At 50.6% G+C, this 60481-nt stretch overlaps 4 protein-coding genes across 6 annotated transcripts in view; 3 read left to right on the top strand and 1 right to left on the bottom strand.

The window, feature by feature from the left end:
• Nucleotides 1-6463, bottom strand: part of MLF2 (myeloid leukemia factor 2) — a 6621-nt gene extending 158 nt beyond the window's left edge. Inside the window, exons 1-9 of one of the 3 annotated variants that reach the window (XR_009276016.1) lie at nt 6372-6461; nt 6140-6213; nt 4266-4392; nt 3768-3803; nt 2271-2324; nt 1757-1882; nt 1266-1425; nt 949-1188; nt 1-431 (exon numbers count right to left, since the gene is read on the bottom strand). The exon at nt 1-431 is cut by the window's left edge and continues 158 nt beyond it. Coding sequence is in view for 1 of the 3 variants with exons in the window: in XM_058825453.1 (XP_058681436.1) it covers nt 1010-1188; nt 1266-1425; nt 1757-1882; nt 2271-2324; nt 3768-3803; nt 4266-4392; nt 6140-6189 (732 nt within the window). In the remaining 2 variants the exon portion in view is untranslated. Of the gene's footprint in view, nt 432-944; nt 1189-1265; nt 1426-1756; nt 1883-2270; nt 2325-3767; nt 3804-4265; nt 4393-6139; nt 6250-6371 lie in introns of those variants that run through there. The other 2 variants (XR_009276017.1, XM_058825453.1) reach the window with 2 other exon arrangements.
• A 7634-nt stretch (nt 6464-14097) lies between these two features.
• Nucleotides 14098-17866, top strand: PTMS (parathymosin). Its single transcript, XM_058825372.1, has 5 exons — nt 14098-14415; nt 15202-15273; nt 15963-16044; nt 16194-16258; nt 16897-17866. Exons 1-5 carry the CDS (start codon nt 14368-14370, stop codon nt 16945-16947), a joined length of 318 nt encoding a protein of 105 aa, XP_058681355.1. The 5' UTR covers nt 14098-14367; the 3' UTR covers nt 16948-17866.
• Nucleotides 17867-33631: 15765 nt separating this feature from the next.
• Nucleotides 33632-39066, top strand: LAG3 (lymphocyte activating 3). Its single transcript, XM_058800441.1, has 8 exons — nt 33632-33695; nt 33926-34097; nt 34291-34517; nt 34784-35041; nt 35213-35506; nt 35820-36110; nt 36377-36492; nt 38932-39066. The coding sequence occupies exons 1-8, from the start codon at nt 33641-33643 to the stop codon at nt 39037-39039; spliced, it is 1521 nt and encodes a 506-aa protein (XP_058656424.1). The 5' UTR covers nt 33632-33640; the 3' UTR covers nt 39040-39066.
• Nucleotides 39067-55237: 16171 nt separating this feature from the next.
• Nucleotides 55238-60481, top strand: part of CD4 (CD4 molecule) — a 5656-nt gene continuing 412 nt past the window's right edge. Inside the window, exons 1-8 of the mRNA XM_058799948.1 lie at nt 55238-55298; nt 56811-56990; nt 57075-57218; nt 57441-57713; nt 58159-58521; nt 58648-58890; nt 58981-59099; nt 59339-59406. Coding sequence (XP_058655931.1) covers nt 55238-55298; nt 56811-56990; nt 57075-57218; nt 57441-57713; nt 58159-58521; nt 58648-58890; nt 58981-59099; nt 59339-59406 — 1451 coding nt within the window. The remainder of the gene's footprint in view (nt 55299-56810; nt 56991-57074; nt 57219-57440; nt 57714-58158; nt 58522-58647; nt 58891-58980; nt 59100-59338; nt 59407-60481) is intronic.

The raw sequence follows: 60481 nt of genomic DNA on the forward strand, positions 1-60481 counted from the left end.
TCCACAGATGCACCAAGGAGCAGCAGGGGAATGGAAGCCTCTGTCCCGGTGAGGGGACTGACAGGGGGTTCTAGCAGAATTCCCTCATATTCCTTTCACAGGGGACTAAACACAAACTTCAGAACCAGCCCAACCCAGCACAGAAAGAGTGGAAAGGATGGAAGAGGCAAGGTGGCAGCTCCTCATGCCCAGCACTACTGGCAAAAAGAACAGAGCCAAGGGACAGCAGAGAGGGAATGGGCAATTAATGTGTTCCTTGCACATCAGTGAGATTCCCCATGCCCCACTGCAGCACCCAAATGGGGTGAAATAGAGCAATGCAGAAGATTAGTTGCTTTGTTTCAATTTTTAAGTGGGAGGGAGGTTAATACTAAATTTGAGGAGGGTCCAAGTGGTGCTTTGAAGGGGCTTCAGAGTTTCACTGTCTGTACCTGGGAGGAAAGGAAACAGAAGACATAAACAGAATAAGTGGTGCCTAGAAGGCAGAAGACAGATAAAGACATGTTTAAACCTGATGTGTAGACATCAAAAAAGGGGAAAATGTCCCTTTTCAAGCACTAGATCACATCCTAGTGAGCCCTATTCAAAGCACAAGAGAGCAGACACCTGCACTTACTTATATTTCAAACTGGATGGACAGCAAATGATCTCTTAAGTTCTACACAATGACAATATGAACACTCCACAGATTGCAATCCTACATCACATCACACTATTCCAGCCATCAGTTAAGGCTGACACCACAGGTCTTTTGTTCATGACAAAGCTAACTTAAACAGCTTCCATCTTCTCCAAATTCACACCTTCCCCTGCTCTCTCAAAGCGGGAAAATCCCTTTGCAACTGAAACTTCAAAATAATGTAAGATTAGGGCAAAGAAAAAAAAATAACCCTATGGCTGTAAGAGGCAACCACACAGCAGAAGAAGAGGGAACTTGTTCAGACTTACAGGAGCGCGTAGGCAGGTTTGGGGGTGGCCACGCTGCACCCCCCACAAGGTCTGCTCCAGTTCACCAGTCGTACCGGCGGGACTGTCTGGAGGGAGAATCCTCGGGGCCCTGGATGGCCAGACGAGCCCCCTCGGCCCGCCGGCCGCCGCTGCCGTCGTGGCGCCGGTAATCCAGGCCCCTCTGCGGCCGGAACCGCGATGTCTCTCGTCGCCACTCGTCGTCGAACGCGGCCGCGTCACCTGCCAGGGACACACCCGGCTCAGGGGGGAGCAGCACCTGGCTGGGCCGGCAGGAGGAGGACACGGGCACTACTCACTTTCGTCCATGTTGATGTAGTCCTGCCTCTCCTCCTGGTCGCCCGTGCGGTGGTTCCGCGAGCGCTGCATGATGTGGGCCCTCTCCCTGATGTGGTGCCCGATGGACATCTGCTCCAAGCCACTGTCCGAGTCCCTTACGGTTCGTCTCGTTTCACGGATCTGGGGGCAGGTTCCCATGTAGAATCAGTATTTCCATCCTCCCAGCCCCCTAAGGCACCCTGATTCCTGCCTCCAGTGTTTCAAGCAATTTGCACGGCCACCCCTCCCAGGATGTCAGACACAACGTTACAAAGAGGGAAGAATAGATTCCCCACTGCCAGCTCTTCCCATTTCCTCCCAGGGGCCCTTGGCATGGTTCAGTGAGTCACAAGAGCGCAATGTGCTCCTCAAACTGCAACTGACTGAGAAGCCAAAGTGCTGTAGGTGGCCACCCACAAAGCCACCAAACCAAGCCTCTCTCTCACAGCAAGGCCAGCAGCCTCCTCCTTACCCCGCCAGGTGCTGAACGCATCTCTGAGGTCTCCTGATAGACCTTGGGCCCATCACCCAGGTTGGAATAGGAGATGACAGTTGAGGAGGTAAATGTCTGGCAGTTAGCACCATTTGTCATATGCTCCTGCAAGAAGGAATGAGGAATGGTGGAAAGAAGGGATAGGAGGGAAGAAGAGATGGCATTTAATTCCTTCTCTACAATGAAGTAAGAAGTTACAATAGGATGAACATAATCCCTATGGGTGTCTTTTTCTGGAGAATACACCTTCCTGTTAAATTAATACTTATTTCTTGCTAAACGTGTCCACCTACACACTTCCTTCCTCACCCCTCTCCTCTCCCTGCACCCGGGAACAAGCTCTGTCACTGACTCCCAGTGATGAAGCAAAGCTTACAGCCTTGGCAGGTGTGGCTCAGTCCATCCCAAGCAGCACAGTAAGATAAGAGATGGGATGGAAGAAGCATCCTCAGAACTCCCCTCGAATACAGAACGGGTCACGGAGGGTTCTTACCATGTTTCCAATCATGTCGTTCATCATCCCAAACATATCTATAAAGCCACCTGCCTGATAAAAAGGAAAAGAGAACACAAGAGTAGTCAGTCTGGGAAGAGACATGAGGAAAGAACAACAAACTGCCTGCAAAAGAACCTGCTGCCTAAGAAGAAGAAGAACCTTGATTTTTTTTTTTCATGTTCTTTCAGTAGCACAGAAAACAAAACCAAAACAGAATTTGGGGTTGCTGCTCTCTCCATTCTCTCAGGTTGCACTGCCCAATGTTCTGGCAAAAGCTGTTCTTTTACTTTGCATCCAACTGCCAATGCACTGGGGTTCATAAGCTTGGGGACTCAGCAAAGTTAGGAGAAGAAATCTCAGCATGTGCACTAACAGTGATCATAAGAAAATTTCCACTGATTGTTTTCTTTCTAGCATAACAACAAATTTGCTTACTTTCCCCTACAAACACCTGCCTTTTCCATCCTGTAAACCTGAATGCTGCAGTAACACCCTGGGCCAGCAGGTCTCACAGGTTAATTGTGCAATATGTAAACAAAATTACAATGTCAGCTCAAACTTGCTCATTTCTTTTTTTTTTTTTTTTGTTTCCTCGAGTAGCCTCTTGTTCTCGTTTCCAGCAGAGCAGTACTCACACACAATGTTATTATGCTTTGAAGTCTATGTGTTTGTAGTCTTATTAATCCTCCTCTGAGCTACAAAAATTCCGGGACGCTGGAGTCTCTTTCATTGAGGCAATTGTGCAGAGCAAGACAGCTGAAGCTGCTGGATCTGGAATAACCTATTTCCACTGCGTTATTTCGTTGGAGGATGGAGATCAGCACGCTCCCAGCGCGGTGCTCTCACGTACACACAGCATTCTCATTCCAGCCCTGTTCACCTGGAGAATTCTGCTGCCCTCTCCAGCCTCCACCACTGGCAAAGGAGGTGCAATAATCCCCTCTGCCTACTGATGGCCAAGTCCTTTCCTCACACCCTCACAGCTCCTCCATTACCTCCAGATCTGCAGCTTCTTTTCAGACATATGAGGTTATTAAGGGACTACCTGCTCTTCCCAGATATTAACTGTCCCAATTCCCATGAAATATTGTGCTATAACAGCTTTATGACTTTTCTCTGGTCAAGGTGCAAATACAACCTCCCCATACACACAGAGTTAGACTCTCTCTTCAAAAACAGCTCACAGGCAGGATTAAAACATTAGAGGGGAAACAAGGTAAAGGCCTGAAGTCATAAAACAACTCAATGAGAGATCCAGGAGAAACCAGATGCTTCCAGTTTCAGTTCAATACTTTCTTCCCTATTCCATTTACTATAAATCTAAAGCTCATCCTGGTCTCCTCAGACATTCCCATCCTCCCTACCTGCTTGGATAGCTGGTCATGCTCACAGATGGCTACCTTTTAGCACTGGTTGCACACAGTGCTGATGAATCTCAGTATGGAACCACTACTTGGAAAGCCTCTAATCTGACCCAGAAAAACAAAAACTTACCATGCCGAGCATCCCAAAGGGTGAAACAGCTCCTGCCTGCCAGGAGAACAGAAAAACACAACAGAGAATGACTTTGCGGCAGCCAAACACTAGATCCCCATCAGAACACAGTAATCCTTCTCAGAAACAGAACTGGGAACACTCAGGCTCTACAAACAGATCAAGAAAGCGTCCACGGATTCCTGGGGGTTCGAGCCATATCACCCCTACAAACCAGACATGAGGGGATGCTCCTACATTTCTCCCCATTGTATGAATTCACATCCTTGATAAACAACACGTATTTATTCCTTTCCTCCCATCCAACCTAGAACACAGCTGCATTCAACACCTCAATACAGGTGGAACAAAGAGCAGGACCAGATCACCACTGCCTAGGAGATTTAGGCAGTGATAAAACCACCTGTGTGGAGGAGAGGGTGTGCCCAGCCCAGGAAGGGTGGGAGACAGAAACAGAGACGAGTGTGAGGGATGCTGGCGGCACTCAGCCCGTGTTACCTGCATCCTGCGGCCAGCCTGGCGAGCGCCGGGGGTGCTGCCGTCGGTGATGCCCAGGAGCGGCCCGAAGCCGAAACTCCCGGACAGCATGCGGTTCATGTGCTGCCGGTGCATGGCAAAAGGATCCCTGTGGGAGAGGTGCACAGAACAAGGGTGAGGACAAAATCCCATCTAATCTGCTCCTCCCAGCTCTGTGGTGTTCTTACACAACCGTGTGTCCTGTCCCGAGCTGAAATTCACAATCCTGAGAGGTCTGTGTTGTCCATGGTGATTACTGGGACTGCAAGGGATCTTTGGATCCCACCCCATTTCTTGAGAGAAGGTTTCGTGGCACAGAAGCTCTCTCAGGTACTCATTTCTGTCTGCTCAGAAACAGGCTGGTGTCCTGCTTCAGTACTGCTCTGGAGCCGAGTGTGGCCAAGGCCGCTCCAGAACCTCACTGCTCTAACATCTTTTGTAGAGAAGTGCACAAAGACCTTCCTGGCTACACTTCATGGACCAGGGAGCAGGAGATCCCACATATCATCCTCTCAGCCCTCCATGTACACAGACACAAACAGTGAAATGCAAGACTCCAGAATGGACTGCATGGCCTCACACCCCTCTGCCCCTCCGGGGTTTGAGACCACATACAGCTTTTCCAGATTTGAGGGAGAAAGGGGACAATAACTGGGATCCCCAACTGGTTTTCCCTACTTTTGCAGCCTCCACTTTGAGGGCTGCACGCACTCACACGGGTTGGTGAAGCAAGAGGAGGAAAAGGAGGGTAAGGATAAAGCGTCACAGAATAGGGTGGCCACAATAAGAAACTTCTGGGAAATACCATAGCTTTTTCCTGCACATCCTGTAGCCTGCAATTATCCCTCTTCAGCATTAATAGCACAGGCTCTTCCTGAGATGACAGAAGGACCCACTACTTAAAACCAATACTTTTCTGTCTCTACTGGAAATGCTTCCCATAATAAAAGCTAGACTCATACCTGCCATGTAAATGAGAACACGCTGTCATTCAGTGACTAACTGGGACATCAAGGTCTCCTCTCCTGCTAATCTCCTCAAAGCTCATAAAATTCTGGCTTACTATTGATTTCATAAGCAAAAAATTGACTATTCTTCTGCATACATAAATTTCACCAAATTTCTAGTAGTGTCTTGTCTAACATAATCAAATTCTTCCTGTACTACAGTCGATTCCTTATCCACTTTGGCAAGGGCTGCCAACTTAGTGTCACTGCCAAAATTTATCAATAGCATCTAATTTCTGTACTGAGGATGGAAACAAAAACATTCAGTGAAAGGAATCCCAGGAAGAGTTCTTGGGACCTTTGTTAGATTTCAATACCCGTGTTTCAAAACTACTCGTTGTTTTCTCTCTACTTTGTTCCTCACAACTTGACAACTGTTTCAGCAGCCTTCTCCAGCTCCATTAACGACTTCCTGTGCAGAACAGCAACAAACACTGGACAGAGCAGCAGATTTTATCTATCTCAACTGCAACCCTACTTTGCATAATGAAAAAAAAAAATCCTTGCGCAAAGAAAAAGATTAGTTATTATTCCAGCCCTCTCTTCCTCTCAAGACAGCTGCGATGCCTTTTGGCCTACTTTATTACGCTTCCCTCCAAGACCACGCTCCAGTATCGCAGGAACGCGGCGGACGCGACCCCCGCTCCTCGCGGCGCTGTCCCTCTGGAGGATGTGCGTGTTTGTGCCCAGCCGGCCGCGCCGCCGCGCCGCTCCCCGGGCCCGCCCGGCCTCAGCCCGCCCGGCCTCAGCCCGCCCGGCGGGACGCGGGGGCAGCGCTCACCTCCCCGGGGCCTCTCCGTGCCGCAGCCCTCCCTCCGGCTCCCCCGCAGGATGCCCACCCCGACTCACATGGCAAACATGGGGTCCTCCGGCTCGCCATCCCTCATCAGCCGGAACATGCTTCCCTCGCTCGGGGGCGGCCTCTGCGGAGGGGACAGGGCGGTGAGCGCAGCCGGCCTGAGGGCGGGCAGGGGCGGAGCGCCGGAGCCGGCCCCCCCGCCCCGCCCCGCCGCCAGCTCGGGCAGGTGATGGCAGCGCTCCCCCCCGCACCCGCTCCCGGCCCGCCCGTGCCCCGCCGTGCCTGCCGGTGTCGGCGGTCCCGGTTCGGCGCAGCCCGAGCCCCCGGGCCGCTCACGCCTCCGCGCCCATCGCGCCCCGCACCGCGCTGCCCCCGCCCCGCCCGCACGCGCATGCGCGCCCGCCCCGGGGGAGGGCGCGGGCGAGGCGGGGCCGCCGGCACAGCGCCCCCTGGCGCCCCCCGCGGGCAGCGCCCCCGGGCCGCAGCTCCCGCCGGGCAGCCCGGGAATGGGAACGGGAACGGGAATGGGAACGGGAACGGGAACGGGAATGGCAATGGGAGGATGGTAACAGAGGCACCGGGCAGGCCCCATCGCTCCGCACAGCTTCCCCAGCAGGGGCAGCGCGGGGGTAGGCAATGATCCCTTCTCTCTGCGGACCAGTGATAGGACCCATGGGAATGGCCTGAAGCTGTGTAAGGGGAGGTCTAGGCTGGATATCAGGCAAAGGTTTTTCACCCAGGGGGTAGCTGGGCACTGGAACGGGCTGCCCAGGAAAGCAGCCACAGCACCAAGCCTGACAGAGTTCAAGATGTGTTTGGACAACACCCTCAGGCACCTGGTGTGACCCTTGGTAATGGTCCTGTGCAGGGCCAGGAGCTGGACTCCAGGATCCTGATGGGTCTCTTCCAACTCAGAATATTCTGTGATTCTGTAGTAACCCCTGTGGCTCGTGGCCAGCTGGTTCCCTGCCAGAGTCCACAGCGTTGCCTGGCTGCTGCAGAGGCAGCACTTATCATCCCAGGCTTCCTGCACGGCATGGGCATGTAGGAGGCACCCAGAGAGCCGCTGGGCCGCGCTGAGCACATGGACAGCGAGTGCACGCACTGCTCTGCTGGCGGAAGCAGGCAGGACACTTTGTGAGCCAGCTGTGGGTCTTCACTGATCCTGGACAGCCACTGGGAATCACAGGCAAAGAGTAGGTACTTGTGTGCACCCACAGCAGTGGTGGGGAATCTCCAGAAAGCAGGGGGATGACACCTGTGTCACCATCTCTGGGGAATGCTGGCTGCCTTCAGCCCCACTGGATTACAGGGAAGGGAGCAGTGACTCATCCCAGCTCCAGCCCAGGGCACGCTTCCTCAGTGCTGCCTCTCTTGACTCTTGCATCCGGCCCACCGCATGCAGGAGCCAGCATGGACCCGTGCCAGAGGACTGGAAATAGCAGGTTGCAAGATTTGGTTGAGAAATTGAGCTCCTGATTTGTGGCGGGAGCCGTGTCCTTGGATTTTGGAGTCTGACAGAGGAAAATGACCCAGTAGCATGGTTCATGTGTGGAATGCATAGAGGACCTGGCAACACTTCTTGCTCCAGCAGGTCTCAGAACTGCTTGGTATTGAGAAAGAAACCTCTCAGATGCCTGTGTGCATGCAGAAGGCTCTTCAGAAGTCCCTTCTGTGCACAGAAATTGCATTCTGCAGGGGCTGAAACCAAAACATCCACAATAGGGGAACTGCCAGCAGCACAATGGTGCAGGATCATGAGGTGGACACAAGTCCTGTGGGCAGGGCACGGGTTAAGCAAGGCCAAACCTCTAGGAGGGAGGCTGTTCACAAGTGAGCTGCTGAAACAGCTCCTGTCACCAGCTCAGAGCTCATCTGTGAGTGCTGGAGTTCACACAAAGCCCTTGTTGGCGCTGCCTCAGTCTCTCTGATGCTGCTTCTGCAAACCTGAATCATCCTTCGGAGACCTCCAGTCTGGAAAGCCTTTCCTGTCTGGTGTGTTTTCCTTTTGCTCTGAGGCATTCTTGGTGTTTGATTGGAGTGTGGAGCTGACCTCAAGTGTCAGGATGTAAAGGGAGGTAAAGATCTTCTAGGGCAGAAATGTAAACATCTCTTTGGGTTTCCTTCTTTTTTTTTCTTTCTTTCTTCTTTTCCCCAGATCTGGGATAAAATAAATTGCTGTCCCCTGGATACCAGTGATCCTCCCACTCCTGCAATGTCCCAGAGATGGTAGGGCTCTCTCAGTTTTTCCAAATTGTAAGTCAGGCATTGCTGCCTTCAAACACAGAGGGGAAAGGAACAGAAAAGACTCTGGAACAAGCACTGCTCTGCAGATCCCTTTTCTGTCCCTAATGCTGCTCCTCTGCAAGAGCAACCCCAGGGATAGGTTTGTGAGAGTGGGGGCTGAGGCTGTGCCTCTCCCTGGGTATTTCTGCAGCCTTACAGCACTCCTTACCCCTGATGGACACCTTACCAAAGGCTGCATTGCCGGGGCCATTGCCAGTTCAGCAAACCTCGAGGAAGCCTTGCTGCAGAGAGTCACGCCGGTGAAACCCTGGAAGGAGGAATTAGAACGGCAACCTTTCGGTGGAATGTGACAAGGTCTGAGGGATGCAGGATCTGCCGCTGCAGGAGAGGTTTCTGCCAGCACTCCCCGCGTTATACCCGATGTGCTCCAAGGGGATAGCCATTGGGATGTGAAAGAGAAGCAAGGCTCCCATCTTGCTCCCCTCGCACTCTCCATTCAGGCCGCTTCTCTTTTCGCCGTGAATCAAACCCATTATGTCTCTCCGTTTCCCTTCTCTCTCTTTTCTCCCTCGGAACTGCCCAGCTTGTGCTGGGGGCGGGGGAGGGCAGGGGGCGAGCGAAGGGCAGAGCGGGCAGCGATGAACGGCGGGCAGCGACGAACGCCGCCCCTGCCCCGGCCAGGCCCGGCCCGGCCCCGCCCGCGGCCTCCCCGGCCGCACGGCCGGCCCGCAAAGCGAACCGATCACCACGGGGGGAAGGCAATAAAGGCAGGGTGAGACACCAGCCTTGTACCTGCTGCCGGCACATTCGGGCCCGGGAGGCAGAAACAGCAGCGGGGCCCCGCGGCCGCCTGAAGACAAAGAAACCCTGGTTAGCAGGAGCCGGAGCTGCCCACAGCCATCTCCCCATTGGCTCCCCGCGCTGTGCCTCTTACGCAATCCTCACCCAACAACCAGCTCTGACCTCACTGAAGGGCACCCTCAGTGAAGGACAGCTCTGATTTGATCCTCAAACGCGAAAATTCGTGTTTGGGATGCTGCAGCCAGCTTGTGGTGGCTGCAGCTTGCGCTGTGTGGCAGCGATTACTTTCAGAATATTTTGCTCGTGTTAAGAGTGTGTCTGTCACACTGTTAGCGAGAACTGCGACCTCCATCTGTGCCGCGTTAGCAAAGAGAGGCTCACAAAAAATCACGATTGAAAACATCCCTCCTCTTTCCAGTCTTCTGACAGGCTGTGTCACCCCTCGTCATTCCCTTCTCCTCCTCTTGCTCCTTCTCCTTGTGCTACCTACCCTGCTTCCCAGCCCTCCTGCAGGGCTTATTTAAATATGCTGCCTCTCAGGAAGCCATTTCCCAATGCAAAGTTGGACGGTGCGTTGAATTCTTGGGTATTTCCTCTTAAATTCGGTATAGGGCATCGTGAAAGAAGAACAAAGCGGATTAATGGACACAGTACAGCAAGATGAACGGCGTGGGTTAAATACATAAATGCATTCAAACACATTCCCACTGCACACTGAGATTTTGCTACTTTTGTTGTGAGTGAAAGGACAGATATTTTGTATTTATGTAAATCTAAGAAAATTTAATGCAAATTCACATCCTCCTGCTCTTTTGTTATTCAGCAAACAGTTTGGAAGTGGTTTGGAACCACTTAGGAGTTACTCAGTAAATATAATTCTTAAAATACCCAGTTATTGTGTTTTGCTTTTGCTCAGAAAATGGCTTGCAGTTAGTTAGTTCAGCCTTCAAAACAAACACTAAAGTCCCCTGTGCCCCCCATCAGAACACAGTGACATGACTAGCAAGGTAATAGACCAAAATGCATAAATAATTGCTTCTAGGTGCATTCACCCTGCATTTGCTGGGAGCAGAAGAATAGATGCCACGCATGAAAGCCTAAACACATCTCAGCCACGTGCTCACGTATGATGGCACATGCCGGCGAGCTCAGCGCACGCCTCAGCAGAAAAGTACCATGCTTTCCACACTGACAGGAGTCAGAGAGTGTAACAGGGAAAATACCCCTCTGTACACAAACAGGTATGTACTGCACCTAAACACACGCACACACCCACATAAACACCAAGCACAAACAGGGTGCAGCACCAAAATTGGGACACTGGATGGAGAAAATGACATTCCCATTGTTGTCTGGGCTGCAGGCAGACACGGACAGTGTCTGTTCCACACAATGATCTGTCATGTAACTTCTGCACCTCCCTCATTTTGTCTGAGGATGCAAGTCCCCGAAAAGGATGGAATATATTCTGCTGAGCTGGCAAAGCAACTGCAGACAAAGCCCAGAGAACACACAGAGCGGGGATGGGCATCTGCAGAGCGCACAATGAGTGTACTTGCGTTTGCAACAAAGGGGAGAGCACAGATGGGAGAGAGGAGCAGAGGAAAGCTGCAGATCGATCTGGAAGGCGAAATGCAGAGTGGCACGGATCAGGTGGAGGAGCAGGAGTCACAGGGAAGAGCTAGGTGAGACAGTCAGTGGATACCCTCAGGGCTTGAGGGAAGCAGCTGCACACTAGAAGCTCAGGGAGTCTCACCACCGGGATCCAAAGGGCAGGAAGAGTCAGAATGCAGAGACAGGAAGGTCACAAGATATGAAGAAGAATTTCACGTTGGAATTTAGGGGAAAAGCATAGTAGATACAATCACGCAGGGCAAAATGGGACATGTGGAAAACAAAGGAGGGGATGTGAGATGAATTTTGTAAGATACAGGATGTCACAAAGAAGCCAGGGAGAGAGCCATGGGAAGAGTGCTCCAAGAACACAGGTAGGAGACAAATGCCAAGAAGCAGCAGATGAGGGGAAAATGGCAAAGGGGATGGGGTAAGGAGCATGGAAGGGACAATGTGAGGTTGCAGGCTGCAGGTGCTGGGGAGTAAAGGAGAGCTCGCTGCTGCCATGCCAGCTTGCAGGGCTGACCCCACAGCTCCATCCCACAGGCTGCTGGAAACAAGCTCCCCTTGCACAAACAGGTGTTTGTCTGTTTGCATCCGTGGGTGCGCAGTCTGTGTCAATGTGGCGCTTGGGGCACGGGAACGTCTCTGAACATAATCCTTTGCTTTCTCCCCTCTAGGATGTTGTGTCACGGCCTGTTTGCGCATTAATGTGAAGATGTCTTTGCCAAGGGATATGTGTCAATGTAATTTTGTGTTTTCAGTGGTTGAGTGTGTAAAGGAAAAGGATCCTGGAAAAAAAATCCTGGATTGGTGAGGAGAACAGCAGAGCAATGAGCCACGCACCTTGTGACAAACAGAAGCAGAGAGAAACAACATCTGGCCACTATATGGATTATTTTGGGTCCTATTTTTAGATGTATATCTAGAAATTAAGATTTTCTTCATGCAAAAGAGAAGGATAAAGAGGGGTACTTGAGCCAAACCAGGGCTGGAATGCTGAGAGCAGCTAGACCTGAGAAATTGGCCAGATGGGTTTTGTGAAACAGTAGGGGAAAGAAAAATTAGTGCATGCATTTTCATAATTTGGTTTATTTTGGTACTAGTCTGGATGTGTGCATGTCTAGAGTTACAGGACTGTTTTTGGGGCAGGCACTCCGCACTGTGTGTAGCTGGGAAGAACGTAAATTAGTCAGATCATGAGAGAAGCAGCTGTAGCTGTGGAGGAGACAAGATGGCAAGATGGGGACCTTCTACCGCCCTGTCACACAGACCACAATTTATCCAATCCCTTTCATACCTTCCTTCAGGACTTACGTACTCAGTGCCCTATGTTCCACGAATACCAATGGCTTTTGCTGTTAAATGCTCAAACTGAGACACATTCAATTAAACTCAAGAGCACCAGCTCTAAATCCTGACTTTGCACAGAGGCTGAGTTTGTGTCTGGAGGACAAGAAGAGCTTCTGCACCTCAATACGTTTTCCAACTAGATGGGTTAATAACCTTGCCTTGCACCTGCGAGAATCACTGTGTACACGTGTATGTGAAAAATGCATATTGTATGATTAGCTTTTCGCAAATATTAAATATGTGTTGTGTTAGAAAGTAATGCTGTATTAATTCTCTTAGGTAGTGTGTTAAATATAGTTTTAGGCCATAAAAAATGTTAAAATAGAAACTGTGCTATGTAAGATACTTTTTTTTGTAAAGAAAGGACTTGCAGCAAGATAGCAGCTACAGGACACCTACATCTTTCAGAGAAAAAGAATTTATTGCCCTCTTATCAGAAGAAACTAACTTCTTCCCACCTTGAAGGTGCTGTTAGGATTCAGGGGAAGTTGACGATGACCAGACAGAATCCTGTGTTTGAATGGAATTTATGCATCATGTATGAAGTGTATGAATACACAACAGGCTATTGTTTTTAAGGATTAAGACTCTGTTAACGGGTGTCCTTTTCGGGCTTATGCTGTCCAGAAAAAGGTACCTGGACGTCTGTAACTCTTTGTCTCTGTTGTCTCATATTGCCCTAATTAAAATTGTCCAAATTATTATTACTCTAATTGTATTACCACTTTTATAACCATTTTATTACTATTAAACTTTTAAAATTTTAAAAACAGGTGATTGGCATTTTTCACATGCACATCTGTATGCGCTCAGTTCTGTATGTAGGTAGGCCTGCAAATTTGTGCAGATTTATTTTCTTTTTTTCTTTTGTATGAGCCTGTGACTAAGAGCGGGACAATATAAACCCTCTGGGAAAGGTGAAGGGAATTTAGTCATCCCAGTCTACTCAAGCTGGTAACCAAAGGGCTGAGGAGCGGCTACAGGAACATCTGTTTCATTAGCAACAAATCCCTGCAGTTACAAGTCATCACCTACGGTTCTGCAGGAAGGACCCTTTGGCTAAAGGGAGACCCGGAGGTGGGCGATGATTCTTCCCAGCCCGGAGGGAGGCACCGGCAGAATGTCTGCCGGACTCCGGGATCGAGGCGGGCGGGCAGCAGGGTCAGTGTAGCCCGCCGTGCGCTGCCCGGCCGGTGCCCGGGAACGGGAGGTCGGTGCCGGACGGGACGGGACGGGACGGGACGGACAATTCCCGCGCCCTCGCGCGCCTTCCCGCCACCCCACGTGCCAGCGGCCCCTCCCGCCTCGCACTGCGCCAAAGGGCCCCGCGCCCCCGCCCCGCCGGCGCGCTGCCCGCCGCCAGCCAATGAGAAACCTGTTGCCAGGCAGACAGCTCATTTGAATGGCCCAATCAGACGTCCCAGCCCCAGCCCCTCCTTATATGGGGACCGGGGGATGCGATCGCTAATCCGCCCCCCCCCGCCGCCGGCTGCCCCGCCCACTCCCTCCGCGAAGCACCGCCCACTCCCTGCCTGAGGCCCCGCCCACTCGCTCCGCCGCGCGCAGAGCGCGGGAAAAGCGCCCGGCGCTGGGCGGGCAGGCGGGGGGAGAAGGGGAGGGGCGGGAGGAGCCCCGCCGCTGGGAGCGCTTCCAGCGGAGGAAGGGCGGGCAGCTGGAGTGGAAAATTCCAGGCAGGAGGCCGCGTGTCGCCAGCGCTGCCCTCCCACACGGCCCCGCAGCGCCGCTTCTCGCCTCCCCCGGATTCCTCCTGGAGAGCCAGCCAGCCTGTACGGGCGGCTCCCCGGGCGTGCTGCGGGCAGAGGGCTCGGCTCCCCTCCCCTCCCGGGACGCTTCCCGTCGGAGCCGCAGCACCTCGGCGCGGAGCGGGGCTTTCGGCTGGCCTCGACGGGGCCGTGCGGCGCCTTGCGGGGACCCGCGGTGCGCCCCCGCTGCCGGGCGGCCGCGGCTGAGCGCACATTGTTCTAGCGGCCCGTCCCTCTCCCCTCCCTCCTCCGCCTCCCGTCCCTCTCTCCTCCCTCCCCAGGTCCCTCCTTCCCTCGTCACCGGCGCTGTATAAATCCCCTGCCCCGGCGGATCCCCCCACCGCGGGAGACCCTGGTACTTTGGCCCCCGGGGCGGGATCCTGCCGCCGCCTGCGGACCGCTGGGACTTTGCGCTCCCGCCGCTGACCCCTTCTCGCTCTCGCCCTCCCTCCCGCGCACGCTTCCCACCGGCCTCTTCCCTTCGCAACCGGGGGGCCAGGATGTCGGAAAAACGCGTTGAGGAGGCACCGGCGGAGCTGAGCGCTAAGGTGAGACACCTCCCTCCCCTCCCGCTCCCCTCTGCCCACCCTGGCAACCGGCGGCGCTCCCGGCGGGAGGGGAGGGGAGGGGAGGGAGCGGGCTCGGCGGGGGAAGGGGGCGGGGGGGCCGGGGGCTCCGTGAGGTGCCCGGGCGGCGGGGGGCGCGCGCGGCCCCTTCGCGCGCCGCCCGGCCAATGGGGGGGCGGGGGCGGGGCGGGGGGGGCCCCGAGGGCCCTCGCGCCCCCCGCCCCGCCCCCGCCCCCCATTGGCCGTGCGGCGCGAGCGCGCGCTGGGTTCGGCTCCGCTCGGCGCCGCTCGGAGCGGGGTCGGCGGGAGGGGGAGGGCGGGAAGCGGTGTCACGGCGGAGCAGGGCGAAAGTTGTGTGGACACAAAGCAAAGCGCGGGCCCTCGGGTGGCGGGGGAAGGAGGAGGGAGGGGTGGAATGGAGAGAGAGAGAGAGGTCCGGAAACGCCTCGATCCTACGGGCAAGGTTGCCTTTTTTTTTTTTTTTTTTTCTTTTTGGTAATAAATCGTTAAAACTCTTCCGTGCCACTTCTGGTTTCCACACGCGTGTGCGGGCTAAAAGTAGCTGTGACGCGCGTTCGCTGCGCTGTTTTCCTTTGTCAGGCGGGCGGATTTAACGCCTAATATGTCTCCTCCTCGCCCGCTATGCCGACTCTCCTTCCAGCCTTCTTTGTCTAGGCATCCCCGTCCTTTATTCTTTTATTGCCGCTGACCGCCGGAATGTTGTTGGTTTTCCTCCCCCCTTCCCCCCGCACCTCGTTTCATATCTAGGAAAGGAAAGAAAAGAAGGAAAAACTGGAAGAGAAAGCAGTCCACAAAGAAAAGAAGAAGGAGATAGTAGAGGTGAGGCTCTTCTGAGGGACGGATTTGGTGACGTTGGGGAGGTTTTTGTGCTCGCCGTGGGCAGCAATTAGGAAGGGAATGCGGGAGATGAAGAAAGAGGGCAGGCCAAGGGAGATCCACATAGAGGTAAAGGGAGAGTAGTGAGCTCCTGGATAATTGTGGAGAATGAACCTTGAAGGACTTGGTGTAGTCAGCACAGCTCATCGGGGAGAAAAAAGGTCAGAGAAGGGAACGGAGCTGAGAACAAGTGGGAGAATGTGGCACGGGAGATGTGCACCCCGGGATACCCCAGTGGGCGCCGGACCACAGGGAGCATGTGTTGGAGAAGGTGGGGGAGGAGCAGTGAGGAGAGGCACAGATTGATGGAGGTCGGCAGGGATCTGGGAGCAGATGTACCATGAGCCTCGGCTAAGTCATTAGCCTGTAATCAGAGAGATGCTGCGGTTGCTGGGAGGGATGGCAGCAGCTCATCGGGATGTGAGGCAAGGAGCTTCGTGTTGCTGGGCATGGACTGGAAGGATGGGCTTTGTGAAGGAGGGCTGCTGGGAATAACGGTGTCGGAGCAACAATGCACTCAAATGCATACCTGGAGTGGCTGGAGCTCTGGAATTTGTTGTGCTTGTAGCAAAGAGCACGTGGAAATGTCATCCTGGCACTAATTTCTGCTCTGACCGGTTTGTTTCATTCAGGATGAGGAGAACGGAGCTGACGAGGATGATGAAGAGAATCCCGATGATGTGGATGAAGACGAAGGTGGTGATGAGGAGGAAGGTAGGGAAAATTAAAGGAATAGGAGGCCATGGAGGAATAAAGGATTGTGGAGGGAAATTCTCTCTCTGATCCCTCTTGACTGTGAGATTACATTTCCTTAAATGCTGCTTCAGTTTAACCCGTGATTTTCCTTTCTTGCTTGTGCTTAGAAGCAGATGAGAATGGGCAGGAGCAGGATGGCCACGCAGAGAAACGATCTGCAGAGGAGGAGAAGGTGAGCAGTAGTGTGAGAATAATGGAGGGGAGAGGGAATGGGGCTACTTGCTGCTTGTTGATCAAATCCATGTGGATGCTGCTGCTGAGAATCTCAAATAGGCCTCGGGCCTCACTGCTTCAGGAGCAGATAGGTAAACAAATCTGATCTGGGAAGGAGATTGTAAATCACTGGATGCTCCTTGTAGGATCCAGGTCCTTCCACCAGCACCAGTGGTGCTGAGAAAGTGAAAGAGTCGAGGTGCTGGAGGTTGTGCTTGGCAGTGGCCTCTGGATTACCTGTGACCTCTGGGCTTCAGGCCAGGAGGTGGACTTGTAAGGGTGTGGTGACTGAAGGGTCTGATCTTCCACATAAGGGCAGACCCTGAGGTCTTTCTGGAGTGGTGTGAGCCTCGGCTTCTTACACCTCCTGGAAGTAACAGCATGGGCGTGGTGTCCCTCTGGATGGAACTGTCCATATCTTAACCAGCTGTGTCAGGCACTCCAGGGTGCTTTAGAGGGGAGTGGATTTGGGGTGGGCCTAACAGAGATTTCCATATGGAGGAAAGAGCAGCAGTTAACAATTCTGTGGAGAAATAATGTACCTTGGGGTGGTGACTGGTGGTAACTCCTTCTTCTTCCTCTCTGTGGCTGATGCAGGATGAAGTGGATCCAAAGAGACAGAAGACAGAAAATGGCTCTAAAGCTTGAGTCCTCCCCTCCCATCTCCCCTGTTCCGTCCATCTCTCCTCCTCCATTCCAGCCTGTGCTTGCACTGCCCGTTAGCCTCTGGCTTCACACAATCTCAGATGAGGAAAGATTAGAAACGCTCTCAGACGGGGAAGACAGCAGTTTCCTTCTCACCCAAAGACCTGGCCCGTCCATGACATCATTCCCCAGCTGAATTATCCCCGTCCCTGCATCCCTTCACTGCACCCCACCTCCCAGTGCTCCTCCTCCCTCAAGAATCTCATGGTTTCCTGGGCACACAACCTCGCCAGGCGCTTCATGTGGCAAAGCCCCTCCGGTCCCCTTGTCACCTGTCCCCTTGTCACCTGCCCGCCTGTTTTTGTCACTGGTGTGAGATTCTTGAGCGCTCCCGCCCCCCGGCCCTGCTGCCCGAGCTCCTCCCTGCGCCAGGAGGTGTGGGCACAGATCTCTCTCATGGTGCGTTCCCCGGTCCCAGGCCTCTTCTCATCCTGCAGCTTTCCCGCTGAACCCTGAGAGACAAAGAATATTACAAGCAAATAATGGTTCTATTAAGCAACACATGGAGACAGGATTTATTTTAAGCTTTTCTTTTTTTTTTTTCCAAGTTTACATGACAGCAAGCTGGCCCTCGTGAATTTTTTGGAAGATAAGGGTTGCTTTTATATATGAATTTCATCTGAGCTGTGTATTTTTTTAATTTGGAGGCTTTTTTAAAACAAATCAAGAGACACACAATTGGGGACCAAACTTGATTTCCATTTTTTCCCTTTCAGATTTTTCTTGTGACCATTTTTTGTAAATTAACGGCAATATAGCCACAGCGTTTTCTATGGCACAGACATCACGAGAATGATAGATATAAATATATATATTGTTTTCAACAAGCACTGTAAATAAAAGCGTTTAAAAATGTTTCAAACCGCTGGTTGTGCGTGGCTGTGCGTTCTCATCCTGCGGGGCTCGGTGGGAGTTGTGGGCAGAGGGGGTGGCCAGCCGGCAGCGGGTGCGGAGGGGAGATGGAGGTGATCCAGAGGCGTGTGTTGGGTGTTTGGGGCCCCTTGTTGGGATCCTGCGAGGGCACGGCACAGACGCAGGATGAAGCTCCAGGGCTGTCCTGAGTCTCTGGAAGCGCTGCTGGGCAGCAGGTTTGGGAAGGGAAGGGAGCTGTGGCTGCAGCCCTGCCCTGGCTGCCTCCCGGCGTGACTCACCCGGCTCCGGCCGCGGCGAGGGGAGCGCTCCGAGCGGCGGCAGCTCCGCTTCTGTCCCGCCTTTGGCTGCCTTGGGGCGAGCTGTCAAGCGTTTGTCTTTTTATCGGAGCAGACCTTTAGAGCTGCCGTTCGTGTTTCTCCTCTTTGAACCCGCGCTTTGGCAGCCGCGCAAGAAGCCACCGGGAGCTGTAAATAATCCCAACTTTTGTGTCGGCGTCAGCGGCTTTGTGCTGCTCCGGCTGCGGATCGGCCTCTGCGAGCGACAGCGCTCGCTCGTCTCCAGAGGGGCAGAGCATCCGCCGGCATTCTCTCCCGGAGCGGGGCTGGGCACAGAGACAGGGCTGCTGCCAAGCCCCGCTGCCCGTGGGGTCACCCTGCATCCCGCAGCCCGTTCCCGCAGGAGCTGCAGCCAGCGGCGGCTCCTTGTCCCGGGAGCCGCGGAGCGAGAGCAGCTCCTGCTGCCTGCCAGGGACCCGCTCCGCCCCTGCCTGCTCCCACCGGGATCCATGGGCTGCTCCAGCCCAGGAGTGACCGCACTGTCCCTGCTCCCGCCGGGATCCATGGGATCCATGGGCTGCTCCAGCCCAGGAGTGACCGCATTGTCCCTGCTCCCGCCGGGATCCGTGGGATCCATGGGCTGCTCCAGCCCGCGCGTACCTCGGAGCCGCGCCGGTGCCATTTGGTATGCCCGGCGTTCCTTCATTAAAAAAAAAAATAAAATTGCAGATTCTAGTCTCTGCTCCAGATTTGGGCAAGTCCTCAGGACTTCCCCAAACTTTCTGCTTGGCAGCCAGCTTTTACTGCTCGGCGCTGAAGCCGAATTATCAGCGGGTGATAGCATCTCTGCACAGGCAGATTGGGGTTTTCAAACTTCCTCCCCACCACTCGTGCAGCGCCTGGCTGGGGGTAGTGAAAAATGTGGTTGCTAATGAGAAGTTATGGAGGCATAATTCCATCTCTGCTTCCTATGTGGATGCAGCAGCAGTACCACCGGCTCTATCCAGGCAGTCATCCAGAAGGAAGTGGGGCAGCAGCTGATTGTTAGGCCAGCACTAGCAATGTGAGCCTTCCTTTCCTCTGAGGGAAATACTGCAGGACAGAGGGAAGTGACAAAGGGCTGCCAGACAGCTTCTCTGTGTCTCTATGGGCCCCTTGATTCCCCAGTTTCTACTATTTCTTGCACCTAATGCATTTTTATTGAACACCTTTGTCATTGTCTGTGCATAGTTAGAAGATACAGCTAGAGATACACAAATAAAAAAAAATCTGCTTTGGGGTTTTTTTTTCATATTGGTGACTTGCAGAGCATCATCTCTGACTTGAGGTGAGGGCTACAGATAACACAGAAAATCACAGAGTTTCTTCCCGTCCTGTAGATCCACGAAGATCCATGCTGAATCCAATGGTATTTTGGCTGACAGACTGAGCCCAGTAAGCAGTGGCACAGGTTTCCAGAAGCAGTTGAGGATGCAGGGCTTTGCACTGTGCCTCATTTCCAGCCTGCCTGTATGCTTGGTGTGTGTCAGAGCCTGCAGGTTTATCCATCTTTCAGCCTACTTCTTCTCCCACAATGAGATCAGTTGAGTGGTGCTGGTGTCAGCAGGGTAAGAACAAAGCCTGTGTTCACCAGTGATTCCCCAGAAATGATGAAGCCTTTTCGGGGCCTTATTCGCCTTCCTCGTCCCTGTGCTAATTCTCCGCTCATTTCGTTTAATTCCTGTGGCCATCTGTTAACCTCATCAGCTGGGGCAGAACTCCCTCAGCCGTCCCCTCCTTGCTTCCCATGGAACCTGCTGCGAGCTCACAGCAGAGCTGCTCCTGCCAGCCAAGCAGCACCGGAGATTTCCTTCTTCCTCCTCCTCCTCCTCCTCCTCCTCCAGGTCTGCTTGCTTTGAGGGAATTGTGGAGGAGTCGCAGCCGCGCTCTTGCAGGCTCTGCTAAACTTCCCTCCAGAGTGACAATTTCTGCTTCTGATGGCCCCTAGGTGTGGTCAGGAAAAGCAAACGCTGGCACCGTGCAGAGAGCAGGTAGAGCCACCTGTGAGGAGGTCTTAGCTGGGTCCCTGTCCCTGGATGAGCGAGTGACCCCTTGCTCCTTGGCAGGGGTCACTGGACAGGTGGGACCTGGGCCCACCAGAGTGATGAACAAGCCTCCTGAGGGCTGCTGTGGTTGTGAAAGGGGTGCCAAACCTCTGGGGACAGCTCTGGCTGCTGCAGGTGACCAACAACGCTGCCTTGTTGGCTGAATAAAACCAGATGTAGCTCTGGGATCAGCTCTGAGTGACCAAGAGAGTTGGGGATCTTGAGATGTCCTTCTCCACCTACCAATTTCTGTGATACGTGAAGAAATAGAGGGCTGCCGTTGAAAATGTGAGCTGAGTCTGAAGATATTCTGAAGTGCTGAGCCCAGAGATGAATGCTCTTTGTATCTTATAGCTATCACCTTCTCGTTTCCCCTTAGGCAAATGATCCCCTCTGCCCAGCTTCTGTGTCTTTCACACCAGTTTTAACTCAATAGATGATACAAGACTGGAATAATCAAAACCATCACACGGGCAGAGCTGTGAACCCTCCTTCAGACCTGGAAAAAGTGAGCCCTCCAGCACTGCTGGTCTGGGAGGAAAACCCTTCTTGCTTCAGGAAAGTCCACAATCACCTTGTTGCTCTAGCTTTAAAAATCCAGTGAATACCAATTATTCCTCCTCTCCCCCTGGGATCAGGGGTTCCTTAGTCCCTCTGGTTAGGGGACACATTGCTCTGCCAGGTCCCAAATGCCATATGGGAAGCTGAAAGCACTCTCCTTCCCAGATCCTTGGGAAGCCTGTGTACTTTTCCCTCCCACCTCTCTCCCTTATTTCAGACACAGAGTCAAAGACAGCCCTGCTCGTGGCTGCTCCAGTCTGCTGTCTCAGGGAAGGAGTCTGTGCTTGCATGTGTGGGCTCAGGCTCAGGACACATTGCAGATGTCTCCTCAGTGGGTGAATTTGGGGTTTCCTTCTGTGCTGAGCTGACCCCAGCTGGACCCCAGAAATCCACCAAAGCTGCTGTAATGCTCCCCTCCTCAACAGGATGGGGGATAGAAAATACAGTAAAGGCTCATGCCAAGGAAGCTTCATGGGTCAAGATAAGGCCAGGGAGAGATCATTCACCAATTACTGTCACAGGCAAACCAGGCCTGACTTGGGGAAAATTTAATTTAATTTATTAATAACCAGATCAGAACAGGATGATGAGAAAATAAAGCCAAATCTTAAAACACCTTCCTCTCACCCCTCCTTTCTTCCTGGGCTCACTTTCACTCCAAATTTTCTCCATTTCCTCCCCTCCAGCAGTGCAGGGATTTGCAGCCAGTTCATCACACACAATTTCTCACAGAAACCACCCCTGGAGCCCCTCCATGACTAAAACCTTGCCATGCAAACCCAGTACTATTTCCTGGTGAGCTTTTATGGTTTTAGCACAGCCTGGAGAGCCACAGGAATGAGGACAGACCCAAGGTCTCCAAGTGTTCAAGGATCTCAGCCACACAGCATAGGCCCAGCGTGGTGCCACCAAGCACAGCTTTGCTCTTGAGGGAGGCATTTCTTATTAGACACAGAAGAAGGTGCTTTCCTGTCTCAGAAGAGCACACAACTCCTGTGTGTGCTCTGGGTGACATCTGACTGGTGCTGCTTGTCACCAGGGGCTGTGGGAGCTGCACATTCTATACATCTCTGGTGCTTTTTGAAATGGCATTTATTGCTCCCATTCTCTACCAAGTATCTTAAACTCTGCATCTCAAAGCATCCAGGTCAGCCTCTCCAATGTCCTGTCTGGGTTCAAGGTGCTTTATTCTCAGTTCAGTCCCTTCAGCCAGGCAGTGGTTTATGTCAGCAGGGTGTTTGCTACATGTCCTGCAGTGAAGGATCTTGTCCCTAAGTACAAAGTGTTACCAGGGCTCCCTGCATCCAAGACAGAAGATCCTGCAGCCAGTAAAAGGTGTAAGATGTAGCAAAAAAAGCCAGTTTCCAGAGCCCTGTGATTACCTGTGTCTCCCAGTACCTCACTGGCAGCTCAGGTGGAATCATGGCCTAGACTTTCCCAGGTCTTAGAACAAACAATCCATGCATCATTTTAGGATGCATTTACTAGGCTGCACAATTTGTAATGAAAACTTTCAAAGCCCCTTGCCTGAAGCATCCTTGAGCAGCACAAAAAGGTCTTTGCTGGACAGCACTTCCCAGCATAGGCCCAGCACAACCCCAGGTAGGCTTGTCCATCAGCACACCAGAAAACTTATACCTGGTTGCTTTTTTCTTTTGGGGAGTTTCTTGGTGTACTTATAAATATTTTCCTGTGTCAGATCCAGTTTTGAAAAGAGCTGAAGCTGTTGAATGTGGCTCCAACAAACCTCCTGAGCTTCCAGGACAGCAGCATGGTAAATACAGACCCAGATTTGAGCTGGGAATTTGATGTTTCTTCACAAGGTAAATTTCACAGAAGATTCAGTGGGGATGTTTGGAAAAGCCAGCCTTGTAATTCAAATGAGTCAGGAGGTTTCGCTCATAACTAAAGAAAATACAGACTGCTTCAGGGTCTGTGAATCCCTTTCCATAGCTGTGGCAATAAGCATTCTGCTATGGCATTGCTAATGGTGTGCCTTGCTGACTCTAGTTCCTCACTGGGAGAGGATCCTCTTGCGCCTCAGTTTCTCTATGCTTTAAAGGGCTTGCAGATCAAATCCTGACTCCAGATCAAATTTCCCATCTGTGGCAGGATCCCTCTAGGTATTCCCAGTATCCCCCAGGGCTGGTTATGCTTTTCCTTCCAAGCCCACAGATGGGATTCCAGGCTGCAGACAGGAAGGAGGACGGGGTGTCACAGGGTTGGGACAGAGAGGTGACACCTGTGGTGTCCCAGGTGCTGCACAGCAGGACACCCTAGTGCTGCACATGTTCTTATCCTTGAGGACTCCGGAGTGACCCCCAGCAGGACCAAGTCCTCCTGCCTGAACTTGGGGCACAAAGGCTGAACCAAATCTCTTTTCCCAAGCTGAATGTGAAAAATGCATGTATTTTATGATTGGCTTTTCGCAAATATTAAAATGAATATTATATGTGTTGTGTTAGAAAGTAATGCTGTATTAATTCTCTTAAGTACTGTGTTAAATATAGTTTTAGGCCATAAAAAATGTTAAAATAGAAACTGTGCTATGTAAGATGCTTTGTTTAACAGAAAGGACTTGCAGCAAGATAGCAGCCACAGGACACCTAAATCTTTCAGAGAAAAAGAATTTAAGAATTTATTGCCCTCTTGTCAGAAGAAGCGAACTTCTTCCCACCTCGAAGGTGCTGTTAGGATTCAGAGGAAGAAGTTGACACTGACCAGACAGAACCCTGTGTTTGAATGGAATTTATGCATCATGTATGAGGTATATGAATATGCAACAGGCTATTGTTTTTAAGGGTTAATCCTTTGTTAACGGGTGTCCTTTTGGGGGCTCATGATGCACAGAAAAAGGTACCTGGACGTCCGTAACTCTTTGTTTTTATTGTGTCATATTGTCCTAATTCAAATTGTCCAAATTGTTATTACTCTAATTGTGTTACTATTCTTTTTAACCATCTTATTACTATTAAACTTTTAAAAAATTTAAAAACAAGTTACTGGCGTTTTTCACACTGAGGCAGAGCAGCAGCCTGGGAGAGCAGGCAGCGCACCCAAACGTGGCTCAGACCTCTCAGCGTGCAGGGCTCACCCCATGTTGCCTTTCTTGCTCCCCTGGGACAGATTTATGCCGGGAGAGGCTCGGCTGGAGCCCTCATGGCGCTCCAAGGGCCCCCTGGTGGCGCCCGGGCCGGCGTGTCCCTGAGCGCAGACTGGAGCTTCACCCCAGCGTCCCTGCACCCGAAATGCCGGCACAGGGCGGGCTGGAGCTGGGAATGGCTCTGCTCACCCACCAGGTGAACATGGAGAGCTGAGAGGTCCCTGTGTGGTCACTCAGGTCAGACTGGTCCTGGCTGCTGTCCCCAGGATGGTTTGAACGCACACAGGTGTCTCTCTGGCTTCAGGAGACACAGTCCTTTCCTTTGCCTGTGGACAGTCCAAGGCAAGCCCAAGGGACCTCACCTAGAAAGACACATATGGATTTTGGACCCTTTCCCAGAAGTGTTCCTTCCCTTATTGCACCCCCTGGGTAGAGGACTGGAGTTTGACTGTCCCACCCTTAGGAGGTAGGGCCTGGTTTCCTCACTGTCCACAGCTTCAGTTCTACATGGCAGCAATAGCATTTTAAAAGTTTTCTGTCCTTTCCACCCTCAGCACATTTTATCATCCACTCAGCAGTGCCCAGTCTATAGGAACATGCCATGGAAGTCATTTTAGTTATTCCCTGTTCTAGTTACACATTCACATTTTTTTCCTCCTCCTCCTTTTAAACCAAAATTTTACCTTGGTCTGTCCTAGAACCCCACGAAGGACCATACTATCAGAAATTGTGCCAGTGGCAGTGAGTGTGTAGCCAGGGGCTGTCAATCCCTGTGGCACTGAGACAAGAAGGCAAGCTTGAAAGAGCATCTCTTGGATCTGTTTCCTCATGAAAACAGCTGCAAGGTGGAATCCCACCCTCAAGAACCTGGGAAGGTCAGATCATCTTCTGACCCTTGAATGAGCATGCCACTTCACTTTGAGGACCCCTGCTTTTTTTATATTGACCCCAAACATTTGTTTTTCAGAGACCAGGAAATGCTGCTGCTCTTGGCTTGGTTTAATTTTTTCCCCCTTTTAAATAACTACACTTGTGCCAGTATGACTGTAGCCTCCTTTTCCATTATTAAGGCTTCTGAACTTTACCTTGGCTCATGGCTGGAGCGTTTTGCCTGTATTTCCTCCTCTGCACAAGCTGATCTGGTTTTACAGTTCAGACAGGGGCCACACAGAGCCCTTGGGGTTAGCAGTTCTTCAGAGTGACTTTTATTTTGACTTAATAAGCAACACACAGGAGAAAATTATAACAATTGAAAAAAAATAAAAGAAAACATAGAAACTCCTGTATCTCCTTCAGGGCTGGAACAAATGAGCCCTCTGAGCACCTGTAGCTAGGGAAAAAACAGGCAGTCCCTGCCAAACTCAGAGGAAAGTCCCCACACCCACATGCCACCACCACCACCTCACTTCATCTGAGTCCAGGAGTTTTCCCTTGCTTTTCCCTGTGCCTTGTGTGCCTCAGCTCAGCAGCCATGCTCATGCATGGTTTCCCTCCAGTGGAGTTTTCTTGCAGAGCAACACAAGCTGGCTTTTAGTTCTGAATGTTGAAAAGGGCATGCACCAACTCTCTGGGAGCCCTTCCAGTCAGGGCTGTGAGTAAGGGAAAATCCTGGAGAAATCTGAGCAGATACTGTTTTATTCTTATAGTGGTGATTGCCTGGCTCAATTTCCTTAATCCTGTGGAGTCCCATATCCTGGGGATGAGCAAGGGATGCCACTGACCATGTTTCATGTTAACATGGTGGTTCACCATCTGCAGGTGGTGAAGAGGCCACAACAAGAGAAACATGCACCTCCTTTCCAGGCAGATTTTGGGGTTTAGTTTGAACCTCTGGTCATCTGTGTGTTCCTCTGCTGGAGTGGAGAGCCTGCCTCCTGCTCACATCTTCTGCTCATGGGAAAAGAATATGAAAGATGGATTGTGCAAGAGTCAGGGACATCCTCAGCTGCCACTCACATCAGGTCAGCATATTTAAAAGCCAGAGAGGAACTGATCCTCCACAAATAACCCCATCTGTGTTTGAACTCATTTGTACTCCTGGCCTCCACATCATCCTCCAACAAGAATTATACAGTCTTTGTGACACATAACATTAATTTTTTTTGTTTGCAGTAAAGTTGCTGCCTGAGCTCACCACCGTTTTCTTCAGATTATGTAGAAGAAATCAAACACCTCAAGTTCATTCATTTCAAAGCAAGATCCCCAGGCTCTCAAGTGAGATTTTTTTTGTACCAATCTTCTAAATCCTTTTCCATTTTTCCACATCCTTTTTCGAAATATGGACACATTCCAGTAACTTGTGCTGTAAACAGAGGTAACACAATCTGTTCACTCTTTGAGATCCCATTTTATACAGCATGTTATCATCCATCTCCCTCCCTGGAGTCTTGTCTTCCCAGGATACTGTATTCTCTTCTGGAAGTGTGATCCACATGCTTGGTTCCTCAACACAGAGCCTTATGTTTGAATTCCAAGTGTGACTTTACCAGGGCTCTTAGGAGGCAGTGGCTTCCCCTGAACCTTGCCAAACAGATGCACCCTGCCAGCAGGGACAGTCACACCTGAAGGACTCTGAAGCCTCCTCACCATGTCTTGGCAGTATAAGACATCCACGGGCATTTGGATGTTGAACAAATCCTGTGGCAGCCCAGCACTGGAAGCTGACATAGTCTGAATTTCCAGGAGACTTTAATCTCCTCAGCAAAGGGTCTGAAGTGTTTACACAGGCCACAAAAGCATTAGCTGTTTTATCTTCTGCTCTCTCACACGCTGTGTAGCTAAAGAGAGTCCTTGGGTCTTTTGTGGCTTTCAGAGGAAAACCTGGCAGAGAAACCTGTCACAGGAGAGAGAATTGCTGCTCAGAGTGTGCTCCTCCTGGAGAATGGGATCTGATGTCTGAAACTTCTTAGAACCAGGAACAATTATAAATGGCACCAAAAAAAAAAAATCAAGCTTAAAACCATGTTTACTCCCTGTCACCTCAATTGCACCCCAGTGATCAACTTTCTAATACTCAGTTTGCTCTCCATTTTGGGAACCCAGATCTCTCATAGTGACACAGGAGACCCCACCCCTCCCTGGAAATTTTCAAGTCCATTCATAGTTCCAGCTCTTTGGTCCCAGCCTCCTCTGAGGGTGAGTAAGGGCCAGCCCTTACACCAGGAAAGCCTGTTCTATGTGCCAGTCCTGTCCCAGCATGGTAATAATGGGGGCACTCAGAGCCAGCCAGGACTCTTGGCAGTGCTGAAGGCAGGAGCTCAGCAAGCAGTGATTATCCACAACTGGGGTGCTCAGGATGCACCTGGGCCAGGCCCTGAGCAGCCCAGTCTAGTGAGAATCACCTGCTGGGAGCAGAGGGGTGGAGTGGGGACCCAGAGGTGCCTTCCCACCTGAATCTCCCTGTGATGCTGTGGCTGACAAACAGGAGGGTTTGTTTGGGTTTGTGGGCCTTTTTCCTGTGGGGCAGTAGGAGACATCCCACAGAAGTACACAGGGTGCTACCTGCCCTGAGGTGCCAGGTGGAGAGGAAACCGAAAGAAAGCTCAGCGGCCAGCACCCTCTGAACTGCAGTCTGGCACACCATCCTGTTAGCCCAGCACAAATGGGTGGTGCTGCAGAGAGGGGCAATCCCATCCTCCCTTCCATCTCTCCTGCTGCCTCTCTTTTGTCAACACTGATGAGCAGCAGAGAATTGATCCAGCTGAAAACTCAGCTATAAAGGAATAAATCCATTTTGATTTACAATGAGCCCTTTCAGTTTAAAAATGCACCATCTCCTTCCCTAGCAATTTTTTGTTCAGAGCCAAGTGGCTGGGGATCACCAAATCAGAGACTTTGTTCTCTTCAGGACTATTCTGGAGCACTGCTGTGCTCTTCCTTGCTGTGCCATCACCCACAGCAACCTTCCCTGTGGCTGTACTCTTCTGCAAATGATTTCTCATAGCATCACATGCTCCTTTAGTTACCCTACACTTTCCATATCTAGCTTTCCCACTAAGAAAGGAACAGCATATTCACTATTTATGAAATGTTTGCCTGCAGCTTCCAGAGATGCAGTGCACCATGGGCTCCTGTTCTCCTGCCACCATGCACCATGAAAACACTGCACATGGATCACATCTACTTTTCACAGCTCCTCAGGACACACATGGAGCTAAGCCCAGCGCCAGACCCCTCTGAGCCCTGAGCAGCAGCATCTGAGACATGACCAAGGTGCCTCTGCTCTGTTGGAGAGAGCCATGGTGCTGCCCAGAGCAGGGCCCAGAAAGGGTCTGAGCCCCAGGAGCAGAAGGCACATCCTTTTGTGGTGATTTTTCTCTGAGGGAATTCCATACTCTCAATTGAGAGAAACAGCAGCAATGGGAATATGAGCCTGGAATATGTGGATCAAACTTTCTCTCTTGGCTTCAGGAGAAATTTATTGTTCCCCCAGATCTGCTGCTGGGTCTTAAGGCCAGCAGACACAACCCACATCTGTTCTGGAGGTCCCACAGGCCAAAACATCTCCAGGAAAAGCAGTTGTACAGTCTCCCTGCAAACTGTGAAGAGACTGAAAACCAAAGAGGCCACACCTGAGAAGGGGATGTTTTGCAGTCTGTTGAGGGAATGTGGGTGCCCTGGTTTCACTGCATGTCCAGCATCAGCCCCAGAGCCTGTCCTGACACCACCTTGCCACCACATGTTGAGCTCCTGGGTACCTCTTTGCGCTTAAGAGAACCCACTGCAGCCCTGGCATGTTTGGGAGGCTGTTGCATGTTTTTCCATTGCATTAAAAGCATTAAAAGCATGAATGCTGCAATGACAGATGAGTCAAAATGTAACCCAGCCTGCTGCATGGATTTTTGTAGTTAATCCACCTCACCCTCTGTGTTGCAAAACACAGGGGCTGTGGCATCAAAGACATCACTTAACTAGATACTGGCCAAGGCACTGATGAGCCATCACCATCTCCACAGGTAATTTTGGGCAACTGAAGGGGATCCTGCAGCATCCCATCTTTCCTGCAGGAAGGGTCTTTTGGAAGAGAATAGTTTCACACTTCTCCACAGCGAATGCTGGCCAGATTCAAGTTGCCAGCTGCCAAACATGCCCATGAGTGCTGCAGATTCTCTTCAGTAATTAAATTACCAGAATTTTTTTTAGCAGAAATGCAGCCCACAGCTTCAGCCAGCACCTCCCAGTGCTGCTCCTGATTTTCTAATTCAGATTTCTCTGGGATATTCAGCTGTCTGCTGAGGATTGTCATACAAAGGGTGCTTGCCTATAGCACTGCAGAAAGAGGCTGCAGATTTGTCCAAAAACCCCATAAAGCTACCATTCCTGAATGTGTTCCTGTGGGATTCTGGGAAGCAGGCCACTGCTGGACTCTCTTCAGCAGCATATCAGAGACCTGGGGTGACTCAGGCACTGCCCATCCAGCACACCCTCTAAAAACCTGAAAAAACCTTTTTCAGAAAATCCTCCAAGCCAGTCACTCTTCCTACTCCAAGAACTTCTGCAGGGCACATTTTGGTTTCACCCAGACCTGCTGAGTGCTGTGAACTTTCTCCTTTCCAATCCTCTTCTCCTCGCTCCTTTTTGGCACCCTCACCCGGGATGAATGGATCCCTCTGACATGTGGTATATCCCGCCCCTAGGGGGATAATTTGCTGCTTCCAGGCATCACGGAGGGACAGAAGGAAGACTGGAGCAGCCACTTCCTCCCTCAAAAAAGGAAGTTTGTGCCCACCCTCAACTTAATCTCACACATAGAACGCATCTCAGGTTGGTGCCTTGGTGGAAACCACCGTGGCTCTCTGTGTGGGTGGAATGGCTGGCATCCCTCTACCCCAAGAGTGCTATTTCGATGCCCCTCTGCCCCAGGGGTGCTATTTTGGTGCCCCTCTGCCCCAGGGGTGCTGTTTTGATGTGTTTCCCCACTCTGCATTTCACACAAAGCCTGCAAAGACGTGGGCACTGCCTCTTTCTGTTTCAGCACTCTGCTGCAGCAGGGTGGTGGCCTGGGGACCTCTGCGTCTGTCCCCAGTGCCCAGAGAGGGGCAGCTCCACTCCTTCCCCTCTGCAGCTGACCTCAGATGTCTTTTAGCTCCCTAAGCTCCCCAGGCAGTGCCAGAAGTCTTGCAGTTAATCCCAGCCTGATCCCTGGATCCCTGCTGCCCGTGCAGGCGCCTGTTGAGTACCAACCTGCCCAGCAGCTCTTGCTCACACCACGTCCCTGTCAGACTTTCCCTTCTGTTTCCCCAGGTGTGGCTGCTTTCTGTTTACAGTCCCTTGCCATGGAGTTATTAGTTATCTCTTATTAGTAAGTGACTTGTTTTTGCTTGCTGTGTTTGCTTTTGCGCTGGGCAAACAGCAGTCAGGAGGTTTTACAGGAGCTCCTTCTGCGGGGTGCTCTATCTCAGGAACACCCAGGCCAGCTGATAACCCACAGCGTGGTTCCTTACATCAGCTATAGCCTGCAAATAAATTCTGCAGCACCGCACAAAGTCAGCATAAAGCAGAAGATTGTGACCAGCTTCACACTTGATGCTGCAAGAACCAAAACGAGAAAGTGGAATGTCTCAGAGGAAAATATGGTACCACAGCAACCTGGAAACACAACCAAAAATTCCTTCAGCGACACTAACTCGATGATACTGCAGAACAATGTTTTCTACTCTTATTTTTCTTGGTCAGGGTGGTTTGCATCTGTAAGACATGCCAAGACAGACAAGAAAAGTCATGTATTAAGGTCACGCACAAGGTGTCTGCTTGTGGGAATTCAGGACATCTCTCTGGCTGTCCTGGATTGCCAGGACCCTGCCAGGGGGCTCAGAGACCCTGGCACAGAGTCCAGGATGCCTGTGAGTTTGATTGTGACCCATGGAGCAAATTACCAACCTTATATGAAGATCTGCAAGCCATGAAAGTCTAAGTGGAATAATAATTAGTTTGTCACAGGGTGAAAAATAGATTTTTTTGGGGTTTTTAGAATGGGGGTTCAGGGGGCAAGATGGAGGGATCTGGGCGTGTCCAGCCTTTCTCCTTCTTCTTCTTGGCCTCCATCTTCTGCTGTGATGTTGGCACTTTTAGATTGGTTTAGAGTAGAAGTTCACTGTCTAACATAGGTGATAGGTATTGGAAAGTTATTGTAAACATTGTACATGTAGTTTTTAGTATAAAAAGATAACACCACCTCTGAGGGGGCAAAGTGCCTCTGACTGTCCTGCTGAGCGGACCTCAGCAGGTGAGGAGAAAGAATTTTATAGATAAGATACAATAAACAACCTTGAGACCGAGAACTGAAGAGCTCTGACTCCTTTTTCGACTGCCAGGCTGGGAAAAGCGATTTTCTAACACATCTTGAGGTTACTCTGACCAGCTAGGGCTCTGAGATCTGCTCTGGGTGCGCCTGGCCGGAGCTCCTAGCGCCTGGCACTGCTCCTGAAGGAGCATTTGGTGAGCTGGGCTCTGTCCCCCTGCCCCTGGCACTCCCGCGTAGCCTGCCTGTCATTTCTCATGGCTCTGCAGCGTCCCACAGGTGCCTGGCAGCCTCCCAGCCCAGGGGACTCACACGGGCACTTCTGGGAAGAGGTTCCCATGCTGATGTTGCTCCGGTCACTGCTATCTCTGTGCCGATGTCCTGTTCTGGGAGATGACGAAAATGCCACTCGAGGAGTCAGCAGTTAAAGTGGGTTGTTAGGTAGAAACGTCACCGTGGCTCTGCTAAAGATAGCCTGGTGCTGAGTAAAAAAGTGCCTCCAAAACCTTCATTTCACAACGTGCTCACTCAGCACAATGAGCCCCAGATGTCCCCCCAGTGCCAGGCAATGCCCAGCATTTTCCAGGGCTGTCCATCAGTCCCTCGGGACTGCCTCTGAGGATGGAAGAACATCCTCTCCTTTGCTGGTCCTTACAAGGGACAAGCTTTTCCCATTCCACTCAGGATGGTCTGGGGGGTGAGAGGGGGACAGTGCCAGGGTGCCAAGGCTACCAGTGCAGGGAGGGCTGAAACGAAGGGGAGAGCAGTGAGCTTGGTGTGTCCCCTGGAAAAAGCCAGGAGAGGGGGAGCAGAGGCTGCTGGACTGTGGAGCCCTACGTGTCTCCCCACCACAGTTCAGCTCCCTCCTCTCTCTCTCTCTCAATTTCTCTCTCTCTCTCTCTCTCGTCTGCACCCACACACTCACACCATTCTTGCGCTGCTGATTCAAGGGAAAGAGAACTTGATGTTTTCTGCCTGAACTGGTCACCACAAACTGTTTTTCTTGAACAGGAGGAAAAAACACCTCCTGACAACTGTCACAAGTTCTCCCCCATCTTCACTTGTCTCCTCTTCTCTCATGCCATCCCCATGGCAGTGTCACACAAGAGGGCATGAAGGGCCATGCAGAGCAGCCCTCAGGGGCATGGAGGCACACAAGGCCACACCTGAACACCAGCCCCACTGCTCAGGAGGCTGAGGAGCCACGTGGGATGAAAGACCTGAGAGCTGTCCCTACAACAGAGCTCTGCTGAGGGAAAGCAAAGCACTGGCTCGCTTTTATCTTCCACCTCCACCACACAGCTGAGGAAAACCAGAGAGCAAATAAGAATTCCTTCTACAGTCAAGAGCAGCCACTATGAGTCACCTCCCTTCCCTCAGCCTCAGAAAAAGCCCAAGCCCTTGGTGGATGAGCCACCAAGGGGCTTGGCTGTCTGACACTCATCACAAAGAGCTGATAACCTGAAAGAGTCAGAGCCAGTGGGTAGCTGGAAACTGTGAACCACAACAGTGGGGGTTCTTTGAGACAAAGAGGGGGCCCAGGATGAGGCACGTGGATGGAAATGTATTGTCCTGTGCAAAGGTCAGCAGCTGCATGGGGGCCAGGATGAGCCCCCTCAGCACATGAGCTCGAGTGGGTTTCCCCCAGAGCTGCAGGAGCAGGAGGCTTCCTTCCTCACGCTCCTCACAGTGCCACAGCACGCAGCTCATCTTTTCAGAGCCTTTTGTTCCCCTTTGGATGCTCCCCTCTGCCTCCTTGGACCACCTCAGGTGTGTCCCATACCATGCCTGGACTCTAGGTTGATGAGTCACATGTGTCCTGGTTGGAGCTTAGCATGGAGCATTAGCCTTTCCTCACGCTGCCTGTCAACTGACCAATGAGAAAAAGCCAAGAAGTCAGCACATTGGAAAGATTAAAGAAGGGGGAAAAAATTATAATAATAAGAAAACCAACAAAAGAAAGAACAGCAGAAAAAAAAGACCAACATGTTCTCAAAAGCCCTGAAAGAATTAGAGAGAACCTGTAAGAGACGGGAAGATCAAACCAAAAAAGGCAAGAGATGAAAGAAAAACATGAAGGGTACTTGCTGGGAAGTGTCTTCTACACTTTTTCCACTGGCTATATAGAAGCGAAACGTGTTAGAAAAACAACAGCGACCCAGAGAATTTCCACTAAAAGATGCTTAGAGCAGTGTCGCTGGTCCCTCCCTCTCTGCCCTCACGTGCCTCGGGCTCTGCTGCTTTCTTGGTCGTGACGCATCCTCGCAGTGATACGGGGAAACTCGCTGCCCACCTGCACTATAAAGGCATTGAGGGAAATGCTTTGATCAGAGGCAGAGAGAGAGCAGGAGAGCAAGCTCATCCCACTGACCCCTCCGTGCTCACCCACCCTTTCTGACAACCTTCTTTGCCCATGCCTCACTTTTGCTGATCTCTTCAAGCTTTGGACCTCCTTAAGCACAGAGCTGAGTGAGAAGCAGCCCGTCTCCTGGATGCCACCATGAGGCTGGTGTCCCTGCTGCTGTTCCTCATCTTCACTCTGCTGCCTTTCACTGGTAAGAGGGGCTGAACATACTGGGGAGGGCAGAGTAGCTCAGAGATCTGAGTCTGGGTGTTACTTGATCCCTGGAATGGCTGGAAGGGAGAATTTCTGCCCTTCCAACTCCACAGAAGGTGGCCAGGTATCATGCTGTATCCTAACCCAGCCTGGCAAAGATGGCATCCCCACCCCAGAGTGGGATAACACCGAATCCTGCTCTCTGCTCAACTCTCCATCTTGTTACAGCTGGCCACATCCCACCAGGACTATTGGAGGGGAGAAGCAGGGAGCAGAAAGTGTGGGTCAGAGAGGGGAGTTCAGCCGTGCTGCCCTGCCACTTGGGCCCCAGAAAGACAAGGGAGAGCTCAAAGCAGCTGCCTGACAAGATATCCGTGCTGTGGAAGAGGCATGGGGGAAGGTATGCCAGGGCCACAAGAGACACGAGTCCTTCTGAGGGAATGGGAGGGTTGGAGGCCCTTTGAGCCCCATTTCTCTTTCCCCATGTTCCCTCCTTCCCCATATTCCTTCCTTCCCCATATTCCCTCCTTCCTGCCCCCTCCCTTGATCTCGTGTTTGCCTCTGGCATGAGCTGCTCCCTGTCCTGCTTGCAGCGTGCACCAGGAGCCACACGTGGTGCTGGAGGTGGGCTACTCGGGCCTGCAGAAGACAGCCCAGCTCATGAAGCCCCGGGTGTCGCTCCAGGACTCTGCCCTGCGCAATGGCAACTTCTCCCTGCGCATCGTGCCCGTGCGCGGCGAGGACGCGGGGCTCTACGAGGCACAGGTGAAATACAGGACGGAGGTGCACAGCTGCCTCGTGGAGCTGGGGGTGATCACAGGTAGGACAGGATGGAAAACCTGGGGAAGGGTGATTTTGGGACCAGGGAGGTTGTAAAGGTGGGATGGGGTGGGGATGCCGTGTTTGGCGGGGCCGTGTTTGGCACAGGCAGCACCCTCTGGAAAGTGCAGTTTGCTGCTGTCTGCCCTCAGCTCTGCAGGGAGAGCTGCCTGAGAGATGAAGTTGGGGCAGCACAGACACAAAGAAGGCTTTGGTGGCTCCCCTATGACCTCAGCTCACCCCCAACTCAAACCCTTCTTTTTGCAGTGACCCTCAGTCCTCCCAGTCCAGTGATAGAAAGTGAGATGCTCTCGATGAGCTGCAACTCCAGCCACCGGGCCAGCCTTGTGGAGACGTGCTGGTTCCACAAGGAGCACCTGGGCCCCACCTCCAGGACCTTCTGCTCCTTGTCCGGGACTCTCTCCATCCTCCATCCAGCCATGAGCGACGCGGGCTCCTGGCGCTGCCAGCTTCGCTACTCTGATAAGGAGATCATTTCTGCCACCTTCAACCTGCAAATTCTGGGTGAGCTCAGCCTCTGTGCTGATACCCCAGCATCCCCAGGCTGATCCCTTTGATGTGACTGACTAACCCCCACGGCCCCAGCTCCCACCTTTCCTCACTTCCCAGGTCAGTCACGTCCCTAAGGAGCTCTTTCCAGACACCACCCCACATTGCCCTCTTTCCCTGGTTCAGGTTTTGATGGCCCAAGCAGCCCTGTGGTCTATGCAGCAGCTGGCTCTGCAGCTGATCTACCCTGCAGTCTGAGCTACCTTCCCAGAGCCCTTGGGATGAGGGTGGTGGCAGCCCACTGGAGCCATCTTGCAGGAGGACATTTGGAAGACAGGGGCATCTCCCAGAACCTGAGCAGCAGAAGCTTCCCCCTACATGTCCCCGTGGTGGGGCCGGGCGATGCAGGGCAGTACCGCTGCGCTGTCTCAGTGGGACACAGGACAATCAGCAGGGACGTGACCTTGGCCGTGCTTACAGGTGAGAGGAGAGACTGGGGTCCCTCACTGCAGATAAACACCCCCACCTGTCTGTGCAATGAGCTCCTGGTCATGGGTTCCCACCCTGGGGGAAGGAAACAAGATCTCTGTTCAGGGCATTGCACTGCATTGGAGTCTGCTGGAATCGGGGGCTTTCCTGGGTGACTTGATTATTCCTCTTAAGAATGAGAAAGACAAAAAAATAATGTAGAGGGAGTACTAAAGAAAAGATGCAATAGCAGAAGAATGGACGAGGAAGAGATGTGGACATGCCTGCAGGTTTTCCTGAGGTTGCTTTTTCCCCTTTGCCACAGTGACTCCGAGCATCCAAGGACCAGTTTCTGAGGGGGCTCGTTTGCTGCTCATCTGCAGCCTCACACACGCCCAGGGACATGAGCGTTTCCAGTGGACTCACCTTGACTCAGCCCCCACTAAGAGCAAGCTGGCTCTGGCTACTCCCCGTAGCTTGGAGAGCCACAGCTCCCGGGTGGGACCTACCTTGGAAATACCCCAAGTGTCACGAAAGGACACGGGCAACTGGGAATGCAGCGTGCATGGCCCAGAAGGCAGACTGGGAGCAGTGGAGTATGACCTGCAGATCACAGGTACTGTCCCCCGTGGCTCTGCAAACAACCTCTTCTTCTCCTCACCTGCTTAGCTCTCTGGTGCCCTTTCCTCTCTCAGCCTCATCCTGTCCTTCTCCCCTTACACCACTTGGGTACCATCTTCTTAGCTGTCACCAGTTCCTCATACTGCTCCTTCCAGTTCCCTGCCTACCTCTTTCCTATTTTGCCTGTTGCTGTGCTGTCCCACCCATTCCTTGTGCAGAATCAACCATCCCTTCCTTCCTCACTGTGGTTCCTCCTCACAGGTGCCCAGGTCTCCAGCGCTCCCTCCATCTTTAGTGGGCAGATTACCTTTGGGCTCACACTCACCCTCTTCTTCCTGCTTGCCATTTGTGTCGTGGCTCTGGCCCTACAAAAAAGGGTAAGTGTCCATCACCCCACTCCTGTTATTTCTCCACCCTTATTTGACCTTGTGCAGATTACTCCAGAGACAGCAGTGAAAGGTGCTGGGGACACAGTGGCCGGAGGAGATGTGGGGCTGGAGCAGCCTGCTGATGGTGTCATGGACACACAGGGAAAGCCGTGGCACTGGCACATTGTACCTGGCCATTGGCAGGTCTGGCTAACCACAGCATTCCTCAGGGGCAGCTCAGACACCTCAGAGAAGGAAGAAAACCTCCTAAGCTTTGAAAAGCTTCATGTTTATTGCCCCAGAGATCAAGCCATGCTGTAGTAGAGGAGGGTCAGTTGCCAGGCTTTTGTAGATGTCCTCTCTCATTCCTTAGCTGGATGTTTTCATGTAACCATCTCCTGTTCTGTACCAATGCCTGCTGGTGCCCAGACACGGATATTGATGCAGGGCTGCTGTTTCTGGCTCAGCCCTCACACCTCAGCTCTCAGCTTCCTGCAACTTAATGCCCTTCATTTGCTCAGCTTGTTCCAGTATCTTGTCCTCTGAAAACTCTGCCTTGTACCTTTGCCTGGTCTATGATCCCTCAAGACGAGGCCAGGACTAATCCCTCCCCAGCACATCACTGGAAAAAACTGTGCAGACAAGTCAGACTGTTTCCCTGAAGTTTTCATATTATTGCTCTGCAAATTAATAATGTGGCAAAACCATCCTTCAGGGTTTCCTTTTGCAGACAAGGGAGTAGCTGTGATGCAGCTGCCTCCTACTTAGTCTCATGGAAAGGGCCCATGATGACAATTCTGGTGGGGAAGGGGCTGGGCGATGAGAGCGAGATAAGTTTGGAAGAGCTTACCCTGGTGAAAGAGCTGGGAGCCTTGAAACTGCCTCGAGCTGAGCATGAGGGATGTGACAAAATTGATGAGAAGTCTCAGCAAGCCCCAGTGGCTGGAGGCTGAAGGCAGGCAGCATCACAAAAGAAGCAAGGTGGAAATTTTAAAGAAACCACTGTGGGTAGTGCAAGAGCAGCTCGTGACAGGTTCTTCGTCATCTGTCCTTAATCAGCACTGATGGTAAAGCATAATATGAGGCAGAATTTTACACTTTCTCTGAGACTCTCTAAAGTGTGCAAGGCCAGGGCAAGGTGATCAGAACCAACCTTTCTGGCCCAAAACCTGGGACGGGAACCCCTTAACAGTGTACCTATAAATGGGTGTCCAGCTGTTTGCTTAAACAGCTCCCATCCCACCAGGATATTCAGGATATTCATCGTCCCAAAGCATTTGCATTTGCCCCCAAGGCCCTGGTGTGCTGAGCAAGCCAGGCTCCCCTGTGGCAGCAGAGCTCCTATATCCCTGGGAGTTCCTCACCCAGCTCTGGATGGCCCTGCTTTAGCAGGACTGGATCATCTCCAAAGGTCCTTCCGGCCCCAGCCACCCTCTGGTTCTGTGATTCACACCCTTCCCTGCACAGGCTCCCTGCGGGCTCACCCTCCCTCAGAGTGCAGGTGAGGTGGTGCCTGGAGCAGAGATATCAGCTCTTCTCTGGTTCTCTCTCTCTCTCTGCTGGCATCCTCTGAGACTGCATTTGCTGTTCCTGCTCCCCGTGGTGTATCGTGCACACCTGATGGGCTGCTGCCCACACATTAGGAATTCCCATTCCAATCCCCTGATCCTATCAATGTCTGATCAGTACTGTCGCATTTCATTGATCCTGTCACTCAGGTTAGTGCTGCCTTCTCCTAAAATATCTGTGTCTTGCATGATATTCTCATCCTCTTCCTTCCAAATGAGGCTCCTCAACTTTATCAGCAGCCTAACTCATTAGCACTTTCACACTCTCTGTGCCAATAATGACTGGTCTTTGAAGACTTGTGCTTTTCATTTCCCTTCAGCCTGGCAGAAACCTGTCAGCAAACCCCAGTCCGCTCCTCTTAGCTGAGATCACACCCACCATGCCATTCTCTAGCTAATCTCATCCTTCTTGCTGTACTGTCTGTGTGTAACCCTACACTGCTATCAGGAGCCCTGAGATCGACCTCTTTTTCACTGCCTAGAAAGTCACTTGTGTGGTTCTGTCTCTAATTTGCTCTTATCTCATTTTGCACAAGCCTTCATGCCTTTATTACCTCTCCAAAAAGGTGTTGTACAATCTGACATACATCAAACCTGACAGTGGCCTGACCATTGCCCAGATCAGTGATTGCTCTCCCTTAGCCAGGTCCTGTCTTTGTTATTCCTTATGCCCATCACACCACAGAGGATTGTGCTGAGCCAGCCTTCCCCAGAAGGGATTGCATGTCTCAGAGAGTGTCTCCTTCCCTGGCTCTGGCAGGGAACAGGAGCCTTCTGCTTGCAAGCAGTAGGACTGTCCTCCACGGCAGGGAGAAGCCCCCAGACCTGTGCCATTCAGTCTCTCCCCCATGTCTGATGTAGCCTCTTGCTTCCCTTTCAGGCACAGGCTCCTGCCTTCCCAGCCCTGGAGGGGATGTTTGCAGCCAGTGTGCCCTGGAAGCCCATGGAGGAGAAGCAGAAAGGGAAGAAGCAGCAAACGGAGTGCTGATGGAAGCAGGGCATGCATGGCAGGGTGAAACTCTGTGTGCCACAGAGAGAGAGGGATGGGCACCGTGCAGACCCCTCTCTGCAGGAGGGCTGGGAATGGCGTGGGCAGGGCTGGGGGCCCTGGAGCTCTGTGCCTGCAGAAGGGCTGCAGGCTGCAGCCAGGGCGAGGCAGACTCGCCGCGGCAGTCGGGTGGCCAGCAGATGCTTTGGAGCTGCTGGCAGTATTTGAGCCAGCAGCTACTGCCTGCTTCTGTGCCACATGTCTGTCCCACTCTCTGCCCCTCCTTCATGGCCTCCCTCTCAGGCTTTCTCTGGTGGAACACTTGGATGCTGGACATGGCTGGAATCCATCTCCCCTGCAGTCTGACAATGTTTTTCCCCACATGCTGACTCTCTTCTCCTCTCCCTCTCCCTGCACTGCCCTGCTCACTGCCCTGTTGCACATTTTGAGCATTTTAACTTATTAGAAAATAATTTTAGAACTTAAAATAAATTCATGTGATGAAAAAGCCCACTGACCCCTGTGTGTGCTTGTGGAGGAACGTGCCTATTTGACAGAGCTGGGTGTACCTCTGCCTGTGTGAAGCCATTTCTAAGGCTTTTGCTGCCTTCTCTTTCTCTTTCAGTTCTGTTTTACTGAAGTTCCTGTTCGTTTCTGACATTTTCACAGTGAGGAAGGGGAAATTAAATGCCACTAGAGAAGGAAGAATCACAGGTTCAGTCTTTCCTTTTTGCTGCATTTCAGAGCCTTCTTTTCTTTTATTCCTCCCATCTGACTGTCCTTGTTCATTCATTCATTTATTCCTTTAGTCCTCACATTTTCCTGAAAGATCGACAAGTGGCATTATGGCTCTTTTAAGGATGTAGTTAGCAATGTAAGCATGAGTCTGCCAGGCCCCACCTCTCCAGACCTTCAATGTGTTTAAGTTTCATGCAGTCAGAGAATGCTCTTCAGGTCCCCTCTGAGCAGCCATGGAGGACTGTGGTACTGAATGCAGCCCCAGAAGAAACACCTGGTAATGAGAGTCACACGTGGGATTTCTCCCATATGGGCCCCACGCTGAGGCTGCTCCCTGTCCAGGATGGAAGATTCTCTTGGCTTGAGAGAACGTCACCACAGCCAGAACAGCTTTTCATTATTTCAGCAGGCACATGAACAGACCTTCTTGCTGTGTGGGTCCCCCCTTCCCTCCCCAAAAGGTTTAAGCACTCAGGTAGTGAATGCACTCAGGTGTCCTTAGACTGCAGTAACACCCAAAAGTCACTCCAGGGAGCACATCTGGACTCCTCAGCTCTTTAGCTACTCAGCTATCCATGTATTTTACTGAAAATGACACCTCTTTCTCCACTGAATGCTAGAGAAGTGCAGCAGAGCTGCGAGGTAGACTTGTCTGCTTCAACCATCCCATGCAATTTCAGGCAGACCCTGGAGCAGAATCAACAAAAGGCAAGACAGTCCAGCATGGTACCAGCATCTTCCTAGGCAAAGGATAACACTGCCTTTTTTTTTCAGGTGGGAGTGATCTGTCTAGCTCAATCCCCTCTCTCTGCCAGATGCTTTGGAGTAGAGAAAAGGCTGGTTAACCCCTGTGGGGCTGAGGGACAATCCGATATCCACCAGGATCACATCACATTCTCTCAGTGCCTGACAGTGGTTTGCTCTCTCTTCTCACACACAATGGGATGCTCTCTCCTTCTGTGGGTACCACTTTCAGCACTGCCTGTGACAGCCTGGATGTTCTCATTGCTCAGATGTGTGCCTGGTCTGTGTCTAAACCTCCCTGGTTCCTTGTACTCTCTGACTTCCTCTGGCAATCCGTTCTGGGATCTGCTTATTCACTGTGTGAAAATAGTTCCTCTCTCCGTTTTGAACTAAAAGCTTTCCACTGTCACCATTTTCTTTTCTCCCATCACAAAGGCTGGGAAAAGAGGGACTCCCAAATCCATCCTACCTTGGATGGCCATTATTTTACCACATTTTATCACAGCCCCTTTTTTGTTATTTCCCCATCCCCTCGTGACTCACTTCCTTCCAGGTACAAATCCCAGATTTTGGGACATTCTCTCAGACAGTTTGGGCAGGCCCAGCTCTGGGCACGGTCAGCTCTGCTCAGGCCCTTTGGAAGAGGAGGCAGCAGCCCAGCAGGGGAGCAGTGCTGGTTTACATGAGACACGGAGCCTTTCTCTGCTTCACTTCCATCCAGCCCTTCCGTGTTTTGTCTGCCTCTCTGAAAGAAGTTGAACAACACTGAGCTTGTAGCCAGCTGTTCACTGTGCCTGTCATGATAGGCAGATGTCTGACATGGTGCAGTTACAGTGAGCAAAAGCCTGGAAGTGTTTACACAGTTTAAGTTTTCCTTCCTAGAAACTATTCCTATATGTAGGAAAATATTTCCAAATCAAGATGGCACAAGGCAAGTCAGTGGAGTTGAGGTGAAAGGACCAAGAGTCTGCACAATAAAGCAAACAAATCTGGAAGCCTGTTTCAAGTGGAGTCAATAAATAGAAACAGGAAATTAAGCAAATGACATATGACAGAAAGAGACCTGATGCTTTTCCATAAGGATACAGTTACAGGTGCAAAACTCAAATAAATATTTTCAACATACCAGAATGTGGTCATTTGACCCTGGCTGGGTCCCTCACTCCTTTCTCTAACTGGATGGGAGGCAGAAAGTATAAAAACAGGCTCATTGGTCCAGATAAGGGCAGGGAGAGATCTCTCACTGATTATCATCACATCAAAACAGACTCGCCATGGGGAAATTATCTGAATTTATTACCAATTAAATCAAATCAAATCCAAGCAGGATATTGAGAAAATAAACTCAAATCTTAAAAGACCTCCATCCCACCACTCCATTCTTCCAAGGCTTAACTTCACTTCCAATTTTCTGTACCTTCTTCCCCACAGCAGTGCAGGGAGACAGAGAAAGGGGGTTGCTGTCGGTTCATCAGGTGTTATCTCTGGCACTCTTTCCTCCTCAGAGGAAGGACTCCTCACACTCTCCCCTGCTCCAGTGTGGGGTTCCTCCTGCAGGAGAGAGCCCTCCCTTAACTTCTCAAATTTGAGTCCATCCCATAGGCTGCAGTTTTTCACAAGCTGCTCCAGCATGGGTTCCTTCTGGGGTCACCAGTCCCACCTGCAAACCTGCTCCAGGGTGGGCTTCTCTCTCCACAGGGCCACAAGTCCAACCAGGGCTCTGCTCCAGTGTGGACTTCCCATGGGGTCACAGCCTCCATCAGGCATCCACCTGCTTCAGTGTGAGGTTCTCCATGGGCTGCAGGTGCATCTCTGCTCCCCCACGGACCTCCATGGGCTGCAGGAGAGTGCCCTGCCTCACCATGGTCTGCACCACAGGCTGCAGGGAATCTGTGCTCTGGCACCCGGAGCACTCCTGCCCTTCTTCCTGCACCAACCTTGGTGTCTGCAGGGCTGATTCTCTCACATATCCTCACTCCTCTCTCTGGCTGCAGTTGTTCATGTTCTTTTCATCCCACTTGACCATGTTGTCCCAGAGGCTCTACTGCCATCACTGGAGGCTCAGCCTTGGCCATCAGTGTCTTGGAGCCAGCTGGCTTTGGCTGTGTCAGACATGGGGGAAGATTCTGGCAGCTTCTCACAGAAGCCAACTCTGTAGCTCCCCAGCTGTCTAAGCCTTGCCACGAAAGCTCATTGCACAGTGGATGGAAACTTTATAAAAATATAGGAAATCCAGTGGATTCCCTTTTAGCAGAGAGGAGGGCTTAAGGAATGCAAAGAAAGTGTTACACATGCAAATTCCTTTGCGTAGGACTCCTCCAAAAGGAATTGGAAGACAACCTTTAATCCCAAACTAATCTTTTTTCAGTAAGAAAGATCAGCATCATTAGAAAAAATCATAACTAGGTCCAGATGTTCTGCAACCCAGACTTCTGAGGGATTTACAGTGAGAGGCTAAATTCTAGCAAATAGCATAATCTGACAAAAGACCTACAAGAAAAATAGATCTATTGTGGTTTTTGTGCATTCTGCACAGCTTTTTCAAAACAATAAAATGTTAAAACCAGATATCAAATTATGTAGGCTACTAAGGCATACTGAGTTTTATATTTGCTTGGCAAATTTATGGGAACAATATCAGCACCAATCCTGCAAAAAAATTCCATTACTTAGTACTCTGCTTCTGTTGTTTGAACACTTTGATGCATAAACCCAAAATATGTAGGGTTTTACTTTTGCCTTCTAAAGGCAAAACTGTCAAACCAAGCTCCTTACGGGAATGCTGTTGTTGTGGGTAGTGCATCTTGTGCCTCCCACTAAGTTCCAAAGCATCTGGGACAGTCTTTTCATACTTGTGGATTCCATCATGCCCAAGAGTTTCTCTCCTAGGTTTCCATCCCTCTGGCCTGCCAGTTCAATGCCTCTCCCTCCAAGAGCAGTCATATGGTGTGCTCTGAAAAGGGTGTCACTGCCACCTGAATGCAGGGGTCTCAGAGGGTCCCATGGCAGGAGGACATAGGACACTCCTGGAGCCCAGAAACACGGGAAATCACACACAAGGGCAGATTTTGCAAGGATTTGGTCATTCTCATTCTTACTGAGGTTCCTCTTCTTTTACAAGCGCTGTGTGTCTTCTTTCTTGTCACCAGCTCAGCATTCCCACTTTGTATATAAAATGACACAGGATTTGTACCAAGGGGGACACACCAGCAAACTCCCTAACGAGCTTTGGGGGCTGTCAGGAGCTCAGTTAGGACCCTGTGCTCAGGCACTCCCCAGCCCTTCAAAATCTCAAATGAGATATTAGGAAGAAATTCTGTGCTGTGAGGGTGGAGAGGCGCTGGCGCACGTTTCCCAGAGAAGCTGTGGATTCCCCATCCCTGGCAGCGCTCAAGGATCCCGGTCTATTGGAAGGCGTTGCTGCCCAGGGCAGGATGTCGGAGTGGATGATCTTTCGGGCTCCTTCCCAAACCACGGGCTCTAAGGGAGGGCAGAGCTGTGCGGGGACAGCTCCCGGTCCCTCCCGGCTCCTTGTCCCGAGCCGATGCCGCCACCTAGCGCACCGTGCGCGGGATTCTGCGCCGCTGACACGCCTCCAGCTGCGCGTCAGGACAGCCCCTCCACCGGCCTCTGCCCCTCGCTTTTGCCAAGGCCAGCGATAGTGAGACAGTAAAGCAATATTGCATCCTGTACAGGTTCCTAAAAACTCCCCCAGGCACCTCCCTCCTGCCTGTCGCATTTCTCTCATGTCCTTAACATGGGCTTGGGCTTGGTTAGGCTTGCTTTACTCTCTGTCACTTTTGGTGACACACTTCTGCGGGTTCCATTCTTGATTCCTCTGTCAGTGCCCTCCAAGCAGCCCCTGATTTCCCGGCACACTGGGCTCGTCTTGCTCCATCAGGCTCCACCCCTCCTGACCAAATGCAGGGGACCCCCTTGCTCATGAAGGACCTCTCTGGGGGGTTCCTGATTTTCCACTGTGATCAGCACAAGAACCTTTATGATATCTGCTTAGAGAGCCCTTTCTTCCCATTTTAGGCCTCCAAGTTCCTGCAGACAGGTGTCTCTCCCCAGATTTCCCCATTTCTGAGCAACACAGCTGTGCTGGGGTGAATCACTGGGCCCCTCAGCAGCCAGCTTGTTGTTTCTAGCTCCCATATCAGGCACCAAAATGCCCCTTGAGAGGCTCACCAGGTGTCAGCTATTCTGTTGCAAAGAGAACGCTCCTGGCCTTTGAAGCTGCTGATAGTCAGGTGCCTCAAGATCTGTTTTTTATGCTGCATCAAACACTTGTCCTTCCTTCTCTCCAATGCCACTTGGCAATCACTAATTTTCCAACACATCTGGGTATCTTTCATCTTTCAGTCTACAGAGAGCCCCCACTGATGTGCAGGGAACTTGGCTTTAGGGAGATGATCTCTGGAGGCATCTTGGCTTTCCAGTGCAGCCAGTCAAAAGGTCTTTCTCAACATCTGGATTCTGAGGCCCATTTCTCCCTTTATCTCTCACTTCCTTGGAGACCCTCAGTGTCTCTGCAGGCTGTGACCATCACCCAGCTCAGCCTGGAAGCTGCTCCTCTCCGCTGAGAGGATCTGTTTCTATCTGACACGAGCTTGCAAAAATATTGCTGGTGATGGGATTAGAGCAAAGAGAGACAGCACAGAGTGTGTCTGCAGGGGATAAAGCAGGGAAACATGACAGCCCCTGCTTGGCGGGGGCAGAGCTGTGTGCAGTGCTCAGGCTGTTCTCGCTGTGCTAGGGGGTCACTGTGTGATGCTGGATGAGCCCCCTTTCCCCAGGGGCGCAGTACAGCAACTGCCCCAGCGAGGTGAGAACCAGACTTGCCAAGAACCTAAAAACCAGTTAAATATTTATGAGGAATATTACATTCAGAAAAGAGACTGACTGGCTAATATTATTCATCCCTTCTGGATTCTGATGTTTAATTAATGCTTGCAAAGTGCTTTGAGATGCTTGGATGAAAGAGATACAAACACGTCACTGCACGCTGTGACCCTTGGTCCCAGAGGCACCTGTTCCCTGCACAGCTGCAGCAGCTCCAAGAGATGGATCCCCACCCTAGGGTGACAGTGGATCCAGAACAGGCATTCTCACAACGTGACAAGCCTGAGGCTTTGTCACCTCAGACCACAGCCCTGCTTCTCCTTGCAACTCTGCAGCAAGTTCAAGTGCATTTTGCAAGCCTTACCCCTTCAGGGAATGCTATTTCTGGTAGATATTTGCAGTGACATAAACCAACTGTTTAAAAACAAGCCAGTGTTTCTGCATTATAGCGTGCTGGGGAGACAAAACGCGAGCCAGAATCTGTACAAACTGAAGCATCAGCTCAATGCCTCAGATCCCCAAGCACTGAGATGCCAAAGCCTTACAATCCCAACCTGAGTTTTCTTATCGCTGTTTTTTCCCACAGGACATCCTCTCTGGCAGCTGGGGACCAAAAGGACATTTCTATTTGACATGTGTGAGAGAGTTTTGAAGATGCTGATGGGCTATGTCAGGTTCTTGCCAGAGAGCTCAGAGTGCCTCAGAAAAGGGCATTCCCAAGTTCTGGACACTAGCAGAGTGCCCATCCCATCCCAGTTTGTATCCCACACTGGGAAGGTCCTGTCTCATGCAGGTGGCTTCCTCTCTGAGGCAGGACATCATCTTTCTCCAAAGTCCCAATCAATGGAGAAGCCCTTGCGCTGGAGGCGCGATCATGGTGGTTCCTGCACAGCTGGTGGCACACTGTGAGTCTCTCTGCTGTGGCTGTCTGTCCCTGCTGCCCCCAGAGCCTGGTTGCACCTCACAGCCCCATCCTCACACGCAGGGGCAAGTCACTGCCAAAAGGAGGAGAGTGGGTGGCGCAGAGATGAAATCTCAGCCATGTCTGGGGCTCAGTGGGTTTCCGCCACCTTGGCTGAGGCTGGGATTCAGAGAGAGAGAGAGAGAGAGACCAAATGCGGGTGGGAAACCACAAAAGCCCCCTCCTCCACCCTACAGAGAAGGGAAACAGCTGAGATTCGGTCGTGGTGCAGGTTGGTACAGGTTACTGAAGAGTAAGCTTACACTGGCTTTACAGGGCGAGGTTTTGGTACTGGAGGGGCTGCATCAGCGGCTTCTGTGGGACGTGAGGAGCTGCCCCATGCCCGTCAGAGCCACCTCCAGACAGCCCCAGAGCAGACCCACTGCAGACCAAGGCTGAGCTCATCAGTGATGCTGGTGGCACCTTTGTGACAGCGTGTTTAACAAAGGGTAAAAAGCTGTGCACAGCAGCTGTGGGAGACAGGAAGGACAATATGTGGGAGAAACAGCCCTGCTGACACCAAGATCAGGGGAAAAGGAGGGGCAAGAGGTCTCCAGGTGCCAGAGCCAAGATTCCCTGGCAGTCCATGGAGAGTCTGCACTGGAATGGGTTTTCTGGCAGGAGCTGTGGCCTATGGAGGACCCACACTGGGTTCCTGGATGAGATTATCTAGCACCCTGCCCAATCACACCTTGAAAGCCTCCAGCAATGGTGACTCTGTCACGTCCCTGGGGAGGTTGTTCTGGTGACTGATTGTTTTCGCTGTCAAAAAGGTCTTTCTAATGTCAAGATGAACATGAAGAACTGCAGTCCACGGGAGGAATCCACATCAGAGCATTTCTTGAAGGATCCCAAGGTGCAGCAGAGGAACAGCATAAGCAGGAAGAAGCAGCAGAGATGAAGTGCTATGAACCGACCACGACTCCTATGACCTGCCTCCTGTGACACTTTGGGGGAGGAAGGAGGGGTAGAAGAGTCAGGTGTGAAGTTGTGAAGTTCAATCTGAAGAGAAAAGAGGGGTGGGAGAAGCTTTATAAAGTTGTTGGGTTTTTTAAAATTTATCACTATGTTTGTTTGTTTTTAATTAGCCATAAATCTATTTGTTTGTTTTTAATTTGCCAAAAATTAAATTAACCTTTCCCCAGGTTAAGTCAGTTTTGCCCATGACGGTAGCTGGGGGGAGATCTCCTTGTCCTTATCCTGACCTGAGAAGGTTTTTCACATCTTCTCCCTCTGTCTTGCTGAGGAGGGGGAATGAGAGAGCAGCTGGGTGGGTGCTGGCCAACAGCCAAGGAAAAGCCACCACTGCTATAAAGAAAATATTCTCTCATCTCACCCTAAATCTCCGGCAAACTGCACAGACAGGTGGGGCTGGGGTCAGCCCTCAGAGGTGCCTCTCCTTAGTGGTGGTGCAGGAGACAGGCTGGGAAATGGAGCTCAGGTGGCTCTTACAGAGTGCGGGAGGCGTGCGCTGGGTGTGGATCTGCTCAGCTAACCTGTTGTTTGTCAGCTTTCCTCCCCAGCCAAGCAGAACCAGCTCCCAGCCGTCCATGTCGAGGTTTCAGCCCCGTCAGGGCCTCCATCAGCTGCCCCGTGGCCAGTAGGCTCTCTCTGTTCCGCACACTCATCCTCCCTGCCGCTGCCATGGCTCGCCTTCCGCCCAGGTCCATTTCTGCCCACACCCAGAGTGGAAATCACGTGCCTTTGGAAAATCATCCTCTGCCCAGAGGAGTCACGGGTGTCGGCAGAGCCTGGACTGGCGGCAAGACCTTGCTGCTGTCGTTCTGGCTGGAGAGGAGGAGACATCAAGGCCAGCCCTACATATCTGCTCGTGAACATCAACTTCGTTCCTCTTTTGTTTCAGCTGTAGTTGGGTGAGATCAACTACGGCAGGTGACAAACACAAGGAGCCAGAAACACAGAGGCTGAGAGAAAAGAGGTAAGGAAACTCTTTCTTCTGCTAAGAGGCCAGCCTGTTTTCGGGTTTTTTAATGCTATGAACTTTATTACTCCGCTCAAGTTGCTGTTTCGGCACGGATGGATTGGCTTTGCCCCGCTTAAAGGTCTGTTGTAAAACCATCTTAAACCTTTGACTTGATAATACTTGTGGCTGTGCAATTCTCCAAGGCCTTTTAATTTTAGCTAAAAACTGTTTGACTCCCTGGAATTTTCACTGAAAGGGGCATAAAAAAAGGGAGCTACGAAAAGCTCAGAGCCTGGGGATCTCATGGATCTTTTAAACCCATATATAGGGAAATATGTCCTATATGAGGGCCTGTCACTGGTGACTGCATCTCCCCAAGGGCTGCAAATGCATTGGGAAGCAGCCCTCTACCAGCTGCCACTTGCTATCACCTTCTCCACGTACCCTGCAGGAAGGGGAACTTTATTCTAAAAAAAGCCTGCAAAAATAAGAAGATGCCAGTCTCTAGCTAAGTAAGGATGTCTACTTACATCTGTACGTGCTGAGACTGGAGGGGTCTGTTCTGCTAATCCAAGCTGACTGGCTCACTGCCTGACACTAGCTGCCAATGCAGCCTGATCCATTAGCTCAGGGCTGAGTGAGCAGGATTTCTTGGAAAAAGAGGGATCCTTGCAATTTCAGGACAACAGAAAAGGGATCTGCTTTCCCCTTACGCAGGCTGCTGTGCTGTTGAGAGCAGGAGTTGCATTTCTGGTTGAATTTTTCAACTTTCAGGTGGTATATCCTGCTCAGCCTCCATCAGCCACCTCAGATATTCCTCCACATAAGGGCTGAGCTCAGGTTACTGCTCAGTGTTCTCCACTATGAACTCAACACTCCCTGGTGCAGGTTGGAATCACAGGATGGCTTGGGTTGGAAGGGACCTTTAGAAAACATCTCATTCCAACACCCCTGTGCAGGCAGGGACACCGTCCACTAGACCAGGTCACTCAAAGCCCCTTCCAGCCTGGCCTTGAACACCTCCAGGGATGGAGCAGCCACAGCTTCTCTGGGCAACCTGTGCCTCATGGGTCTCTGAGTAAAAGATTTCTTCCTAACACATTTGATCATTTGATCTAAACCAACCCTCTTTCAGTTTAAAACTGTTCTTCCTTCTCTTATCACTATCTGATTATCTAAAAAGTTGCTCTTCCTCTTTTTTATAAGATCCCTATAAGTACTGAAAGGCTGTGATGAGGTCTCCCTGGCTTTTCCTTTGTCCTCCCCAGTGTCTCACAAACATGTCTGCCTGCAGCGTAGCAGGGCTTGGCTCATCCAAACTGAGCATTCACCTCATCCCCACTAGAGGTTCTTGAGCACCCAGGGACGGTGCCCACCTGATCTGTCACAGCCTCTTGTGGGGACCCTGTATTCACCAGAGCAAAATTAAGGAGGGGTGATACCCAAATGTCATCCCAAGCACATACAGGGCTTGGAAGGCTGATGAAGGAGCTGATTTCAGAGTGCCTCTCATTGCCTTGATTAGTCACAGTTTCTGGTGGCTTTGGCAGGCCTTGGCTTCCCCTCTGGCCAGAAGGGAGCAGCCTGGGCTGCGGAGTTGGAGCCACTTCTTGCGGCCTCCACGTGGTTCCAGGCATGTCACTGGGCATGGGGTACCTCATGGCTGAGGGGAGCTCAGCTGGTGCTGACACAGCGACATCCCCACCCTCCTTGTCCTGATGGTGGGACCTCTCCTGGGGAGGATTTAGTGGCGGCTGCAATGGCTCGTGGGTGGTGGGATTTTGAGATTAATGGCAGGATGGCGAGTGTGTTGATTTCAAGGCCAGTCCAGGCCATAATTCAGTGGTTACTTGAGATAGTAATGGTTGTTCCTAGGAGTAAGCTAGTGATAAAGATTAGTTTTTCCTGGGGGTTCATTAAGCAAGGGAAGGAGTTGAACTATCATTTTCGGGATAGCTTGTTTAGCTGACCCTACTAGAAAGTAATATAAAGGAAGTATGGAGGGTTTGGATTCCTCTAGGGTAGGTTCAATTCCTGCTTTTCTAAGTACTAGGCTTTCACCCGTGTGACCCCATGGATCTTGCTCCAGCGCCTTCCTCTCCCAGGGGCTCCAATGGGGGGATGGCATCTGCTCTTGGATGAGCAGAGATGCTCAGAAGGAAATGCAGGGAGGGTCAAACAGTCCAGGGGGACAGTAGGGACCATGAAATGATCCTCACTGCTGTCATAACATTGCTCTCTGCTGGCTATTTTCATTGCACTTCGTCTATTTCCCTGCCCGCTGCTCGCCTGACGTTTGCTTTAACGTCAAGGAGTAAATTCAAAGAAACCACTATTTGGTAAAAGAGCCAAGTCAGCTTTGTTTCAGAGTTTTAAACTGAGAGGAAGAGAGGTGAAGCCCTTTAGCCCAGAGCCCCACAGCTGAGGCTAACTCTCGAGCAGGGCAAGGCGCATCCCTGGGCCCTGGCCCGGGAGGCAGCGCAGGGGAAATGCCGAAATGCCGCAGCAGCGGAAGCCGAGGTGCGGAGCCCTGTGGGGAGGGAGGGAGGGCTGGGGGCCCCCCACCCTGACACAACGAGCTGCTGCCAGATCAAAAGCACAACCACAAACAACAGCGAGAGGAGAAACCAAAACCACACTGCAAGAAAGAGGCGCAGGAAAACACAGAGAAGAGGAGATGGCCTGCTCTGCATCAGGAGCGGTTGCTGAGTTTTTATTTGTTGGGGTTTTTTTAATTTAAGTTTCCTCCTGTGTCATGCCAGTGCCAGCCTGTGGAGAGGTGTCTGTAGCCATCACCCACTGGGGTTCAGTACTGAGGGGCTGCCAGCCCTGCTCTCAAGCAGATGTTATCCAGGCATGACTTGGTCCTGCAGGCATTATTCTCTGAAGCAAGCTCACTCACTACCTCAGCTCTCCTTTTCCTATCCCTCAGAGAAGCAAGGATCATTAAAATAAGTCAAGAAGGAAATTAAACCAGTTTAATAAGAGGGGGAAGTTAAAATGAAAAGGAAATCAATGTTCACTTGGGAGGGAGCCCTGCTCCTCCGTTGCTAGATGTGCTAATAAATCAAGTATGCCTGGACTGTTTCTGGCACAGAGGCCAGCTGGCATGAGATGGTCTGGGCTATTAAACTCACTTAACCTCCAAAATGAACTGGCCACATGCCAGCCACCTAATGGGAGAGGTCCCTGGCCCATGCTAACACCTAAATGCATCCCAAGAGTTGCTCGGGAGAGGGAGAGTTGTCCCCGGCCAAAAATGTGTCAGGAAATGTACTAGCAATTTAACAGGACTGATGAGTATGTTCCAGTGCCTGGGGACATTCTGTGACACCGCTTAATTTATGAGTACCACCGTCAGATGCAGCTGGGCTGCCTGTAAGGAGGCTGTGGGTCTGCTAGGAGCATCCGCTAATGAGAGCAGCTTGCTCGCTTAACACAGCGGAGCCTTGCTCTCTGGGATCTGTAAACTCCGGAGCAGCCTTGCCTGGGATCTGGCCTGGAGGGATGCAGAAGGAGACAGAAAGGCAGGGGGGAATAGGAAGTGGCATGCATGAGAAGCAGAAATAAGCAGGGAGAGAGGGAAAGTGTGTAAAAGAAATCCTAGCTGAAGGCAACCCATTTTCCCCACTGATTTGTAGCATGTAGGTGGTAACACCACACTGTGGAGATCTGCCACAGAAATACAAAGATTAGTGTGAACAAAGTGGGGATGCAGAAGATGTGAAACCAAGAGAAGAAACAGAAGAACAAAGATGCATCAATCTGCATCTACCAAGATGCACAAGGTCAGCAGTTCACCAGTCCCACAGTGCTCTGGTTGTGTGGTTTTGCTCAATAACCAGGAAGCAAGAAGACAAAGAATAAACTGAAGCCATATGACAGGAGAATAGAGATTCCCAGTCAAAACAAAATTATGAGGTGTGACTCAGCGATTTCATTAATTTTTACTTGTTCCATTACCTTCAGGTTTTATATAAAGTTTAATGACTTTAAAAATTTGAAACCCATCACTGAACTGTTAATTCACAGATATTACTTTAGAGTGGGGGCTGACTTTTTCATCCCACAGGAACAGGTGATGTGAGATTTCACAGCAGGGATGAGGTTCCTCCTGTCACCTCAGGAATGGATCTTACTCAGGGCCCCGTGCCAGTTCTCAGTTATCGATGTTCCTTCAGAGTGAGATGCATACAGATGCCTTGTTAGTGCCCCTTTCTTTATTCTGTAGCTCAACCCAGCAAACTGCTTCATCACTGCCTCTGCATCTTGTTAGGAGTGATCTCCAATCATCCGCACTTGCTCCTTTGTTTTATAATTTTTGCAGAAAACAGCTCATGCAAATATTTCCTGGCCTGGGGTGGGTTTTTTGTTTTGCACGAGGCAAGCCACAAGTCTCCTCTGACTGTGTCTTTGCCACCTGTTTCTCTTCTGATGGTGCATATATCTGCTGTCTTGTTCTTGCACACATATTTTTCATCTGTGCATGTCTGTACATGGGTCTGGAGTCAGATGTTGGGCTGACCTTATCTCCATTTAAATGTAGTGCTGATGTTTTCATCTACTCTTTGATAGCTCCACATGCTCTGATCATTAAATTAATTTCGGTATTAAATTATCCTCTAATAGAATATATTACACTTAATATTGCATATCGTACATATAAATACTGTGGAAAATTATTCACGCATTTCTTTTGTGTTTAATCCCATTAAGACTCCAGCCTTCAGTCTGACACACACCTGACATGGGGACTGCCTGCTTCCAGAGAAGTGAGGTCACCTCACTGGCTTGCTCACTCCCCAGGGCATTTAAGCTGCTTGGCTTCCCTTCTGTGCTTTATGCCTTGGTTTAGGGATGGAGAGCTCAGTCGTGTCCTTGCGCCAGCAGCCATGGTCCCCCTCATCTTGTCACCCCACCCAGCTGCAGCTCTTACCAGCTCTTGGCCTTTGCTACAGTCAGAAGCTGCATCTAATTTGATAACAGACCTTAACATGACCATTAGCTTCCAGTTCCCACTTAAGGTTTTGCTACCATTAGTGCAACTTCTTCTTGTGGACCTCATTCCTCCCTTCTCCCCATACTTTTCATTTAACTGTCCTAAGAATTCAAGCAGAATTGAATTCTGTTCTTTCCAACATCCGACTTGCTGGTTATTGAGATTTTTAAGGTAAGAAGTTTAAAAAAAAAAAGCCCAAACCTGAAGAAAAATAATAATAACAACAGCCTAAAGATGACTTTAATCATAGCATCACAAAATTACACAGAAATATTTAGATGGCAAGGGACATTGGGAGGTCTCCAGTTAGTTCTCCTACTCAGAGCTGAGTTGACTATAAAACTACAACGTGTTGCTCAGGGCTTGACAAAACAACTTCTGAGCATCTCCAATGGTGGAGACTGCCTGGCATCTCTTGGCATCTATTCCACTGCTGAACCACCTTCAGTGGGAAGAAAGTTTTCCTTCTATCTAGTCAACATTTCCCTGCTCAACATATGGCTGCTGCCTCCTGCTCCTCCCCTGGGCACATCTGAGAAGAATGAGGCTTATTCTTCTAGGTAATATCCATTAGATAATGGGAAACTGAAATTAGATCCCACTTTGGCTCCCTTCTCCCTGTCAAGCCAAATTTTCTGCCTCTCCCTGTATGTCAGGTGCTCCAACTTCCTCACCATGTCACCAGCCCTCCACTGAACTCCAAACAGTTTGTTGGCACCCTTCTTGTACTGGGGGCCCAAAACTGTACCCTGTATCCTAGATGAGACCTCAGGTGTGCCAAATAGAGAGAAATAATTACTTCACTCTACTTCCAGCAGAGCTGGCTGAGCTCTTGCTAATGCAGCCCTGTATGTGTTTAGCTTTAATCTCTGCAAGAGTGATGATAACCCACCATAGAGAAGTAAAAAAGCACAGAACTCTTGGCAGTATAAACAGCTGCTGCCTGACGAATGCCAGAAACCTAGGGATGAGTAAAATGAAATGTTTATTACCAAACTCCAGGGGCATGCTGCAGATGGATTCTTTGCTGAAACAAAAGGCTCTGGTGACTTTCCCAAAAAGCTTCCACTTTCCTGTGCTGAGGGATGGTGGGAGCTGACTGGGAACACAAGTCCCATCCATCGAGGTCTGAATAATCAAACATTACTAACAGAGCATTTGGGTCTTCCAGGATAGGATCCCTTGGCAGTGGCAGCATTTCGGCCACAATAACCCCCTGTACCGATATAAGCTGGGGACGGAATGGCTGGATAGTGCCCAGGTGGAAAGGGACCTGGGGGTGCTGGTTGACAGTCGATTAAATATGAGCCAGCAGTGTGCCCAGGTGGCCAAGAGGGCCAATGCCATCCTGGCCAGTATCAGGAATGGAGTGGCCAGTAGGAGCAGAGAGGTCATTCTTCCCCTGTACTCGGCACTGGTGAGGCCTCACTTGGAGTATTGTATCCAGTTCTGGGCCCCTCACTTTAGGAGGGACATCGAGTTACTTGAGCGTGTCCAGAGGAGGGCAACGAGACTAATAAGGGGCTTGGAGCACAAGCCATACGAAGAGTGACTGAGGCAGCTGGGGTTGTTCAGCCTGGAGAAAAGGAGACTAAGGGGCGACCTCATCGCTCTCTACAACTTCCTGAAGGGTGGCTGTGGTGAGCTGGGGGTCGGCCTCTTTCTCCGGGCGATAACAGATAGAACAAGAGGACACAGTCTCAAGTTGCGTCAAGTGAGATGTAAGTTAGAATTAAGAAGCAAATATTTCACAGTAAGAGTGGTCAGATACTGGAATCATTTACCCAGTGAGGTGGTGGAGTCATCATCCCTTGAAGAATTCAAAAAAAGACTGGATGTGGCACTTGCTGCCATGATCTAGTGAACAGTTAGAACATCGACTGGACTTGATGATCTTATAGGTCTCTTCCAGGCTTGAACTTCTGTGATTCTGTGATTCTGTGATTTCCAGCCCTGCTGTCCCAGGAGGGGAGGAGCATTCCCAGCGATGGAGTCGAGTGGCACAGCCCTGAGCTGCACGCCTGCCACCCTCCTGCTTCTGCATCTGGGTGAGTCCTGGGCTCTGCAAACCCTCGTGGTTCTCACAGCCTTTTCACAAGCCTCACAACCCTCGGTGCATTTCCAGGCTCTTTCTGATGTGTTCCGTAAGTTTCCTCACACGGTTTAGCTTTGGGACTCAGGTTGTTCCCAGCCCACCTGCTGAGCCTGCCAGCCAAACCCAGGGTTTGGGGAGCTGCCCCACAGAGATGCAGGAGTGGGGTCCTGTGAGAACCAGGATACACACCAAGCAGAGTGGAAAATATGCCCTCCACATTGCCTCCAGCTGTCTGGGGAAAAAACATATCTGTGATGCGTAACCATATCTGTGATGTGATCTTCAGAATCTCATCACAGATTTGCCCTTGCAAATGGAATGCTACTGGCTTGCTTAGCTTGACTGCTAATGTTATAAGCTTTGGTGGATTTTTTAGTGCTCATTTTCCAAGAAAAGAAAGACAGTGAATAAGGCCAAGCCTGCATTTTTCAGATACTCAGCTTTGATTCCTCTGGTCACAGAGAAAAGATTGGAAATCTTTTGTGCATCCTAGAACCAAATGAAAAGCGAAAGATACCAACTTCTTAGTAACATTTCTAATTTCACAATTAAAGATCATAAACTTCTGTAGTCCAATGTGCAATTACCGAAAACTTGTTTGGGTACTGTTGCAGGTGACCTCTTAGAGGGATGTAACTTCTGGCAAACCCTACGTTAAACTCATGTAAACTTTTAATTTTACACTTCTGTAGCTCTTCAGTACTCACGTCACCTCAGGGATTTGCAGGTTAAGCATCTCTAAGAGCTTACCAGCAGTGAGGCAGGAGATCACAATCCTGTTATTCCCAATCTTTCCTCTGGCAACTCCATTTCTTTCTTAATGTCTCCTGCAGAAACCTTCTTCACAGTGAAGGAAAGGAAATTATTCTCCCAAGAAACAACTCCTAATGTTTCTTCAATATTATAGAATCTATTTCTTTTACTGTCACATAATCCTCCTCCCAAGAACAGGAACCTGACATTAGGACAGCCTTCTTTTTTTCTTTTTTTACTTTATTTCTTCATTTTTTTGTATTTTCAGTCTTCATCCATGCAAAAACTGGAAGAAGGTGTGAGCAAATTTGTCAGCGCTGCATCAAGTGTTGACTGGGGAGTGAAGGAGGGCTGACATATGCTGTCCTTCATTTGCTACCAGTAGAATAACTAAGTCCTATCCAGTGGAAAAGGGTTTTCTCGGTAAAAGTGTCGACATTTCAAAATTATGAATGATGGTCAGTCCGCCATAACTACTAGTATTTTCCCTTTTTTCTGAGTGTATGTGAAAGAGAATAATCAGGTAATAAAAGAGCTTGATTGATTGATTGATGATATAAAGGAGTGACAAATTCAGAAATTGAGGATAATTTCATTGTCTGGGAAAGGGAGGAAAAATATCAACGTATTTTTGAAGGGCTGGGAATTTTTTACTGAGCCACCCTTCAGAAAGAGAACTTACGCCTTTTTTTGGGTGGGCATTGACTTTCAGGCCTGACCTCCAGTATGGCTCAGAAAAATGAATTCCAGACTGGGCTTGTAGGAGGGGAGGTGACCCTGAACTGCACAGGCATACTTCCTGAATCACAATTACCTCAGGACTCAGTTGTGAGATGGAAGTACTCTGATACTCTTCTGTGGCGTATGGAAAATAATCTGAAATATTGGAAAAGTAAGGCTTCCCATTCATTACCCCTTCTCCCTTCACACAGCTGAGAAACCTCTTCCCTCCTAACCAAGCCTATTTTTTCCAAAGAACCATCTTTCATTACTGGCCGGTCTGACATCAAGATGCAATACAAACAACTGAACGTGAGGGATTTGAAGCTCTCCGACGCCGGCATCTACACCTGTGAATACGGCACTCACAAAGTCCACACCTCACTGCACATTGTTAACTGTGAGTGAGTGCAGGCCTTTTGGTCATCAGGAGGGATGGGAACCATAGAGCTTGGGGAGACCTCTCCGCTGGGATTCTTTATCCAGCTGCATTTCTTCTGTCTCGAGCTATCACGGTTCATTTCTCCTCCATCTCCAGAGCACAGTGTCTCCATGTTCTCTTTGCTGTAACACTTGTGTCTCTCTTCCAGGAACTTACTGCCTGTGCATTTTCTTTTTACAGTGGAAATCTCTTTGGATGGGCATTTTCTGCAAAATGAAGTGCCTAAGCTGATTTTAACTCAAAATTCATCCAGTCCTCTACCTGATCTCAGCATCACATTGTTTGACAGTAACAATAACAGAGTGACACCAGAAATACAAAAGAAGAACCTTCAAGAATACATAGTGAATTTAAAGAAACTGGAGACTATGGACAGCGGGACCTGGGTGTGTCAGATCCATTCAGACTCTCCATTGATTAATCAGAACATCTCCTTTGCTGTGAAGGTATTAGGTATGTGACAACAGAAATGGAGCTCACACACAGGCTTGGGAACCACTGCTCCCTTCAGCTCATGAGTTTAACTTTTAACCTCCACATTCCAAGCACTGGTGCTCCAGGGTTGACTTCCCAGGGCTTCCAGCAACGCAGCTTGGAGCTTGTTCTGCTGCCTGAGCTCTGTTCTACTCTTGCACTCATTTTTCTCTCCAGGCTTGGTGAGGAGAAGATTCTCCTTTCCTCGGGGTCTGTTCTTCTCAGCTCTGCTGTGCTTGGAAGCTTTGGATCTTTCTGCTGTCTTATTCTTTCTCTGTTTAACCTTCCTGGAAGATGTCATGGCTTTTCTCCAAGTCCTTTTTAAACTGAGTGCAGCGTGCCTCACTCCGGATCAAGGACAGACACGGGGAAGCGTAACCATGGCTTTTCCTGCCTCTGTATTTCTTGTCTCTACTAAATTCAGGTTTTCAGAATCCAGATTTGGAAAGAAAGTATGCAACTGTTGATAGTGCTGTCATCTTGTCCTGGCGTCTGAACTCCCAGAAGATAAAATGGAAAAAAGGTTTCACAGGACAGCTAAATTGGAAACAACAGGAAGGTGCAGAATCTCATGAGCTACTTGATTTCAACATCACAGCAGAAGGACAGCTGCATGAGACTAAAAAAAGTAACAACTTGTTGTTTGAGATACCTGAAAACAAACCTGAAAGTCCCATAGAAGTGAAGCTCCCCAAAGTCCATTTCAATCACTCTGGCCAGTACCAGTGCCAGCTGGAGTATGAAAGAAGACATGCACAGAACAAGATAGAGCTGGTGGTGATGAAAGGTGAGAGGAAGGAAGAGAAGTGGGTCATGAAGAGGAAGACCTACAGAAACCTGCAAGCCCCAAAAGCACGGGGATGGCCCCATCTTCCCATGCCCTCACTCACATGTCCTTGTCTTGCCTTTACAGTCTCAGCTAACCCTGCTGGGCCACTCTCCAGAGGGGCCAGCGTGACCCTGACCTGCCAGGTCTCCGGACCGCTTGCACCCGATGCCTACTTGAGCTGGGAACCTGTGAATGGCTCCAAGATGGACATTAAGAAATCAAAGCAGCGTGAAGTAAAGCTGGAGGTGACCATCAGCACTGCAGGGCTGTGGAGCTGTCACCTCACAGAAGGCAGTGACAAAAAGATCAGCTTTCACTACCACGTGGGTATGGAAATTAGCATCACATCCCTGCCCCGACCCTAAAGCTATAAAATTCTGTTTGTTTCTGTGTCTAAATATTTGTATCCTCCCACAGAGGAAGCTTCTGTTTGGATTAACAATGTGATAATTGGAGCAAGCATTGGAGGCAGTTTATTGGCGTTTGCCCTTGGGTGCCTGTGCATCATCAGTGGTGTACGCTGGCAGCGGAGAAGGGTGAGTGCCACGGTCCCTGTGAAAGGTGCAGAGATTACTGCCTCTCCAAACCACAGGAGGAGTCAGATTTCCTGTCTGGGTGCAGGACAGGACAGACAGTGGGTCAATCCTTAGACTCAAGGCAAATTTTTAAGATGGGCAGTCTGCAGATGTCAGACAGCACTTTACTGCCAACTTCAGAGGAAAGCATTTGAAGCATGAAAATATCCAATTGTTCTTTGTCCCTTCTCTCCTGGCAGCAACGGGCAAAAAGGATGGCACAAGCAAGACAACACTTGCTGGAAAACAAGACATGTCAGTGTCAACAGTAAGTGGCGATGAGGGCACCCAGAATGGGCAAAGACTGTTTTCAAGAGAGAGGAGCGGGATGACTGAGCGGGGCGAAATTGAACTTGAGCCTCTTTGGTGAAACGGTACAGCTGCATTTCAGCATTTTCAGCTCTTACTCATGTTAAATCCTGCTTAAGAGTTATGAGCTGTGCTAAATCCCACACCCATGGTAGCACTGTGCTGGGAAACTTTTGAGCAGAGTTGTTTCACTCAAATTACCTTAGTGTTGAGAGATGTTAGCCCAACCCAAGCAGGAATTCCAAAGTCCTTCAGTAGGGTCCATAGAGAATCTGAGATCTGGATATCAAGGTTGTGGAGGTGGAAGGCACAAAACCAAATACAAAGATGAAACATAAATTTTAAAAATCCATTATGTCCATAATTTAATTCCAGCTCTGCTAGAGCATTGATGGACTGCTTTTGGTGAAAATTGCCAATAACCTCCCAGGAGTAACAAAAGAACAGGGGAAAAAAAATCACAGAACAGTCTGATTTGTACCCTTTCCTCAAGGCCTTGGGTGATGTGAAATACACCATCATGTCGTGACCCTTTTCATAGGAGCAAGGATTTCTCAGCAGAGAAGCTGCCCTCTTTCCATGTCTTTAAGCTTTTATGGTATCAGGCACCAAAAGCAGCTGTTGGAAACACTGACAGCCATTCTGTCACTGGAAGTGGAGCACAAAAGGAAGTACAAATGGCTGCATGAACAAGCTCAATGAATGTTTGGGTGCAGAACCAGACTTCTGCTTCATTTTCACCAGTGACATTGGCAAATTGTGATAGTTTCACCTAATTTTTTTTCACTGTCACCAAGAATTCAGCGAGAATGTTTATTGTCAAATACTGTATCACAGCTGGGATGTATATGTGGTGAAGAGCATAACGTGTGAAAGAATTCACATTGTTTTCACCTACATTTTATCAAGGTTAAAAAATAATCCCCATAAAGAGAGGACAAAGTCTGTACAGATACATCAAAATCTAGATAAATCTGTGCAGTACAAATGCTGATACAGTTGTTCTCTAACTCTCTTTGCCAAGTAAGCAGCTC

Source organism: Ammospiza caudacuta, chromosome 2 (assembly GCF_027887145.1).
Source record: "Ammospiza caudacuta isolate bAmmCau1 chromosome 2, bAmmCau1.pri, whole genome shotgun sequence".
Classification (NCBI taxonomy): domain Eukaryota; kingdom Metazoa; phylum Chordata; class Aves; order Passeriformes; family Passerellidae; genus Ammospiza; species Ammospiza caudacuta.

What these genes read in the sequence shown, in the direction of transcription:
- PTMS (XM_058825372.1), top strand. Translation starts at nt 14,368, where the DNA reads ATGTCGGAAAAACGCGTTGAGGAGGCACCGGCGGAGCTGAGCGCTAAG. An exon ending in CGGCGGAGCTGAGCGCTAAG is followed by an intron (nt 14,416 to 15,201) that starts GTGAGACACCTC and finishes TTTCATATCTAG; the next exon opens with GAAAGGAAAGAAAAGAAGGA. An exon ending in GATCTGCAGAGGAGGAGAAG is followed by an intron (nt 16,259 to 16,896) that starts GTGAGCAGTAGT and finishes TGGCTGATGCAG; the next exon opens with GATGAAGTGGATCCAAAGAG.
- LAG3 (XM_058800441.1), top strand. Translation starts at nt 33,641, where the DNA reads ATGAGGCTGGTGTCCCTGCTGCTGTTCCTCATCTTCACTCTGCTGCCT. An exon ending in CACTCTGCTGCCTTTCACTG is followed by an intron (nt 33,696 to 33,925) that starts GTAAGAGGGGCT and finishes ATCTTGTTACAG; the next exon opens with CTGGCCACATCCCACCAGGA. An exon ending in GTATGACCTGCAGATCACAG is followed by an intron (nt 36,111 to 36,376) that starts GTACTGTCCCCC and finishes TCCTCCTCACAG; the next exon opens with GTGCCCAGGTCTCCAGCGCT.